The sequence below is a fragment of the Salvia miltiorrhiza genome, unplaced genomic scaffold (genome assembly GCF_028751815.1).
Source record: "Salvia miltiorrhiza cultivar Shanhuang (shh) unplaced genomic scaffold, IMPLAD_Smil_shh fragScaff_scaffold_156_1, whole genome shotgun sequence".
Taxonomy (NCBI): Eukaryota; Viridiplantae; Streptophyta; class Magnoliopsida; order Lamiales; family Lamiaceae; genus Salvia; species Salvia miltiorrhiza.
In genome coordinates, this window is record NW_026651427.1 from 55,676 (window position 1) to 115,777 (window position 60,102).

Sequence of the window (60,102 nt, forward strand, 5' to 3'; positions counted from 1 at the left end):
AATATTTTAGTAAGTGCAGGTCATTTAAGAAAACCCCTGTGTGTTACTGTTATGGCAGTTCAATTTATATATGTATGCATGTTGTATTTTCGGCTATGCCCACTGAGTATTTTTATACTCAGCCCTGCATGTATTTCTAAATGTGCAGGTTGAGCAGCTGATGGAATGGAATGATGTTGAGCGGGTGTTCCTTTGATCATTTCAAGAAATGTAACCTTGAGTATACATCTTCATATGTATATCTCACATGTTTTCCGCTGCAAAACACTTTGATTAGGATAACTTTATGTTATGAAATTGTGACACGTGTTATTGGGTAAACCACCTTAATCAGTTCTCTTTTATGTGTATGTTTTATAAGTATCCAAATGATCATATATGATCCTAGCTTTTTATCTATAAGTGACATTTTCATATATTTTAATGTTAAGTAATTGTCCATTTCCATTTCTTATTATTCACCCCAAGTCATAACCCCTGTTAACCCGTCATTGGGATAGTGGGCTGTGACATTAATTTTAATGTTTTTTGTAATGAAAATTAACAACTTAGTTTCATTGAAATTAAAATTAAGCCTACATTGATTGAAACTAAAAATTGCATTACATTAAAAATAAAGTCCTAAATTACTTCAAATTTAAAAAACATAAAAAAACCTACAGTCTATGGGAGATCATTGTGTTTCTTGATTTCTTCCACCTTCTTCAAGTGAAACGCCATTTCGTCCGGATTCATAGTAGATGTGTCCTTGCCCATGATGATCTCGTCCGCGAGATCGCATTGGGTATGGGAGAAAATTCACATGACCTTCACCATGTTCTCGAACTTTGGGGGTGATTGCTCCAATATTTTCCCCAACTATCATCCATGTTTTTAGTACAAAAAAAAAAAAAATGAAAGAAAGAAAAAGAAGATGAAGAAGATGAAGAAGAAAGATGCAAATTTTGTGAGAAGTTGAATGAGAAAATGATGCAATTTATAGAAGAAACAAAGGGGAAAAAAAAGGGAGAATATAGTCGTTCCAACGGCTTCTGAATATTTCTGCTGCCACCAATGTTCGATTTTTTTTTAAAAATTAAAATGCTAGAAATTAGGTGATAATTGGATCGTATTATACACACGCCCAATCAAATTGCCGTCTGCACCGGGTGCGTAGGAGGGGTCGGGCGCGTGAAGAGAGGGTTCAACAATGGGAGGGGGTGCGCGCGGGCCTGGTGCTCACCGCCTTCCGCATCCCCCATAATGGGTGCTCTAAGAGGCATCATAAGAGCAGAGGGAACTCCAAATTAGTTATATATTAGAGACATGATCATTATCAAGTTGATGTGGCACTACAAAAAATACTTCTTTTTGCAACGAAATTAGAGACGATCTAAACACGGGTCGTCACCTACGACAGAAAGATGGGTTCAGTCAGATTTTCGTCTCAAAATTCTAATGACGAAAATGTTCCATCTCAAAGTTTAATTTAGAATTAAAAGTTAATGATGGATTTATTCCGTCTAAAAAATTAATTTAGAATTAATGGACGTGGAGAGCGGTGCCAAATGCGACGAAACATGATTATTGGGCCAAATTTAAGGTATAATTACTTATTGTTTTCAATTGTTTGTTGGGTTGTGTCCCTTAATTTAATGATACATTTTAGTTAAGTTGATTTCAAATTGGTTTTGAATTGTTTGTTGGGTTGTGTCCCTTCATTTATTTGTTGGATTGTGCCCCTTATATGAATATATATTGATTTGTATAATTTTATTGAATCGGTATTGGTGATCGTCGTTTACCACCAAATAATTCCTGCAATCTTACCAAGAATTAAATTAGTATAGCAATAAGCAGGGTCGAACCACAGAGAACGGGTAAAAATATTCAAATTCCTAAAGATTGAGTTTGGTGTAGCCACCACGCCTTAAATTGGAGAGATTGATTATAAACTAAGAAAAACAAACTAAAATATCAAATACGAGATAAATCAAGAATAAAACAAACTCGACTTCGAATAAATCCACACTAGTCACTACTCTGATCATAGACGCAAAGATAAAGTAATTCTCATGGACCAACGAGTTATAGGAAACCGTGAATGCAGCGGACGTACCCAATTCCACTTACTTTATCGATAGTCAGCTGTAGACGCCATACTGAACTATTTTTCTTATTAAAACATAACCTAGTTGTAGACGCCAGACCTAGATTTAATGTTTCAATGGCATTAAGATGAAGGAACTCGATTTAGACAAATTATCCAAGAAACGCAAGTAATAATTTATCTACCAATTTATTCCCTACTACCCGCGGTATGATAGCTTCATCACTGATCGACACTAATCTGAATTAACCTAAGGTGATTATGCTCAAGAAAACCAGATTAAAGCACTCTGCTCAGAATCCAGAATTGGCTTGAATGCCAATCGGCGCGGCATCACGACATCACGGTACACTTTGATTCTTTTTCACATCTTGGGAAAGGGAAGAAGATCCGAAATCTACTTAAAGCACTTTGGATGTGTACTTGTTGGCTGTTATGGGAAGCAAACGAATTTTAGTCGATTCGAAGGTAAGGTTTGGTCTGTTGAAGGTATGGTGTCGGATGTTAAAGCTCGAAGTTGGAGTTGGTATTGTGAGTTTAAGGTTGTTGGGAGTGTTTGTAGTTTTGATGATTGGTGCTCTTCGGGCTTACTCTCTAAACTGATGTAGCTGCTATCTTTTTGGCATCACTGGTGCCCTAATGAAAGCTTTTTCTTATAAAAAAAAAAAACACTCTGCTCAGGGAACAAACCAAAATCCAATTGAATCAATTAAAAACATAATTAGGTCTCAAAGATTTTAGACTAGTGCTTCATTATTTTCACTGAATCAAAAAATTGAGCTACTCATGCGAATGAAATAAAACACAATAAAATCGAACGAAGAAAACATAAGTAATAAATTAATAATTAAATAAACGGAAATAAAATAGAAATCTATCACCAGTAATTCAAATCCTGATTCCACGCGAAGAAAACGAATCTCACACTGTTCCTACGAAAGCTATTAAAACAAAAGGAAGATAACTAATAAAATAAACTCCCACTGTTCTTGAAACTAGCCGCCAATCCCGACTGCTCTCCTGTAGTTTGTTAATTGCCAAAGAGTAGTTCTCTGCCAAAACACTCCTAACCTTAATCAAAAACTAATCAAAAATCTAAATAACAATAATCTTCTAATTTTGAGCCAAAAATCACTTCCTTTCCATCATTCTTCTATTCGACTCCAACGACATCAATCTCTTTAATTCCTGCATCAAAAATCACCTAATTGTATATATTAAATTCAATTAAAGCACAAAATAATTCAAGATTATGAACAACTAAAATACACACATCAGGTATTGTTTTGATTTGTTTGTTGGGTTATGCTTGCAGAAAGTGTATTGGTGGAAGGTTGACCTCACTCATGAGGCGGTATGTGCTAGGTGGTATACTACGGCTTCTGCTCGTTATAAAGATATGGTCCACAAAATGAAGAAGAGCATACCTACGTGACCTCCTTGGACGAGGGAGAATGTGTGGGAAAAATGGTTAGAATATTGGAACAAGGACGAAGTGAAGGCTATGACAGCCAAAGCACAAAAGAATAGGATGTCTAAGCCTGATGGGCCTGGTACTGATATTTCCATCCATAGAAGAGGGTCGAGAAATGCCCTACAAGATGTTGTAGTATTGGTAAGTCATTTATTAATTAAATACAACTTAAATTTCTTTAAATTTTTATTAACTGTTATTAATTGTTTGAACTGAAGAGAGAGCAAGGAGTTCCAGCTGAAAAAGTGGATTGGGGTGTGGTCAATGTCTTGCACGCGAAGGGTGGAGAATTCACCTATCCTACAGCTCGAGATGCATACGTATGAAATCTTTAAATTAAGTCATCACAAATTCATTTTTATCTATCTATACGTAATGATTAACTTATAAAGTTATTATTAACTACAAAAATAAGCCCAAGTGACTGCCATGGCTGCAGAGCTATCTCAATCTCAGTCAAATGATGGCTCTGAGTATCAGGAGGTAGACATGAACATGTTACTACTGAATGCAGTTGGAGGCGTATCGGCCAAGAAGCGAGTTTTTGGGATTGGATCACGTTCTCATGCTTACACCTCCACCTCTAGATCCAACCAAGGAGCCAGTTTTAGCTCACAGCCTCAGTTTGATGCAGTTTTAGCTGATAAGATGAAGGAGTACGAGGCTAAGATGGAGGCTAGAGAGGCGCAGATATGAGAGGAGGCACAAGCTAGAGAGGCTTAGATGCGTGCAGACGTGCAGGCACAGCAAGCCGAGTTCATGAAAATGCTAGCTGAGATGAGGAATTTACCGCCCCATTGATTATGTTTATTTATGTTTGTTTTAGGAACTAGCTACTTGAATTTATTTTGTTAGATGCTAAGTTAACTAGAATTTGGATTGTTAGATACTTAACTTTGTTGACTATCGTTGACTGTTTATGTTTGTTTTAGGAACTACTTGAATTTATTTAAATTTCGATTATGTTGCATGATAAAATGTGTTAGAATACATGTAAATAACATAAATAAAAAACAAAAATTAAAAAAACTAGCAATATTTGCGACGGAAATTCCGTTCAAAAGCAAAAGATAGAATTAAAAAATTGGCAAAAGCGGAAAAATTAATGACGGAAATTCCGTCTCTAAAGATCACGGCCGCCGGCGTCGAAAAATGATCACCTGAATATCTAATGACATAATTAATTCCGTCTCAACTAGCGATGGAATTTCCATCTCAAAATTCGGTAAGTGAAGATGGCCACTAGCAGGTCAGAGACATAATTTCTATGGCAATTCCATTGTAAGGTTTGAGACGGAAAATGAAATCCATCGCTACCAAATTTAGCGACCACATTTTGGCGTCTCTCTTGTTCAGTCGCTTTTCTGTCGTAACAACCATTTTGAGAGGGAATGTTCGGAATTTTGAGATGATTAATTTTTTTTATAGTGCATGGGAAGAAAGTGTGGCTTGGGACTTTATCATAGTTTATAAATTATCATTAATCTATATAGATTTTCACAATACAATTACTAAAAATCATATGTAGTCGCATTAACATTATATTTTATTTTTCATCTTTATTGTTATTCTAATATTTTATAAATGGTTTTGAGTCTTTGACATCAATAATTCTACAAACTATATATATAAAATCAAAACTTAGATTTGCTTTTTATAAATTTTCATGTGTCAATAATAATTTATAAAGTATTGAAATCATAACAAAGGGTTTAGAAGGAGATGAAAGCCCTCTTGTGTCTGAGCTAATTGACCAGGATAAACGATGGAAACTCAGTGAGCTCGAGAAATACTTTCTCACGCACGAACAACATGCTATTCTTTCGATTGATGAAAATGGGCGCTACTCAGTAAAATCGGGATATCTTTTGGAGACAGAGTTCTACATGCCGAATGCTTACACAACGTCTAGTGTTAATGAGGAATGGTGGAAGCTTGACATTCCACCAAAAATCAGGGTTGTTAAAGGGTATGTTGGCAACTGATCTGAATCTAAAACGCCATCATATTCCCATTTGCCGAGTGGAAGGGAACTAGATGGTGGATGTGGTTGAAGGAGAGGGCTCGCTGGGAGGTGTGTGATTTTTGTGGGGAGTTCATGAAGGAGTTCGGTCCTAATGAGTTAGAGTTGTTTATCATTTGCTTGTGGTGGAGTTGGAGACATCAGTGCAACGTCAAACATGGCAAGATATATAGTGGCTGGAAAGATGGATCTTATTGAGGGAAGTGAGAACTTCCTATGTTCTTACCATGATGCTAGAAGAAGTACTGCTGCGCAGCTGGGTTTAATGCCGAAGGAAGGTGATAGCCGCGGCGAGGGGTGCTTCGGATGGATGTTTAATGTATCTATTCATGCAGAAGGGCAGCTTGTGGGTGTGGGCTTTCTTATTAGAGATTACAGAGGCAAGATTCAGGCTGCGGTTGCTAGACGTATTGGGCGAACGGAGACGACCCTTATGGGAGAATTACATGCTATCTTGTTGGGTATTGGCTATTGCATGGAGAATGATTTATGTCCTTTGCTTGTATACACATATTCTCTCTTGGCGGTGCATGTTCTTAGCGAGCAGACGGGAGGGATGGATTCTTTATGCGATGACCTTTATGATGCTTTCGTTTGCGCGAAAGAGAGGATAGTGCTCGAGGTGAACCATGTTCGTAGGGAAGCTAATAAATTAAGCGGCCCATTTTTTGGCAAATGTTGCCATTTCTTTTGACTATGTTATGATCTGGAAGTCCGATTTTCCTCCGGACTCACATATATTGTGCGTCGCGATTTGAATCAATGCAAGCTTCCTTTTTTCCTCAAAAAAAAAAAAAAAAAAATATATAAAAACCAGAAAAAAATAGCATTAGCATCGAGACTAAGGGGGGTGTATTCGTTCAGGATTTTTGTAGATTTTAAAAGTCCGTGGATTTTAAAAGTCTATAGAATTCTCTCAGATTCTTTATGATTTTAAATGAATTTCTGCCTGGATTTTTAATGAATTACCAAGAATTTGACGTGATTTCTACGGATTTGAAATCCACAAATCCAGCGAGCGTTGGGATTCAACGGGCGGTAGAGAGGAACCCAGCGCCCACTGGGAGACCATGATCGCTGGATACCCAGCGAGCGCTGGGTTCCAGCGACCGCTGGATACATTATGAATAACAGACAACTTCTTCAACTCATACAACTTCTTCAACTCAGACACGAGAAGCTATCCATTCGCACATATTCATGCTCTCTTCTCTTACGTGGCGAAAGGACTGCACACGTCGCGCCGCGCCGCGCGCTCAGGAGCTCGAGCGTGCAGATCTTCCGCAGCTGGCGCCAGTGGTCGCCGTAGGGGGTGAAGACTATCGCTGTGTAATTGTAGGAGAGCGTCTCCGCCACCAGCCCGCGGGGGCGGTTGGCGAAATTGAGGTAGTGGGTTCGCACCACTTGTTTTGCGAAGTCGACGGATGAGATGACGACGAAGTGGATCTCGCCCAGCTGGAGGTGCATAAGGGGGCCGTGTTTGGCGGCGAGGTCTCTGAACATGTGGTGGGGCACGGTGGCGCGTAGCATGAGATGGAGGTTTCCGATGAGAGGGAGGGTTTTGGGACCTGGGATGTGTGAGTAACTGTTTGCGAATTTTGAGATTCGTCGCGATTTAAGAAACGGGATGAGAAAGAGGAGAAATGAAAGTAGAGCTATGAGTGTTGATGGGATGTTAAACTCCATAATGTATAAATTTCTCGTGTCTGAGTTGAAGAAGTTGTCTGTTATTCATTATGAAAGTAGAGCTATGAGTGTATAATTTTTTAGAAAAAATTCATAGCTCTCTTCGAGAAGGATTTTGATGGGGTGTTATTTGTTGGGCATCTAAGATTATTTCTTGAAGCAGTAACACTTGAACTAGAAGTGAATTTGCATGGCAACGTAAATGGGTAGTCCAGAGCTCTAGAAAGTGAGGAAGCTCTCTGTCTCTCTTTGTAATGTGAGTGTTATAAAATTGAATCAGAAATGTTGAATGGTTTGGGAGAATGAAGATACTTGTGGCTGAGACACGTAGGAGTGAGATTTTTGCTGCTATTTATCTCACCGAGTTTGCTAATACATACCAAGAACCCAACGAGCGCTGGATTCCAGTGAGCGCTGGACACCCAGCGCCCGCTAGGGTCCAGCGGTCATCGTTCCTTCATCAGCGGCCGCTAGGTGCCAGCCGGCGCTGGCTTCTTCAGCCGCGTCCGCTGTACCCAGCGAGCGTTGGAAACTCTCAAGATTTGAATTCTCGTGGTTCGAGCTCGGATTTGTTCATGTGTATTTTTTGAATGAAATCCATGGAAATCAGTTCAATGATAAAATCCGTAGATTTTTAAATACACCCAAATTGTTATAGACTTTTAAAAGTCTTGAACGAATACACCCAAACTTTAAAAGACTTTTAAAAGTCTTGAACGAATACATCCAGATTTTCATAGACTTTTAAAAGTCTTGAACGAATACACCCAGACTTTAAAAGTCTGCAGAAATCTATAAAAATCTTGAACTAATACACCCCCCTAAACGTGAGTTTGTGCTCAGGTAACGTGTTGCTGCCAAACTCTTGCATGCATTAATCACAAAATCATTCAAATTCCTCTTCCTGTCATATACATTCTGCGCGTGTGTGTTTAATTCTCGTTACAACATCAAATGTGTATAGAGTAATTGATTCCATGTATCAGGAAGTCCAGGCAAACACCAATGTATGCAGTCTGCATAATTCAAGGGATCAGCCTTTTGTTCCTCCGTCAACACTTTGCCTCCCAACTCAGTATAAACCGACGTGTGCGCGTCGATTCTGTATTCCGACAGCTGCGTTATGTTGATCACCGTCACCGGCACCTTCATCCTCGCTACCACGCCGCCCACCACGCCCATCATCCTCTTGTCGGAGCCGCTGCCCCAGTGTCCTTTCTTCGCCACCGGCTGCCTCTCGTCGAAGCACTTCGTGCCGTTTTCATGGCCCCAATCGGCAGGCCTAATCAAATGCAGGCCAAAAAGATCACCAAACACTTCATGTTTCTCTCTCTTAGACTGAAGTGTTTTAGAGAGCATTACTTAAGATCAAGTGTACCGTATATATTTGATATTGTACTATTAAATTTTTTATTCTCCCTCGGTACGTCCAGTAAGACGGTAAGAGTGTATCCAGGGCCGGTCTTGAGAAAAATGAGGCCCTGGGCGAAATTATAAAAAAGGGCCCTCAATATATTGAAAAATAAAATTTTCCATTACTTATAAAAAATGACTTCATCTAGCATTTTTAGTTGCATGTTATCTAAAATCTCTTAATCTCTTTTTCTATACATAACTAGTATTACTCCCGTGCAATGCACGGTAAAAAAAATATATTTTTTAGACTATTATATTTAGAAAATAAAATTCTATAAGTTACTTATATTATTATATAAAATAGCTCTAATAAAGATAATAGCATTAAAATGAAGATAAAACCATTTTATAATGGGAGGATATAAAATGAATGATCAAGATCTTGACAAAACCTTTTTAACTAACGATTATTATTATCTATTTAAAAAATTTCCACCCAAATATCTAGATATTTTTCTTTCAAAGTTTCTATTAGTTTTGAAAGGATTTTTGGAACTTTTAATTACTTTTTACTTATTTGCATTTCATAATATATATTTTTTTGAGGCGTTAATTGACTGTTTATTTTATTCTGTTTTTTTTATATTTTTACTATATAGTATTATTTTTATATTTAAATTTTTTATTATAACAATTTAATACAGTTACTAAGATTAAATTTATATTTTTTCATTTTAGAACTCTTTAGCTTAAAATATAAATTTGTAGATAAATAATTATATGTATATATATATATATATATATATATATATATAACTTAAAAATAGAATTTCTAATATGATTTACATTTATTAAATTTTTAGTATGTTTTTGTATGAATATTATTATTATTATTATTATTATTATTATTATTATTATTATTATTATTATTATTATTATTATTATTATCTAGAGTAGATTGATAAAAAATATAGAAAGAAAAAATTATTTTTAAAAATAGTAAGGTGATTTTTGGTAGGAAAACTAACTTACTATTTTTGAAAGTGATTGAACTTTTATATATGTATATAGATATTGTCAAATCATTCAATCTCTCTAGGGACATTGACGATCTCAAATACGTTTTCAACAATTTTAAATTTAAGAAGCTCATTTTAGAACAGTAAGTCAGTAACTGGCATTGTCAGCATAATTTTATATTTCGATTTGAACTTTGAAGTTTTAATATAATATAAATTTGACAATAAGTTATATTGCCTAATATTTTTTTTTAGTATATATAAAGTCTATAATTAATGAGATATATTTAAAATTTTGAGCCCTCAAAATTATGTTACAAAATTATCATCAAATTAATTTGAAATTGATTTTAAATTGAACTTTGAATTTTTGACAATAAATTATGTTATCTAATATTTTTTAGTATACATAAAGCCTATAATTAATGAGATATATTAAAAAATTGGGCCCTCAATTTTTTGGGGCCCTGGGCCGTCGCCCATGCCCGCCCGCCCTCAGAGCCGGCCCTGAGTGTATCACATTTTCTATTTTCGTTCGACCCATAAAAGTGTATCACTTTCATTTTGGGACATGACCCAACTTTTTCCTTTTAACCACAACCACTCATTTCTATATAACCCCACAATAAATTCAACCACAACCACTCATTTCCACTCAATACTTTATCTACCAACCTTTTCTTAAAACTCGCGTCACCCCATATGTGATACACTCTTACGGAACGGATGAAGTATTTTTTTCAATTTCAATTTTATATGCTTTGATTTATTTTGGTTAACTAGGATTTATTTAATCCAATTAAAACATGTACTTATTTTTTTTACTCTAACTAGTACGTTCATCCGTGTTACGCACGACGAATATCGAAATTAAACGACATGTTTAAATAATTAAGTATAAATATTAAATAGAATTAAAATATAAATAAATATAAAATATATTTTAAAAATAAAATCAACACATGAATTCCTCTAAATTATTTGATAATAAAAATTAACATTAAATATTATTATTATTATAGAGTATTACACGTCATAACAAATAAATAAATATTTTTGTACACAAACATAAATAAAAAGTTGTAAAATTTTAACAAAGAGAAAGAAAATAAAATATTTTAAATTTTCATAATTTATTCGTTTTAAATTTTTGATAATTTTTATAGCATATTAAAAAAAAATTCATGAACTTATAAATAATATGCATATTAAATATTTATGTATAAATTAAATGTGAGGATGTTTAGAAAAGAATTATTTTACATAAAAAAAATAGAGATAAAAATAGAGAAAAAAATTGACGGGAGAAGAAAGAGAAAAAAAAAGAGGGAAAATATGGAGGGAAAAAACTCATCTTTTATATAGATTAGTTAATAATAGGTTGATAAATTCAAAGTTATGTTATATATATTTTTGCAAATTAATTTTTTTTTTAAATTAAGAATAGTTCATAATATTATAATAAAATTTATTTTTATAAACAATATTATTAAAATAATAAATAATAATGAGAGACGGTAGCACATTCTGGGACACTAGATCTCGTTCACGTAGGTAGGGGGTGTTTGGCAAAATTTATTTTGTAGAGATTATAAGCTCCGAAAATTTATAGTATGTGTTGGAAAAAAAAACTATAGTAATATCATTTAATAAAATGATTATTGTTTATAAAATTATGAATAAATAAGATGTGGTTGAGAGCTAAGCCTCAGAGTTGTTTGTCCTAATGTTGAGTTCCAATTCAAGACGGGCACACAACTGAGTTAAAAAGTTAAAAGATGTTTTCTTTTACAATTATAAGTTGTTTAGTGACTTATTTTGTCAAAAGAAAAATTAAGAGTTTATAAACTTTTAAATTATAAAGTACTTTTTTGAAACAATTATAAAGTGTTTTAAAGAGCTTATAATTAAGTTCAACCAACCACACCCCTTAATTAGGCCTAAATTCACCTGTGGTGTGAAGGAGACATGGTTGTGAAGAACACTCGTGTTTTGGAGGGATTAACGTTTGAATCCACCCAATTTGCCCATGTTCTGAGCCCTAACGTATAGGAAACGTGTGTTTCCAGCTCTTCGTACCCTTCTGCTCCGTTCGCAAACGAACCCCATCTGCGCGTAGGATTGCACATGAGAAAGAGAGGGAGAGATCTAGAGAGAGAGAGATGGAGAGAGGTTTGTAAATTTGTAATAATAATAGTACAATGTCTTAGTTTTGAGGCCACTCATCCACCAAACATAAGTGTTGAAGACGAGGATGTCGACGCCTAACCAGTGTTTGGCATGCTTTTCAACTGAATCAACCTTCAAAATCCTCTGCTTTGGATCTGCTATTATATGAATATCTGTGTTGGATTCTACGAGGAAAGGAGCCCAATAGAACTCCACTGTGGCATCGTATTCCTGAACAAAAAGAAAAATGTAAAATTAATGCACACAAACACAATTCTTTTCTTGCAGATGATGTCTGAAGTTTACTTCTAAATCACCTTAGCTCTGAAAACAGAATGCAAACGACCTCGTTTCATCGACTTCTTCCCTTTCGGTATCACAGAATCAACGAGGCAAACGAAGGATTGCCATTGCCCTCTCTGCAGTGAATCCCCTACAAACATTAGCCTCTTCCCTTTAAGTTTCTGCAGCACCATTCTTGGATCAAACCTATAAATTAAATTTTATATGATACATTCGTTTTTTCGAATGAACTCTAGTTTCAAAAATACCGAAAATTCGGTATGCCACGTTTATAGTATCATGGAAAATATGGAAATTTTTTATATACTATAATTTGAGGTAAAGTAACGACGTGCAATACCTTTATCGTATCAAACCGTGGACCGTCTGCCGTATATATATACTCATAATCAGTGGTGGAGCCAGATTTTTAGTTCGGGAGGGTCCAATTTTTTCTTTTTTTCAATAATATTAACAATTAAATTCAAAGTTAAATTAAATTAATAATAACTACTTATAATGTCACATTTTGAACTGTCTTTCAAGTTCATACAAAACAACTTCAAAAAATTAAGATGGATAAAATTTTGCAAAATGAAATAGCTTTCAAAATAAAATTTAAAAAATAAATCTCTAGGCTCCAAGCATGATATGCATAAATTAATTATGTGTTCATTTCATGAAAATAAATCAGTTCAACTCTAAAACTTGCATGTCAATCACAATGTAAAATAAATCAACTTAATAACAACGGAGATAAAAATGATATATTTTTTATTTTTTATAATATATTTATAAAATTACGAAAATATTCCTACTCCTTTTAAAAAGATGGTAGTACATATTTGGATTACGAAAATATTCCAACGGAGATGACCCCTGCCCAACCCTAGCTCTACCCATGCTCATAATTACACATTAAATACCAGTAATTTTGATATTAGTAATTTTGGTATACCATGAAAATGATATCGATAAATACCGCAATACCGAAAAGATGGTACATATTTGGATTTGATATAGTTCGTACCGAAATTTTTGCATGCCAATCTATATAGTATACTAAAATGTTCTTCGATAAAATATCAATATGAGATTTTTGATACTGAAGGCTTCGTTACGATATACAATATACCAATTTTGACACTATATATTGCACCGACCCCCCACCCTTAATTCGGATGAGATCTTCTATTCCAAAATGGTATATTACCTCGGCAGCCTGCAGCCGTCGGGCTGCCACTCCCAGTACATATAATCCAAATCCGGCCTACCGTTCCTAACGCAAGCGACCTGCCGGTCCAAAAATCGACATGTTTGGTCCGAATACAGGGGCTCGATGGAGCGATTGAACGCCCATTTCCCATGATGCAGGCTGCATTGATCAGGATCAAAATCGAACAATTCATCACCTTCGTAACTCAAGCCATTGACATCCACTAATTTCTCAACTGCAAAGGGCATGTAGATTGTGATTAAAACATCAACGAAACAAACTATACTATGATGTAATAACTCTCAACCACTTCGATATGTTGAGGTGAAAACAGATTTTTCTCACCAGCGTTACTTCTGGCGCAGGGCTTGAACCTGAAAAGGGCTCTTGAAGATAGAGAACCTAATCTTTCAGTGTACAAGAGCGCGACGAAAGCCAAGATTGCGATGGTGAGTATGGAAAATGGCAGATTTCCTTTGAAATTGGCCATTGCAGAACAAGTTGTGTAGTGATGAAATGTTGTTTGAAGAGATATTTTTATGTGAAGTTGATTAGAAGTGAAGCCAAAGGCATAGTTGATTAGTTTCTTGAGATTAATTAATGAATCAAATATTGCAAGATTTTAAGAGTTCTTTTGTATGCAAACAGGGGCTACTTGGTTGGTCCAACTACTGATAGAGACAGGGAAACATAGTTGATATTTGGGATCCTTGCCAGTTCACAATCACATGACTTGCACTTAAAGTAACAATATTGATTTGGTGTATTCTTCTTTCAAATTAGTTGAATTTATTGTCAAATTGTTCGACATAAATAGGATTGGATAATGGGAAGATAAATCCTAATGAGAAGAAAATTATATTGATATCATAACAGTTTGCCAGTTTTGTTCAAATTGGTAGATTACATAAAATTAAAACCCATCGATTGGATCAATTGATTGCCAAGTTTTTTGTAACTTTGCATGATAAATTTTTTTGAATCGACCCTTCAACTTCTACAGGAATTTTCTATTGTTGGATGACAATAGTGTGGGAGGAAGTTGAGATGTCATTTATCATTAGAATAACCAAGTTTAATAGTAATACTATAAAGTTACTACCCAAAATGGTTATATATAGCCTCAACTTTAATTTATTTTTGATATAATTTAAATTTTAAGAAATTATTTAATTATGGTCATGATTACACTTAATATATTATACACCTGAATGAGATTTTTAACGATAGGTAGCTCTATCATCATCGGACCACCGACGTGGTCAGAGTCATGCCTAAAAGTTAGTGTAAGTGCGCCAATTTTCAAGTTTAATTTTGACCACATCGGTGATCGATGATGATAGACTACCTACTGTTGGAAATCATTCAATGTAAAATAATTACGATTGATCATTATTTTAGGTGTAATTTTTAATAAAGAATAATAATAATTTTGGTATGATTATAGTCATAATTAAATAATTTCTTAAAATTGAGGCTATGCAAAAAATAAATCAAATTTGAGGCTATAAACTAAAATCCGTTGAAATTCAAGTTATAAACTATAATTAATTCCCCCTCCCCGAAAAAGTAATCTACTACACAACTGGTTAGGTGAAAGCATGAAATGTCTACATGACTTATACGCCAGACGTATTAAAAGGATGAAGTTAGATGTTTACGTAACTTTAGTTAGTACTTTTTTTTTGACTTGGGGGAGTTGGGGAGGGGGAACAGTGGGGTTTGAACCCGGGACCTCACTGTTCACACACAGGAGGTCGCACCGCTTGATGTCTCCTTGGGGACAACTTTAGTTAGTACTTATGACATCAATTTATCACTTCATTTTTATCGTTATGATATTAATTCGATAAAAAATGATAATTATGCCAAAAGTTATAACAATTGAAAGTTCATATATTTAGAAGTATATATTTTAATTTATATACAAATTCAGAATAGAGTGAAAATTTGTGTATTTAATTGCAATTATTGAAAAAATAAATAAATCAATTTTTGTGTTAATACTTATTAGCCAGTTCTGTCTTATGGGCCTAAATAGCGAGATGTAAGTGTAACTAGTGCAAAGAAAAGGCCCATGATTCAGCGCAATCCATGCAACACTAATGCAATTTTAGGAAAATAAGAGTCACTTTTTGTAATTTTCGACTTTAGAAATCACTGCACAATACCGGATAACTAAACACCGGAGAAGAGCCACAGCACTTCGCCTGATATATCGGAGACTAGACTTCATCTGTAAATCAGAACGCTCGCAAAAATGGCTGCTTTAAACCTCTCATCTCCAACACACTCTCCTTACTCTCTTCGACTGCTTTCCAATTTTTCTAATTCCAGAAATGCCCCCGCTCTTTCTTTCAATTCCCTTCCCAACCCCGCCGCTTTCTTCCACTCCGCATCCTTCAAGCACAGATCGCCGGCGAAGCGCCGCCGCCCCGGCCTCGTCGTCTCCGCGCTGCAGAAGTTGTCGGAGACTGAGTCGGTGACGGTTTCCTCCGATTCTGACGGAAACTTCCCGTCCGAGTCCGGTGTTTACGCCATTTACGACAGCGGCGGCGACCTTCAGTTCTAGGATTTATTTAATCCAATTAGGATATATACTTTTTTTTTTTACTCCAACTAGTACGCTCATCCGTGCTATAAACGACGAATATCGAAATTAAACGACATGTTTAAATAATTAAGTATAAATATTAAATAGAATTAAAATATAAATAAATGTAAAATATATTTTAAAAATAAAATAAACACATCAATTCCTCTAAATTATTTGATAATAAAAATTAACATTAAACATTATTATTATAGAGTATTACACGTCATAACAAATAAATAAATATTTTCATACACAAACATAAATAAAAAGTTGTAAAATTTTAACAAAGAGAGAGAAAATAAAATATTTTAAATTTTCATAATTTATTTGTTTTAAATTTATTTTTGATAATTTTTATACCATATTAAAAATTTTGTCATGAACTTGACGATGAAGCGCAGTCTGTTGGTAAGACGCTTCCCCTCCAACCAATAGGTCGGGGGTTCGAGTCACCTTAGGAGCTAGAGTGTGAGTGGGTTTTTTCCTTTATTTGGTTGTAACAAATTTAAAAAAAAAAAAAATTGTCATGAACTTATAAATAATATGCATATTAAATATTTGTGCATAAATTAAATGTGAGGATGTTTAGAAAAGAATTATTTTATATAAAAAAATAGAGATAAAAATAGAGAAAAAAATTGACGGGAGAAGAAAGAGAAAAAAAAAAGGTAAAATATAAAGGAAAAAAACTCCTCTTTTATATAGAGTTAATATATAAAACTATCCACTTTCATATTGTAAAGATAAAAATTGTCCACTAAGATAAAAATAATAAAAACTGTCCACTTTTTGATTGAAAAGACAGAAATACCCTTCTTTAAATATAGGTACTCTCTATTTCTCTCCAGGCATCTTTCTCATCTCTCATTCTCTTCTCTCTCTCCACTCTCTTTCTCTCTCTTCTCCACGGTACTCCCTTCCCCCTTCTCTCTCTCTCTCTCTCCCTCCCTCCCTTCGAGCTCAGATCGCCGCGGTCGCGAGTTTTCTTCACTGCGGCAGCGGCGTCAACCGGAGAATTTCGCCTTCTTTCCCTAAGAACTTGATGGAAGTTTATAGAATCCTGATCGGGCAAATTGGAATCGACGACGATGGCGCGGCTCTCTGCCAGCCAATCTAAATCGCAGGAGATCGTGGAAATATCCGCGGCGATGTCGGAGCGCGGAGGAAAATTACCGGATGCAGATCCGCCGAAATCGAGCGGCGGCGGTGGCGGCGAGGAGACTCTGTCGCCGAGGGCATCGCTGAAGTAGCAGATTGGAATCGACGACGACGGCGCGGCTCTCTGCTAGCCAATCTAAATCGGAGGAGATCGTGGAAACATCCGCGACGATGTCGGAGCGCGGAGGAAGAACTGGCGACGCTCATCCCTGCGCCGCCTCCGCCGGAGAAGAACTGGCGACGCTCGAAGAAGGAACAGAACATCCCAGCAGGCCTGAGCACTTCCTCGATCAACAACGACTGATTCAGTAGCAAAGGCGGCGGCGCCGCGGGATCCTCCTATGAGCAGCACCGAATTCGAGAAATGAAAGTCTTCACCGGCGTCCAGATTTGGTATTGATGGTTTCTCAAATTCATGTCCAAATTCAAATCAAAGTCGAATCGCTAGCTTCATATTTAAATCAAAGTTGATCGATTTGCTTCAATGGAGATGTGTTTCTGATCTGAATGGGGAGGATTTTTTCCGTTGGCATAGAGCTCGTCGATTGATGAGATTTGGAGGTCATTGGTGAAGGAGATTTGGAGGTTAATTTTGGAGTATATTGTAGAAATCGAAGCATTGTGTGATTCAAATTTCAAAACCCCTCAGATCAGTGAGAGACGCTCTTGGTGTCGGAGACATAGACTTCGTGTCTTGTAGCTCCACGGTGTACGAGGCTATGGTGATGGACTGGATGAGGAATCTTGAAGTAGGAATCCCTGCAATGCTGGAGGATGGAATCAAGCTGCTGGTGTATGCAGGAGAGTATGATCTCATCTGCAATTGGCTAGGTAAAGATTCTTACATTTCACCTTTATTCTTAAACACATAAACCACTGAAAAACACACTTGATTTGACATGGATAGGGAACTCGAGATGGGTGCATGCCATGGAATGGTCTGGACAGAAGAAGTTTGCAGCAGCTGCCACTACGCCTTTCTCTGTAGACGGGGCTGAGGCCGGGCAGCAGAAGGGCTACGGGCCTCTCACGTTCCTCAAGGTGCATGATGCGGGCCACATGGTTCCGATGGATCAACCAAAAGCATCGGTGGAAATGTTGAGGAGGTGGATGCAGGGGAAATTAACACAAGCAGATAATCATCTTGCTCCAATGTAAATACACTTACTGAAGCAGGAGCTGTTCATGTATACATATATACAGAAGAAACATAGAGAGACTGTTTTTCCAAAACAGATCAAATGCTGATATGATTTTCTACAAAAAAATCATTTTTTCACCTGTATTGGAAGTGTTGCAAGGCCTTCTGTGATTTGTTGTAATGAAGGTTTATTGATTTATGTTTGAAATAGTTGTTTATTGGTTTCTTGTTGGATAATCTAGTAGGGACATATCCCAACTCTTGACATGGCAATAATGTAGAGAGTAGTTTTGCACAAGAAAATTTAAAGGAAAAATAATCTATGTATTTGAGAAGGTTAACATGCAATTATATAAGATCAGCAGAAATAATATACTACAAGATTGCACTGCAGGTTGAATTATTACTCTTATGTGATAGAATCAAATGAATTTGAAATGAAACATTTTTATAGTACTACAATCTGAAATTCTAAAAGAAATCATATGCACAGAATAAAATTGAAGTTAATGTACTTAATTAAACGGGTTTCAGATACTGTAATTGATCATTGGATCAAAATGAATATCAAACCTTTTAGTCATGAATAAAAATTACTCCCTTCATCCACGAAAGAATTTCATATTTGGACTATTGGATTTCCGTTTTTTTTTTAAGATGAATAATTTTGTTCGTGCTCCAGAGAGGGAGCAAATAATTTTTTTAATGTTCTTAAATTCACAACCAAATTTATGAATTCACAATTTAATGTTCTTGAATTCACGACTACATTTATGAATTCACAACTAGATTTAAGAATACATTTATGAATTCACAACTAGATTTAAAAATTCACAACCAGGTCGATGAATTCACAACTTAATGTTCTTGAATTCACAACTTAATATTCTTGAATTTACAACCAAATCTATAAATTCACAATCAAAATAAATTACAGTTTTAATTGTGAATTCCAACCTGGCTCACGTATTTACAACTTGACATTTAGAATTCAAACTGATCCATGTTGTCTACTCTCGTGGTACTTTTTACAAGCTGGTAAGCCAAGTTATATATGTACATTTTTACCTAGTGCAATATTGTCAAACGAACTAGAAAAAAGACATGATCCGATTATATCTTCCTCAACTTGACAAATCGATTAACATATGTCCAAATTGCAAATACACTAGTCTCACGCCAAACTAAGGAGAATTTGCATCCGACTTGCAAGCTAATTTTGCAATCTCCTTCATCTTGACAATACAGTAGTCGGTCAATGCAATGATTGGCTCTACCAACCGAGACAGCCCGATATCCTACAAGTCCACCTATACGGAATGACTATAATCAATTAACTCTCCAATTAGAAATTTCTAATTGTAGAGTGGGGGGCTAAATGTAGTGGGCAAAATCTGTCAACTTGGCTCAAGCCCAATTAACATTCCAAGCTGGCCCAATAAGTCAAACAACTCGGCCCATCCAATCCGACAAATTTAGAACCAACTTGGATCGATAACAAGGCTAGCCGAATTACTTAAGAAAACTTGTTCGCCCGGCTCGATTAGTTAGGTTATACTTATTGCAAGACCTACCTGGACCGACCCAGGTTGACTATCTCACCTCAAGTCCAACTTGTCTAAGCAGTCAGGCTGAGTAATTCGCACTCAGCCTGAGCCCATAAAGACAATCCATCAAGCTTGACTCCTAATATGGCGTGACCCTAAAAAGCCCAAGTAGTCAAATAGGTTGGCCCATCTAGCCCGAAAAGCTATACAACAACTTGAAATCGACCACCAAGCAGGATATCTCGCATCCAGTCTAAGGGTTACCATCAACCTAACTAACAAGGTCACAAAACCCAGCCGTCAAATGACGCAAACCCTAAAAGACGTCTTCCGCCAAGCTGACGCAGTCAGAAGGTAAAACTTTAAGATCCCGCCCAAATCGCAACAACCTGGGAGAAAAGGGTTTGAACGGGGCCAGACTGTATAAACCCTAGCGGCTGGATGACCACTATATAAACAGCCCGACTAGGTCATAAAGAGGGGACACGAAAAATCTTACTTGCTCGCTACTTCTTGAATTCTCTCTACTATGCCACCACGCTGAATACTCTTCCGAACCGGAAATAGCCAACTTGGCATGTCTCCGCTTCTCACCTTCCATTATCACAACTCGATGTCACCGTTTCCGCCCTTCAACGCCGTCGACAGCTTGGAAGAATCACGAATTCGAACCTGTATTTCTCTCATTTAATTTCATTTGTAATTCCGCTTTTCTATTCCGTTACTGACTTGAGCGTCGGAGGCTCTACGGTTGACACCCCCACCCAGTGCTCAACCTAGGGCTCTTACGTATTCTTGTGTTGACAGGTTGCTATTGCCCAATCTATCCGGACGTGCAGACGTCAACTTCAATTATAGATTTTAGCCTCTACAATCTAAATAATGAAATGCGATAATATTGTGTGTACGTGTATATATGTATATTAATAAAATTATGTGTATATAGAAATTATAATCTTTTACATAATCTAAGTAATTATTTATTTATGTAATTGAAAAATATTGAAGGAAAAGAGAGAAATAAAATCAAGAAGTTATATTGAGAAGTGGAAAACATAATATTTTTTTTAAGAGAGTGTTAAAATATTTCGAACTTTAATCTCATGATGACTTTTTAATCTTTTTTTTTTAGGGAATGATGACTTTTTAATCTTAAATTTATGAAAATTACAAATATAGCCTAAACTTATTTACGTTGTTAAGTTTATAGCCCAAATCAAAATTTCGGCCAACTGAGGGTTGATATGGCTCGTCGAAAGCTGACTTGAAAATAAAAAAAAAATGGCATTATATTTTTTTTTATCTTTATGTCCGCTACAACTGTCTAACTGTAAATCACATTAAAATTTAAACTCTTAAGTGAAATAAGTACGTTTGCGAATGAAATTTTAACTCAGGTTATAAGCTGAACAATCTAGATAAATTTAGGCTTTATTTGTAATTTTTATAAATTTGGATTAAAAAATCACTATGAAGTCAAAGTCCATGCTATTTTTTAATAATAACCCTTGCAGGATTGAGAAAATTATTTAGCTAAGCTTAATCAACAGAGTTTGTATTCATATTTAATTGATCGAAATTTGATTTAATAATAAGAAAATTGGCTTTTTAATAATAAAAAAAGAAAATAAAATAGCATAATTACTTCCAATGCCAAAAATTTGATGCATAGATATTGTTAAGATTAGCGAGAATTAAAAAAAAAATTATTTCTAAACTAATTATGTAGAAAAAGGAAAAAAGAAACACAAAATCTTCCAAATTCAAATTCAACCGTCAATTTGTAAAAAGGTACATTAGTCATGAAAATTGATAATTAGTAGCTGAATTAGTCCCTAAAAAACTGAACTAATTTGGTATAAATTTAGGGGCATTATGTATATGACTAGATTAATTGATATGGAAAATGAGGGAAATTACAAAATTAGTCGAGTTTGTCTTCGAGCAGATGGGATCCTCTGTCCCACAATATTGTGTGTACCACGTGTACCACTCTTCATTTCTTTATTTTATAAATTGTTTTTTATAAAAATAAAAATTATTATATTATTATAAACTCTAATTAGTATTTATCATTGAAAAATTAAAATTTAAAAAATTATATACCCTAACTTTGAATTAATGAACCCAAATAATCTATTATTAATTCAAATAAATATAAAAAAATAATTATAAACCCTAAATAGATGAGTGAACCCTTGTTAATTATCTTTATAATATATAAAAGCATAATAAATTAAAATGGAATAAAAAATAATTTATAAATATAAAGAAATGAAGAGTGGTACACGTGGTACACACTATATTTTGGGACAGAGGATCCCATTTGGTCTTCGAGCACGTGAGAAAGTGACAATACAGCCCAAAACTTATAACTTGACCCACAAAATCCAAAAATTAAAAAATGTTACTATAACTCAAAATTGAAACGGACTAGACAATTGGGTTAGATTGGTTACCAAATGAATTTACGGATTGATTCCACGAACTTTTCATCATTTCGCCACCACTGCTATATTCCTCCACGCGTTGCCACCGATCAATTGCCCAACCCTTTAGCTCTTTAGTTTGTATAATTCAAGGCCCTTTAGCTCTTTGTTCATGTACATCTATTTCTTGGTCCGCATCGTGTGATGATATTTGCAAATTTCATTTACTCGTATGCAAATACACAAACAATGTATAATCGTTTGCATGTTTCATCTCCTGTCTTCAATTTCGTGTTTTACTCGTGGATTTAGATGTAATGTTACTTCATCTACTTGGTTTGGTATTGAAATTGTTCGAGTTAAGGAATTAAGAAAGAAATCAATGGTCTAAAAATTCACCCAAAATAGGGAATCCTTTGATGATATTAGGCATCTTGCATTATGCTTGTATTGCTACTTGACTATTTCTTTTGCTGATGGTTGTTGTACTTTACAATTTCCTTCTAGGCAGTTAAGGATGAGCTCCAACGAAGGAGGTTGAAAATGCTCGGCCACGAGTGGCTAAACGGAGAACTAGTGTTTGTGAAGCCTATAGATCACGAGGACTTCCTCATGGCACTCGTTTCCAGTCCGAGAATGCCAACAAGATCAATTGTAACCTTTTGCCATTTTGAACACAAGAAACATATTTATGATTCTAGTTTTAGTGTTGTTTTTTTTTCCTCTGTATTTTCGAGGTAGATATTTCGAAATATACTCTCTTTCTCTCTCATATTTCCAAGTGCCACAATATGTTTATCAATGGATTTTCTGAGCTGCCACTTATGATTTTTAGACTTCCAGTGTTGTAGAAGCAGAGAGATAATCTTTTTCATCCTGCATGGGCATGGTCTCTACCGAGCTTCATACTCTGTGATTGAAGCTATGGTATGGTCTTGTGTAGTATATTATGCTGTAGGATTTAGTCCTGAGGCTGGAAGGTTTGTCCTGTAGACTTATAAATTCAATTTCCAAAGCTCATCGTGTCATTTTATTTGTTTCAGGTTTTTGCGTTATATGTTTGTACTCTTTTCTGTGCACCAAATGGCATTGGGGCTCTTCAGGACAATGGCTGCATTGGCAAGTGATATCATCATTGCTAATACTTTTGGTTCAGCTGCATTATTGATAATCTTTTTGTTAGGTGGATATATTCTACCAAAGGGTAAGCATTGTTTGTCATCATAAACATTTACCTGGTTGTTTTATACTTGGTGATGACCTTCTATTTTAGAGATGATTAAACCATGGTGGTTGTGGGCATTCTGGGTGTCTTCACTGTCCTATGGGCAGCAAGCAATACTGCTAAAAGATGGATGGAGGTAAGATCCTGCAATGATTTGATCAGTGGCAGAGTCCAAATAGATAATATGTCAATTTTACTTTTTGCTTGTATTTATTGAACTTGATATCACAGAGGTCAGCTTGGAAATATGATTCTGCAGATTCATAGTTTACCCAGTAATGGTTATTGGTATTGGCTTGGAGTAGCTGCTTTACTAGGATATGCTTTGGTTTTCAACATTACAGTGACAGCAGCACTTTCCTTTCTCAATCCCGACACTTCTGATATCCATTGAGCTTCTAAACTAGGCAAGGGTAGGACAAGTAAACTAAGCTTCTGATATCAAGCAAGCATTTCTGTTAAAGTTCTCAACTTCCAGAGAAGATGGCTGCTGCTGACTCTACAACTATTACAGTGATCCCTTCATCAACACAAGTGAACTACTGCTCATACAAATATGCAATATTGTCCCTATGTCTGATTTTGCCAAATATATAACCTTTGATATGCTTGTGAGCGAAATTGAAATGTTGGATGTTAGTATCACTATAAGAAGATCAGATGAAATGCCAAACTCTTGTTCCATCATCATTATAGCACTGCACTTATGTGATACACTCGTTATTATTATTATTACTAGTACGCCCGCTCGTGCGATGCACGACTAATATTAAAAGTGAGTGATATTTTAAATAAATAAATATACATATTAAATGTAAGTAAATATAATTGATATTGTGTATAAATATAAAAATCATCAAATATCAAAAGCAAGTAAATGATAATGAGTATCATTATGTATCATATAATATTCTAAGATTTACTCCTATAAATTTATACAAATCTAAATATCACCTTTAAAAATTTACTTTTAAGCTAAAGAGTTCTAAAATGAACAAATTATAAGTTTAATCTTTTTAGTCGCATAAATATTAAAAATGATGTCTAATAAAAATACTATAAAAATAAAATTAAATTAATAAAGAAAAGGGAATGAAATAGGGAAAAGATATAACCGTGAAATTCAAAAGAATGGATTTAGGAGAGAAAAGATGATAGATGAGAGAGGAGAGAGAAAAAGAAATAAATTTATGACTTTAAATGATAATAACTTATTTATTTTAAATTTATTTTTTGTAATTTTTACATCAAATTAAAGATCTTTTCGTTATCTTTAGTTTAACATCCATATTGAATATATTTTTATGAATTAAAATTGATGATTTTTAAAAAAGAAGCAAAATTGAAAAAGAAAAATGAAGAAAGAGAAAATTTGGTGGGAAAAAGTTTACGTTAAACTGGTGTTTTATATATTATATAGATTATTTTATTGGCTCTTTTTAGTGTGTGTGTGTGGATAATTGTGATGTTTGGTTGTGTGAAGAATATGTTTTTAAATATAACATGCTACATGATTGTTTAGGTTTTAAGAGGGTGTAGAATTAAATAATTACAAATTCCTTTGTAATCTATATCTTATCTATATAAATACTAAAACTATAAAAAGTGACATGTTTATAAAATATATATATATAGCTTATTATATCTCTATTATGTATTTAATTTTAAGGACAATTGTGTAAAATAATAATGTATATATTAAGAAGAATATATTAATCATTATAATATTAGAATACTGCATGATTATATTAATTCATCGTATAAATTCTATCCTTATTATACATGTACTTTTGGGGCTAATATTAATGGAAATTTCAATATTGATCCATCCACAGTTGTACTTTACTGTTCTGACAAAAGAAGAATTAGACTCAAAAGAGTTTACGAAGAATAAATTAATTCATTATATATATATATAAGAAGAGGTTCTGATAAAAATTTCTATTGAAATGAGAACTATGAACTAATCTTGACCTTTTAAAATTTAAATCTAGTGGTTAGGATTAAATCACTTAAAAAACACGCTTCATTAGTAAGGGATTAATTAGATAGGGCTGTTTTTTCTCTTTTAAAATAATTAAAAGGTTAGTTAAGTAATTTCTAACATTCTTAATTAATTAAACACCGTCTCATTAATAGTGATTTTTAGTTGCACAGTCAATAAAAATCATTACACGGATATTATAATACATATAATTGCACAGATATATGGCGAAAATGCAAATTTATAGATTTTGATCAGTGCAAATTATATTCATAACGCCTCTGATTCCCCCTCCCCCAAAAAATGATCGAAAATCAAGGCCTCACTTCCTGCTACGTCGTCGGCAACTACTGCGACGACGTCCTCATGGACGGCGTCGTTCTCGCCGAGTCCCTCGACGGCGTCGCCATCCCCTCCACCTTCGTGTCAAAAGTTGGCCCGGATTTCGCCTACTCCGTCGCACGATCCCCCTCCGTTTTCGAGTCCTCCAAAACGACGGCGTTCCACGCCCATTTCTCATCGCAGGTCCAGCGGCACGATCGGGTCCTCAAACGGGGAAATATTGCCGGAGACGCTCGAGAGTATGCTCGACATCTGTGACACCGTGTTCGTCGATGTCCAAGCCCTAATTCGCGCGTTCGATCCCGCCGACGGAACGGTGAGCCTCGTTCATCTGAGGGATTCCGGATTCGATCATCTGGTGCCACGGATCGGGTACGTGGGTGTGGAGGCGGCGAGGAAGGAGTGCTGCATGGTGGTGACGAATTTAAGCCTCCTCTCTCTCAGCCCAACAAACAATTCAAAGAAAGTGGCTCACTAATGCTACTCCACTTTGTCATTTTTTTCTTTTCTTATTTAAATGTGAAAATGGTAAAACCAGCAATGGCATCGATATTGCAAATCAATCATGACATTTTGGGCAGTGTTTCTTTGGATTTTGAGTACATATGGTATTCGTACCACTATAATTGAATCATTATGAAAATTACGGGTCGCCAGCATAGACACGCGTTATGCCATACAAATTGAATTTATTCAGACTATATCGTACAATACTTAAAGCAGAAAGATCATCAAGAAACTGCGCGCAATTTTATTTTTATTTTAAAATGAAGAGTAATTGGGAGAAATTGAGGTTTCAATTATTATTGTGTATAAATAGTTGATATTAGGGGAGTACAATTTTTACATAATATTTTTCTATGTACTCGAGTACGTGTCATTTTGACAAAAAAGTCTTGAACCTGAATAAGTTCTGAAGATTTGAATATTTTGTTCAGCACAAATTTTAATAAATACTCTTTTCATCTCATTTTATCTTGATACATATGTTTTGGACATGAAGATTAAAAATAAAGGGTTAAAAGTATAAAATGGATAGGGTCCATTTATTTTATGTGTATAGAGAAGCTAGAGATCACATACTATTTTTGAAAAGTGTCATTATAAATGGAACAAATTAAAAAGAAAATTGTGCCAAAATAAGTGGGACAAATGGAGTATTAGAAAAATGCGTTGTGAATGAGAAATTGTCCATTTTTTGTGAATGGAGTAGAGAAATAATAGTGAGTCATAATAACGGTGGTGTCATATTCAAAAATGGATTGTGCATACTTTTGGTAGGTGTTTGATTTGAGTGATAAGGCATGATTGATAAAATTATTCAATTTAATTAGGTATTTGAGATGCATGATTGAACATGTGATCGATAACTCAAGCATGCATCTGATCATTCAAATGAGTAAATTATTTATCACCCTCCTTATAGGATAGACAAAAAAGAAAAATAAAGGGAGTATTATATTTTAAAATTCAATGCATAACAAAATGATGTAAAACTTGCTTTTCCGCTTTGTTTAATTTTCCATTACTATCATAATATTGCAAACTCTTCATATTTTTCATAATAATTAGAAACAAAAGAGCAACTTTCCTTACGTTGATCCTCCAACTTCGGACTCTTATTTAAAGGCAAAGAGAAAGAGAGCGGACATCTTCACAGTTGGTAGAAAAAGAGTGTGCACTAAGGTTAAAAAAAAAAATGTAAACAACTAGCAATAAATATAAAGTAGGAGATTGATGAGATTGGTCTTCTTTTCTGCTTTGATTCCATATCATCAATGATGGCATTTGACTGCTGACAGTGACACAAGATGGATATAGAACCAATTACAACTCATCATGACACAAAACACACGAAAGATTATATAAACCAAGGCAATAAATTTCACAAAATCAACAACCGTTGAAAAACTAAATAGCAAAACGTTACCTGACACTCACTGAACTATCCCGCCCCAAAAATTGTTCCGAATAGAGACAACACATGATCAAGCATTTCACTATATGTCGATTATCCTGAGTGTACAACTTTCAAGTATATACGATCCATTAGTGATGTTATCTAAAACTTGCCGATGACCATGCGTATAACGTATGTTCTGAAGATAGGATGCGGTCTTGAAATCTTCGTGACTAGCCGATCCTTATGGTTAATATGGAAGTCCAGGCCTTATCATCAAAAAGGACAACTTCACTATCTTCTGTCCGATTTTCTATCACTAGATCGTCTATCTTCTGCTTCCTTCCTTCTTTGTTGCCTGTCATCAAACCAAATTTGACTCGTTACCTAAATACTAGAATATTGCAGAATGCAAAGGCATTGTAATTGTAAATGTATCTTTTAACACCCAAGCACCTAAACACAACTGAACAAAAACCAATGACTGAAGGGATCATGCAATGTACACATTTTAAAACTCATTCCCAATTAGAGCAGATTAACGTAAAGGGAATAATACATGGAGATAATACAGGAAAAAAAAACTCCCAATTCTCAGAGGACGACTTACGCAAATGCTGAGTATCCACTACCAGCTTTAGCGGCAGATAGGAGTGCTGCATGAGCACCAACAGCAGAAAGATTTTCTTGAGCGGTCAAAGAACTCTTTTGGTCAACATCCACCTGAAACCCATTACATTGAAATTGAATTGATTATCTCAAACACATAATAAGCTTTAGAGCTGCAAATCATTTCCAATAAAACAAAACCTTATCCCATTTTGACTTTTTGTTCTGTCTACCATCCCGAGCCATGCCGCCGTCTGAAGTAGCTGGTGGTACATTTCCTACACCAGAAACAACAGTCAATCCCGAGAAGACGGGCTAAAATAAAAATCTAAACCATCAAGCGGAAGTCACAGAGTAATACATGCCGAAGAGTAAGACGGGTACCTGGAGTTGGTATGTTGATTTTTGATGTAGGAAGAACATTTCCCGGTTGTACTCCTCCAGGAGTAAACTCTAACTTCTGACTTTTTTTCCTTTCTTGCTCTTTCCTTTCCATTTCCCGTCTCATGTCAACTTCTAATTGCACAATCAAAAGGGAAATATCAGAACAGATAATATGGTTGCTCTTCCCCAAGGAAAAACGGCAATTAAAATTAATATGATAAAATCAACAGCAACTGTACAATCAGCCAGCAAAATTCAAAAGAACGACTAACAAGTAACAACCAAAGTTAGTAAAACAATAAGACATAGACAAACGCTAAGTGCATAATAGTAGGCAATGTCTCAGATCCATCATTGTATAAGCGGAATGGACTTCTTTTTTTCCAATATCATGGAAAAGACCCTTGTGACTAGACACTGCATGAAGGCCCCAAAATCTCTCAAACCCATAATTATCTCAAGTGGAAAAGAATCTTCTGACAAATTCACCCATCACAAGTTTATGGTAACAGTATATACAAGCAATAATTTAATTCTGAAAGTTATTAGGTGACAACTATAATCATGATAATAGTATAGATGCCTATACAAACTTATTATCATAATTACACTATTACTCAAGGTGCCGCGTGATGTAAATGCACTTAAGAAGTAAGAACAAAGCAGACAACATCTCAAAAAAACAATTACCCGCCTCCAACAGAAAAATATCATGTCCATGAACCAATTTGCACATGAATACATGTGGCAGACACATATCAAACCTGTGATTCTTTTGCATGAGGGGAATAATAAAGGAGCAAAAAGGAAATGATAGTGATGTGCCTATCTCAGTGGAACTGGAACCAGCAATAAGTATATGGACTTCTTGTGCAAGAAAAAATCTTTGATTCTTGATCATGAATTGCTGCTTACGAAGACAAATGCAGCTGCGGAAAAGTGAAACAACAATTTATTCTAAGACCACAAAACTTATACTCTAGAAATGTTTCTTTGTGTGATTCAATTTTCAGATCAAACTAGCCCCACGAACATAATTTACATATTTTAAGAGGCAACGCATTGAAAACTTCAGGTTAATTTTCCATGGAAAATTGGCAGGTTTAAACCTGCAACGTGTCTAGAACTTGATGTATAATATAAAATCCACAAGAACTAGTTCCTAATAAAGCTGTGTTTAGATAGCCATTGAATATAACTAATAGAGAAAAGAGGCACTATATACGAAAATCAAACAAGAGGAAGCTGGGATCTAACACTCACAATTAAATTTCATAAGCGATTAAATATCTCATGATGGTTTGACTATGTTTACTTATAACCAAAAACCTAAAATTGTATTCAATGGCCACGGTATCATCCAACTTCATCTTCCACATAAAATGTTGTGGTCAATCGATGTTGATTTACTTAATCTTACAAGCATTAGATTAATTCGAGCTAATTGTAAGATAATTAGTAGTTCATTTTTCACTTCTTCATGCCCCCAATGTATATCAGCTTAAGATTTGATAAATACACTCCAACAAAAAACCCATCTAGGCATAGGTGGTCTTTTGTGGGGAAAAATCATATAAAACTCTAAATTCTTCTCATGACAGCTAACAATGAGAATACATGTAAGCTAAATCGGGGAGACTAGCAATCAAACCTATTTCATCATAAAAGTCGCTTTTGTCGTATCCATGAGGGTCAAATACATCTTTACGGAAGCAGGATCCTATCTGATCAATATCTTGGTAAGTCACAGCATGCAGCAGGAAATCAGGATTTCGATATTCCTTTCTATTCCGCACCTCTGCATTAAAGCTTCTACCAGTAGTCTTCTTTAGAGCAAGAAACCTACTAATCTTCTCCTGAAGCAACAAATCAGAAATAAAAATATAGATATCAAGTGAAAGCTGAAAAAAGAAGATTCTGCAGCATGACATAAATAATCTATTCTAGATTAGGGTTTAGATATTAAGTGAAAGCTTCTTCCAGTAGTCTTCTAGATTGAAGTACCAAAATGTGAGAACATACAGCACATTAATATATTGATTTATCAATCACACCACTTGTTCTGCCTAGGTGTCTTAATTTCTGCATTGACAGCAGGCATGCTCTATTCCAAAATGAAATATGCAAGAGCAGAACAAGATAGAATCTAAAAAATTTCTAAGGCACATTTCAGACAACCTTTAGACTATGTTTGAAATAATACAAGGTAAAGAGATAAACCAGCAAAGTGTTAATGTTTCTGACATTCACCAACCAGAAGCTTAGTTTCACTGAATCACAGCTAATCCCTTCACCTATTGGTTGCCAGGCAGGAATTTCTAAGGCACATTTCAGAGTAACTTTAGACTATGGCTTGTCTCATTAACATTAATTTATTTTTCATGATCCACTAATAAAATCATCCTTCTTATGTAGCTTTACTTATTACATGTGATGAAACCACATGCATTACAGGCCTCATCAGAATACACAGCTAATTAATGTTCAAATGCCAGGACCTTGCTTAGCATAAGAGAATCATGAAGTGGTAGTTTCATTTAAGTTTTTGTTCAAGTAGAGAGCAAGCGCTTACTTGTAGTTCTTCTGAGCATTTGGCCTTGGGAGGTGGGGGCAAAAAGTCGTCCAATGGATCGACATCCTTTTGATCCTCGACAGAACCCATAACAGCATCCTCAGTCCCTGCAGCTTCTGATTCATTTGTAGCATAATTCATGGCATCTGATTCGGGCTGATCAGCTGGCTCCAATGATTGGGGGGTTGCACCTTGAGTGCTAGGTGTTGGAAGCCGAGCCATACCTGGTGATATCTTTTCTCGCGATTCACCTAAAGCACAAGCAGTGACTGTAACAAATGTTGGAAAGACATCAAAGAAACTTCAAAATGTTATTTAGCTTGCATGTAAAAGCAAGTGAAGTTTTCGAACTCCACAGTCAATGGCTCATAGTAAATTCATAATATATAATGAACCACACAATTGTCATATTGTCTTGCCCTAATTTTTCCCGAGTCATACACCAAAAGAAAAGGACATCGTTTTAAGAAACTCAAGACATGCATTATAGAGAATATGTAGGGTAGGATTGAAGTTATAACTATGACTATCAAGAACACACAAAACAATACAGTTGAAGTCTAGAGACTCTTAACCATTTGATTTATCAGCGCACCATACTTCTAAACAATGTTGGGTTTAACGATTTTTATTTTGCTAGGGATTTAAACTTCAATATTACACCACATCAGAATCCTAGACATTATATCGAGTTCTACACATTTTATGCAAGAAAATTCGGATAAATACAGAAGCTACAGGAGACAGTGACGACCCTATTTAGATAATCAAAAGCTTCACGTACCATCACTACTTTGAAGTTGCTCTCCATACGTTACTCGACCAGTTGCCATGATTTCACCTTCCTACAAATATATAAGTTAACAACCTAATTTCAGAAAATAAAATAAAATACGCCATAAACATAAGAACCTCTGCTTCCGGAGACATCGCGCCCTCTTCATGGCCATAATCCACAATAGTCAGTCGACTCTTTTGGCTCTGAACATTATTCAAATCCGAACTAAAATGTTGTGCTTGCATCCGCTCTTGGGGCGAGAAGAGATTTTGCTGCGGAGTCGCGGATGCTGGAGGAGTATAGTCGTTGAATTGACCTCTCTCTTCCTGTTGCCGCTGCATTTGCTCATTGCCGTAATCGCTAATACCATCATTCTCGTTCACGGCGACGGCATCCGACGCCGGCGGGGGAATTCCATCTTCATGAATGTTTTCTACTTCCTCATCGAGTTCTTCCATCTCGTCATCTTCGTCGCCGTACATCGAGAGCAACGCTATGCCCTCCGACGCCTTCTTCTCGGATGCCATTCCCCCAAATTGAACCCTAAGTTATGGATTGTTTTTCTTCTTCTTCTCTTTCTGCTGAACCAAAACAATCTCTCGAGAGCCAATTAGAAAGAAATCGAGAATTTGTGAAATCTATACTAATATTAAAGCAATGTTGGATCATCTTTATCTGCTGGGTAATCTGATTCCATGCACTTTTGGCTCCAATTTGTGGAGCCCAAATTTGAATTTGAATCTACTAAGCCCTATTTACCATCTATAAATAGATTATCATTATCTGCTAATTTTTCATCTTTCCATTGTGCAATTTTAGATTTGTAATTCTTATGTCCTATATTTTCGAAAAATCTTCTCTTTTTTTGTTGTAGAAAACTTGTGTTGGTTCGATGGCGTTGGCAGCAAATCGACCGAGATGATGAAGTGAAGAGGAATAAACGCTGAAAAGGAAGAAGCTACTGTGAAGAAGAAACAACGTTTTTTTTTATTTTTAGCTACATATATATATTATTACCTGTTGCAGACGCAGGCGCCAAGGATTGAGAAGGGGGGACGAATCGGGGCCACAGGGGGCTGAGCGAAGGCGGCGACACGTGATGAGGGAGATTGGGAGACGAGGGGTTGGGCAAGCCGACGACGACGGCAACACAGAGTGGCCGGAGACGTGAGAGAGAGACAGAGAGCTGCGTTATATAGCAGGAGAACAATGCTAGAGTGAGAAGGGAGAAACCAGAAATAAGCGGTGCAAAGGATTAGATTTTACATTTGTTTGGATTTTAGTTTGTTTGTTAGTAGTATAATTTTAGTTTGGGCTCTTTGTTTATTTAGTTTTATTAGTGGCCCAAATTGTTATAATTTGTTAGTTGGAATTGTTGGTTGTTGGGCTGCCATAGTTTTTATTGTTCGTTTGAATTTTATATGAATTATTATTTTTATATAATTGTTTATGAATAATTTAATTTTATAATTTTAACGATGTAATATTGTAATTGAGTGAAATTTATTTGTAATTTAAATATTTGAGAATTGAGATGAGTATCTCACAATTAATCAAAATATGATATGTCAATTAATATTCTAAATTAAATTTTTGATGTGAACATATATATTTTTATCTTTTGATTACAAATGAATATACTATCATACTACTTAACAACTTATACATTTTCAATCTATAAACACAACTATACAACGATCTAATAATGTCGCAGCCCGCCCTAACTAGGGATAGTTAGGCCGAGTGATCCACGACTTGGGATGGGGTTAAAGAAGAAGGGGAAGAAAAGGGGCGTCATTTATAGCCGTAAAACTTACTCATCTTAATAAAACTCGTCATTTTTATTCATTAATACTCAATTGAAAACAGTCTATGAAAGACAGCATAAAACTTAATTAATATTATTAATCAAGTTATACATCATATAAAACCATTCTCTTAAGACTCAAAGTATGACATAACATACTATAACATCAACAACATCTTGCAGCGGAAAGTAGCTAGACATATGTATGAAGACATATTCTAGACAGGTTAACTATTTATTAACAACCCTGGAGACTCCGCTCATTGCAGCACCATCATCACATCAGCTCAACCTGCACATTTAGAAAACATATGCAGGGCTGAGTACAAGAGCACTCAGTGGGCACGTATGCCTAGGTATAAAAATACATGCTTCAAACTGTAAATTGTCATGCCATCATAAACAGTACAACAAGGGAGTTTTTCGCTAAAAAGGCTCAAGCTTACTAAATTCATTTGTGATTCTTAAAGTTCGTCTGCAGACTAAGTTCTCTTGTAATCTATCATATCTGGAACTTTGTGCCGGAGAGGTGGCCACCTCTCACGGTCACTGGACCGGCCAACCCGCTAGATGACTCACGGTCACTGGTGTACACTAGCCCTGGCAGGATAGCTATCAACTGCTCAGGACCCGAATTCGATTGCATCATTGGCAAAGCCAAAGCAGATAGATATCATACTAAAATTGTAACATTTTATGGCAAGACAATACTTGAAATAACTTTAACTCAAAGATTTTATCATGAAATAACTTGCTCGAACGTAACATTTAAACTCATTTGATATATATGAAAGTAATGCCCACCTGATTGCAGTGTTTTGCTACTTAAGACAATGATTCTCTTTCCTTAGCGCGATATGTTACTCAGGCGCTTTTGTTTATTTGAACCTTTGATAACACGAAAACATGTGTTCGAGTGAATAATAGAAAAGATAACAACAAATGCAGTGAATCACTTCACTCATTTCTCTAACTACCCATATTTCCTTAAACGACTGTAGCTAACTCATATACAATCGTTCTTCCTTTATCGAAATACTTCATGTACCTTTGAGGATGTAGGAAAGCCCATTTTATATTATTCATTTATTTATCTATTATAAATAAAGAATAATTCATAAAACGTTTTCCTTTTTCCCATTTAATAATGCCAATATATATATATATATATATATATATTGCTACTATTAAAAGAACTAATAAGTCATTAATAAATTCTAAACATTAATTCCTAATGAAAATTTCATTGTGAGATTTTAGGAAAATCTTTCTCATGAAAATCTTTCTCAAGAACTACTAACCATTTAATAAATTAATAAATCTTTAATATTTCATTTATCAACTATTCCATCTAATATAATTCTACTAACAAATTCTCATGAAATCCTTCTCAAAATATTTATATATCTCAATAGCTCATTTATAAACTAAAAGTGATATTTTATCAACAATAAAACTTTAAAATCCTTAATAGGAATTATTTTGAATCATTTCCATCTCAACAAAACTGTATAGATTCAACTTCAACAAATAAACTGCTTTTACTCCGAACTCGTATGGAGTCGAATTTTATATCAATAGAAACCTCTTTGAGTCTAGTTTAATTGAAAAAAAAACAGTATGTTGAAAAACTCCAAGTAGTTTAAAAGATATAGCGATTTTCCCATCGCCTACCAGATTCGGCAGTTTCTGCCAACTGAAAGACCAGATTTTTGAAAAATAGCAAACGTTACCTGAATGACCTCAAATTTTATATACAGATAGGTAACACATATATCTTCATATAATAAAAATTTGAGAGCTAAATATCAACATATGGTTACTGAAATAATTAACCTAATCATCTGTCTCACGACAGTTTCAGCAGATATGGGCAGTAGACTTCTTGAATTTTAAAAGGGTAGTAAACGAAGTTCAAATGACATGAAAATTTGTACGAATATTCACCACACTCCCATTTATACCCCAGAAATTTCCCATAATATAATAAAAACGGGAATGCATCGAAATAAGGGCGTCAACTTACCCTTGTCCAAGTGAGCACTAATGGAAGTTGTTCGCCGGGGGTTTTTCTGGTCGTCGTTCCGCGATGGTGTTTAGCCGCGAAGGTCTACGACTTAGTTTTCCTCGTGCGAGGTAGATCAGGCTACACAACGGTGGTTTCTCGATCCTTTTTCGTCGTAAGGATAGTGAGAAACGAAGGCCGTAAGTTGGCCGGTGGCTAAGTCGGGAATTCGACATTGGCCGCCGAAGGATATTGCGGCCTTTGGTCAGGAAAATATAGAGAAGGCTTCGGCCTTTCGATTGTTGGATTTGGTAGCTTGAATATGGAGGAACGAGTACACGTTCTCGGTTCAGAGCCTAGTGGCCGGGCGGCGAATAAACGGCCCGGCGAAGGGAGCTCACTTGAGCTCCTACAATTAAGAAATTTAAGGTTTTCAATACAATGGAGTATTGCTTTTGCGGGAGTGAAAGTGATGAGTATTGAACTGATAATTGTGAGTATATATATATAGAGGAGCTTCCGCAGACAACGGAATTTAAGATGGTTGAAATTTTTGAAGGGAGTAGGAGAATTTAAATGCAGCTTTTGAAAATTGTAGATTGCTGTAGATTTTCTCCTGCCATCTTTGAAAACTTGTAGATTGCTGAAGATTTTCTCCTGCCATCTTTGAATATCTTCTCCTGAAATTGGGGCTTTTGGGGTGTGATGGATTTCAACAGCTTTTGAAAACTATGGATTGATCTGCTACATGAAACTTTGGGGTGTGATGGAGTTCAGATATGCTACAGGAAGAAATCTGCAATCTTTAGAAAAACTTCTGCAGTAATGGTGTATTGGAGGGGAAGGTTTGATGTGACTATTTATCGAGATCTAATTTCTCATAGTTCGTATTCATTTCTTAATAATTATCCAATTCTTGCTAATTAAATACTCGTCGTATTAATTAAATCCTTAACTTGGGATTTAATACGTGAAAGTCGGAATTAATTCGCGACTTAATACTAAACACATATAGCGTGAAATAATAAAATTATTATTCACATAAGCTCAAGTTATAATTCTAACAATTCGATTTAAATAACACGATTTATGAAATCGGTTATAAATCTAAAATTTCTAATACTATTGAATCAATCAACTGGTAATGCAAAGTCTCAAACGTGTAGCTAAACCAATAATTTAATTATTGATTTGATTCATGACTGAATATTAAATCGCAGCTCTGTATATCTTATACAGACTTTTGCTGAAATAGTATTATCTTAACAAAATAGTCACAATAAATAATTAAAAGAATTTTATAACTAATGCACATATTTAATCTAATATGTATTTAAAAGAGCGGGTCACTACATACTACCCCTCTTAACAAAAAATTCGTCCCGAAATTTGCATATCTCTGCTAAAACAACTCGGGGTATTTTTCTTTCATCTTGTTTTCAAGCTCTCTTTCCATTTCTTTCTAACTATCATATCTCCATTGGACCTTATCCAATGCAATCGACTTATTACTCAATTGTCGAATTTTATGATCTAGCATCATCTGAGGTCTCTCTTCATAACTCAAGTCTGTTTCTAAGATCATTTCTTCTTAGTAAACCACATGGTTTGGGTCGAAAATATATATCCTCTCAATTGTGACGCGTGAAACACGTTATGCACATTTCCAAAGCTAGGTGACAAAGCCAACCTATACGCTATTGGACCTATCTTTTGCAATATCTCGTAAGGACTTATAACTCTGGGTCTAAGCTGTCCTTTAACTCCAAATCTATTCATCCCCTTTGAGAGTGAAACCTTCAAGAAAACTTTGTCTCCTATCTCGAAACTTTGTCTCACATCTTATAGGCAAACTCAATTAGCGGCAACACATTCTCCCGATTTACTCCTCTATCAAGGATAGCAGTTCCTATCATATCTTCTATCGTCTGCTATGCTAAAATTCATCCTTGTACCCAACTCTTTCTGTAACTCATCCAAAAACGTGATGTAATATTTTTTTTTTTTTTTTTTGAGGTGATCTACACCGGTACTCAATGCAATCTTATAATGTCACGAACATACAATTGTGCTAACTTATCTGGTCCATACGCGATTAGGATCGATATGAAATGTGCAGATTTTGTTAGTCGATCTACAATCACCCAAATTGCTGTATTTCCTCTTTGACTTTTCGGTAAAGCTATCACAAAATCCATCGCTATGTGATCCCATTTCCACTCGGGAATCTCCAACGGTTTTAACTTTTCATAGGGTCGTTGGTGTAATGCTTTCACTTGCTGACAAGATAAGCATCGCTCTACAAACGAAGCTATGTCTCATTTCATTCCGTCCCACAAAAATCTATTTTTCACAACCTGATACATCTTTGTGCCTCCTGGGTGGGCGGTGTAAGGCGTGTCATGAGTCTCACTCATGATCGTATTCTTAAGTTCATCATCGCGGGGAATGCATATTCTCCCCTCAAATAAGATAGCATTGTCTGATGCTTTTTGGTAACTCTTGAGATCTCATGCTCTTATCCTTTCTCGTAACTTGTTCATTGTCACATCTTTCCTTGTGCTTCAATCACCATTTTCCTCAAACTAGGCATCGTCGCAACAATACTCGCTATCGTCCCTGGTGGTTTTATCATCTCTATCCTCATCTTGTCAAAGTCCTTTATAAGCTCATCCTCTCTCGTGAGAAGACATCCTAACTTTGACGAGACCTTTCGGCTCAATGCATCGGCTACTACATTGGCCTTGCCAGGGTGATAGTTAATGTCGCAGTTAACATCATTTACTAATTCGAGCCATCTCCTTTGCCTCATGTTAATATCCTTATGCTTGAAAAAGTATTTCAAAGTTTTGTGGTCCGTGAAAATCTCACATCTAACTCCGTAGAGATGATGTCTCCAAATTTTCAGGGCATGCACAACGGCTGCAAGCTCTAAATCATGCGTTGGATAATTTATCTCGTGGGGTCTAAGTTGTCGTGATGCATAGATTATAACTCTTCCTTCTTGCATCAAAACACATCCTAGCCCATTTTTTTTTTTTACGCATCTGTGTAGATGGTATACTCTTTATCCATTTCCGGGACTAGCAGCACTGGTGCTGTAGTCAATTTCCTTTAAGCTCTTAAAAAAAAACTCTCTTTACACTCCTCTTTCCAATTGTACTTAGCTTCTTTTCTCGGTCTTGCTATCATGGAAAATCCTTCAATAAACCTCTCATAGTATCTTGCTAAGCCTAAAAAGTTGCGAATGTCGTTAGGCGTAGTTGGTGATCTCCACTCATGTATAGCTGGTACCTTGGCGGGGTCAACTTTAATTCCTTCGGATGATACAATATGTCCTAGAAAAGTTATTTCGTTCAACCAAAACTCGCACTTGGTGAATTTGGCAAAAACTTCTCAACTCTTAGCGTTTCCAACATCGTTCTCAAATGTTTTGGCGCTCCTTCTTATTCTTCGAATAGATGAGAATATCATCTATGAAAACTAGGATAAATTTATCCAGTTATTGATGGAACACTCGATTCATGTGATCCATGAAAACTACTGGTGCCTTCGTCAAACCGAATGGCATAACTATGAACCCATAGTGCTCATACCTCATTTGAAAAGCTGTCTTAGGTGTATCCTTCTGTCAAAATTTGAACTGGTGGTAATATGATCTCAAGTCATCTTTCAAGAAAAACTCGCTCCTCCTAATTGATCAAACAAGTCATCTATCCTCGGCAAAGGATATTTGTTCTTGAGTGTCAATTTATTCAACTCTCGATAATCTATGCACATTCTCAACGTGCCATCCTTCTTTTTGACAAAAAGGACTGGTGCTTCCCACGGGAATACACTAGGTCTAATAAAACTAACTCGAGCAATTCTTGTAGCTGAATCTTCAGCTCTTAGTAGCTCCTTAGGCGCCATTTTATAGGGTGTCTTCGACACTAGTGCTGATCCAGGTTCTAGGTCGATAGTGAACTCCAACTGTCTTGTTGGTGGCAATCCTGGTAAGACCTCGGAAATATACCAGCACTAATGCACCGGATCCCATCAGAACTCCGAAGTTAAGCGTGCTTGGGCGAGAGTAGTACTAGGATGGGTGACCCCCTGGGAAGTCCTCGGGTTGCACCCCTATTTTTCCTTACCACTGCTACATCCTCAAAGTTTTTTTTTTTTTTACTTGATTCTCCTTCATCATTCAAGTAAACTAGGTAAACCTGTGCTCATTTCTTTTTTACCAATTTCGACGCCTGAAGTGTCGAAACGATTGGAACTCTCTTCTTTCTATCAATGCCGTGAAAACATGTCTGTTCCTTCCCAGGTGTTTGGAAAGTTATCTGTCTCTTCTTACAATCAATCGGGGCAAAGTTCTCTGCTAACCAGTCCATCCTTAGAATAATGTCTACGTTCCACATAGGCATTAAGTGCAAGGTTCTTGTTTTCATCTTTAGTGATCCTAACTCAAACTCTAATTTAGAAATCATGTGAGAAACTATAGTAGCTCTTCCTACAGGAGTGATTACTCTCAATTTGGGACTAGCTCGTTTTGGTTCGAGTTTGAAGGTAACATGCTTCAAACACTTAAAGAATGCGAGGCTCCTGTATTAAACAGGATTCTAACTGGTGCATCCAATAACTTGCCCATACTACCTTAAAGTCCTGCCTTAAACCGGCACATAAAACTCAGACATCTCTTCATCAGTATCCATCTTCTGATGAGCAAATCGTGATAGCTCACAGAATTCTCGGTTATACTCTACAACCGATTTCTTTCCTTGCATCAAACTTCGATAATCAGCCTCTCGCTGCTTACTGTACTCCTTGGTACATATTTCTCAAGAGTAGCCTTGAATTGTTCTCAGGTGTAGTTTACCAGTTGCTCGGGTGTTAAAGTCCTCTGACGTGCCTCTCACTAGTCTTATACATCAAAAGAATCTACTAGGATAACTCAAAAGTTGTAAGGGTTCAACCCTAGAATGACATCAAAACAAATTGTTCAAAATACTTAAATGAATGACCAGAGGGTAGAATGAAGTAACTACCAGGTCGAACAAAAATGACCTAGAGTAAGAACCCATCTGGCTTTTCAACCGAAAGTTGAAATACATGGGTTTATAAACCCAAAACACGTCTACTGAGATTTGGATCATGCGGACTGGCCATGTCCAACATAATCACTCCCCAGTCACACGGAATATACTATCCCGAACTTGGAAATTCCGTGTCTTCTAAACCCTCAACATACTATACATAACAAAACTTAAGTTCACACCAGCAAGCTAAAAGCTTAAACTCAGGGTCCTGTGTTCTAGACTCTTGTTTCGAAAGTTCAATATTTTTCGACTCTCCTCTCATGTTGCGCTGGTGGTGGCGGAGTATTATCCCGCCTATCATTCACATCACACTATTGATGACATCTTTTGAGGCATTTTTGAAATTACAAAAGGAAAACTCAACTCGACCAACGCTCTAAGCATCCTCGAAACTCAAGTTCAATTTACTAACTCAACTTTAAGGAAACCCTCACGGTCACCTTAACATTCATCTGTAAGGCAATAAGCACTCACGAAATGCTAACAAAAAGACCACTCCGGTCAACCTAATATATCCATCAGTAGAATGCCTCTTTTTAGAGGACTTACATAAAGGAGTTATATAAACCCTACAAAAACCATAGTATCTATCGTAATGTCCCTTCTAAACCGACACCATTAATGGTACTATGTCTCGGTTTGGACTTCCTACGGTAATTGTTACCAGTTAACTCATCTAGTTGCTACTTTAGCACACTAGGAACATCCATCTATTTAACATCAGTAGGGTACTATATTCGCATGCTTATCTATCAGCATGTCAAAAGCTCAAGTATCAATATCTCCTAAGTAAGTTATATACATCGCAATATAATTGAAACTAATCAAAAACAAGGGTGTACTGCTCATACTCTCAAGATCATCCTTAGCTCTAGCCTACATCCTTCTCTTCTCATTCTCATCAACTCTAGCCCTCCTCGGCTACTTCTCATCCTTTCAACCCTAGCCTTCCTTGGCTCTTTCTCATCCTTTCATAGTCTATGAACATGTGTTTGAAAATCTGCTAGGGTATCTCTGTACCACATACTGTACGCCTCGTCCTCGTATCCGATCTTCCCTGAGTTCGATCTCACAACAGTCCACTTTCGTGCAGTGCCAACAGTCCTGGCCAACCTATAAGGAGAACTTAAAGGTTACTCTAGGAACTAACTCTACTTGGCTCCAGCAACAGAAATAAACAAAACATAACTTAGCAAAACTCCTACTAAGTAGTACTGTTATCTTAAAACTCAAGCTCAAAACATCTAAATTCTCATCTCGTCCCATCTTTACTCAGTAGGGAATCTCTCTAAACAATGATATTAGATCCCTTAATCTAAATCATCGTGACTCAGTAAGACAACTCAACAATTCTCTCTCAAAGCCATCTCCAAAGACTATGGCTCATGATACCTCCTCAAGTACCATTAAGGTTGCGTGAGCAAAACTCGCGTCACAAAACAACTCAACATATCGTACAATATCTCATTGTAGCATGCTAATAACTCATCATTAATCATGCTATTATACTCAAGCTCATAACTCAAACCAACAAGTACTGAAAGCAATTGCTAATTCTCTCAAGCTTTAGCTCTAAGTTCTCATTTCATCCTTCTGCTTAGTAAAAAAAAAAAATCTCTCTTAACAATGACATTAGATTCCTTCATCTAAATCATCGTGACTTATCATAACTGCTCAAACAATTCTCATCACAAAACATCTCAAATACATCACATCATAACTCATAATTATGCATCCTCAATCATATAACATCATATGATATAAACGCTCTCATGAGTCATCATGTAACGTCAACATATGCTCTTACAACATAATAACTCATTATTAATCATGTTGTCATCCTCAAACTCAAACTATGCACCTTCAAAGTGTAACATCATAATTCATCATATAACCTCAACATCATGCTCTTCAAAATTTAACGTCAAATAAACTTTGAAATTTTACATACCTCGTTGAGCCTGGTGTGATGGTGCGCTAAGCTCACGGTTGTTAATAACTATTAGTCTAGTGACTCATTCTAGACTAAACTCAAGACTTATAATTCAGAGCTTTCCTTCGCTCTGATACCATTCTGTCGCAGCCCGCCCTAACTAGGGATAGTTAGGCCGAGTGATCCACGACTTGGGATGGGGTTAAAGAAGAAGGGGAAGAAAAGGGGCGTCATTTATAGCCGTAAAACTTACTCATCTTAATAAAACTCGTCATTTTTATTCATTAATACTCAATTGAAAACAGTCTATGAAAGACAGCATAAAACTTAATTAATATTATTAATCAAGTTATACATCATATAAAACCATTCTCTTAAGACTCAAAGTATGACATAACATACTATAACATCAACAACATCTTGCAGCGGAAAGTAGCTAGACATATGTATGAAGACATATTCTAGACAGGTTAACTATTTATTAACAACCCTGGAGACTCCGCTCATTGCAGCACCATCATCACATCAGCTCAACCTGCACATTTAGAAAACATATGCAGGGCTGAGTACAAGAGCACTCAGTGGGCACGTATGCCTAGGTATAAAAATACATGCTTCAAACTGTAAATTGTCATGCCATCATAAACAGTACAACAAGGGAGTTTTTCGCTAAAAAGGCCCAAGCTTACTAAATTCATTTGTGATTCTTAAAGTTCGTCTGCAGACTAAGTTCTCTTGTAATCTATCATATCTGGAACTTTGTGCCGGAGAGGTGGCCACCTCTCACGGTCACTGGACCGGCCAACCCGCTAGATGACTCACGGTCACTGGTGTACACTAGCCCTGGCAGGATAGCTATCAACTGCTCAGGACCCGAATTCGATTGCATCATTGGCAAAGCCAAAGCAGATAGATATCATACTAAAATTGTAACATTTTATGGCAAGACAATACTTGAAATAACTTTAACTCAAAGATTTTATCATGAAATAACTTGCTTGAACGTAACATTTAAACTCATTTGATATATATGAAAGTAATGCCCACCTGATTGCAGTGTTTTGCTACTTAAGACAATGATTCTCTTTCCTTAGCGCGATATGTTACTCAGGCGCTTTTGTTTATTTGAACCTTTGATAACACGAAAACATGTGTTCGAGTGAATAATAGAAAAGATAACAACAAATGCAGTGAATCACTTCACTCATTTCTCTAACTACCCATATTTCCTTAAACGACTGTAGCTAACTCATATACAATCGTTCTTCCTTTATCGAAATACTTCATGTACCTTTGAGGATGTAGGAAAGCCCATTTTATATTATTCATTTATTTATCTATTATAAATAAAGAATAATTCATAAAACGTTTTCCTTTTTCCCATTTAATAATGCCAATATATATATATATATATATATATATATATATATATATATATTGCTACTATTAAAAGAACTAATAAGTCATTAATAAATTCTAAACATTAATTCCTAATGAAAATTTCATTGTGAGATTTTAGGAAAATCTTTCTCATGAAAATCTTTCTCAAGAACTACTAACCATTTAATAAATTAATAAATCTTTAATATTTCATTTATCAACTATTCCATCTAATATAATTCTACTAACAAATTCTCATGAAATCCTTCTCAAAATATTTATATATCTCAATAGCTCATTTATAAACTAAAAGTGATATTTTATCAACAATAAAACTTTAAAATCCTTAATAGGAATTATTTTGAATCATTTCCATCTCAACAAAACTGTATAGATTCAACTTCAACAAATAAACTGCTTTTACTCCGAACTCGTATGGAGTCGAATTTTATATCAATAGAAACCTCTTTGAGTCTAGTTTAATTGAAAAAAAAACAGTATGTTGAAAAACTCCAAGTAGTTTAAAAGATATAGCGATTTTCCCATCGCCTACCAGATTCGGCAGTTTCTGCCAACTGAAAGACCAGATTTTTGAAAAATAGCAAACGTTACCTGAATGACCTCAAATTTTATATACAGATAGGTAACACATATATCTTCATATAATAAAAATTTGAGAGCTAAATATCAACATATGGTTACTGAAATAATTAACCTAATCATCTGCCTCACGACAGTTTCAGCAGATATGGGCAGTAGACTTCTTGAATTTTAAAAGGGTAGTAAACGAAGTTCAAATGACATGAAAATTTGTACGAATATTCACCACACTCCCATTTATACCCCAGAAATTTCCCATAATATAATAAAAACGGGAATGCATCGAAATAAGGGCGTCAACTTACCCTTGTCCAAGTGAGCACTAATGGAAGTTGTTCGCCGGGGGTTTTTCTGGTCGTCGTTCCGCGATGGTGTTTAGCCGCGAAGGTCTACGACTTAGTTTTCCTCGTGCGAGGTAGATCAGGCTACACAACGGTGGTTTCTCGATCCTTTTTCGTCGTAAGGATAGTGAGAAACGAAGGCCGTAAGTTGGCCGGTGGCTAAGTCGGGAATTCGACATTGGCCGCCGAAGGATATTGCGGCCTTTGGTCAGGAAAATATAGAGAAGGCTTCGGCCTTTCGATTGTTGGATTTGGTAGCTTGAAGATGGAGGAACGAGTACACGTTCTCGGTTCAGAGCCTAGTGGCCGGGCGGCGAATAAACGGCCCGGCGAAGGGAGCTCACTTGAGCTCCTACAATTAAGAAATTTAAGGTTTTCAATACAATGGAGTATTGCTTTTGCGGGAGTGAAAGTGATGAGTATTGAACTGATAATTGTGAGTATATATATATAGAGGAGCTTCCGCAGACAACGGAATTTAAGATGGTTGAAATTTTTGAAGGGAGTAGGAGAATTTAAATGCAGCTTTTGAAAATTGTAGATTGCTGTAGATTTTCTCCTGCCATCTTTGAAAACTTGTAGATTGCTGAAGATTTTCTCCTGCCATCTTTGAATATCTTCTCCTGAAATTGGGGCTTTTGGGGTGTGATGGATTTCAACAGCTTTTGGAAACTATGGATTGATCTGCTACAGGAAACTTTGGGGTGTGATGGAGTTCAGATATGCTACAGGAAGAAATCTGCAATCTTTAGAAAAACTTCTGCAGTAATGGTGTATTGGAGGGGAAGGTTTGATGTGACTATTTATCGAGATCTAATTTCTCATAGTTCGTATTCGTTTCTTAATAATTATCCAATTCTTGCTAATTAAATACTCGTCGTATTAATTAAATCCTTAACTTGGGATTTAATACGTGAAAGTCTGAATTAATTCGCGACTTAATACTAAACACATATAGCGTGAAATAATAAAATTATTATTCACATAAGCTCAAGTTATAATTCTAACAATTCGATTTAAATAACACGATTTATGAAATCGGTTATAAATCTAAAATTTCTAATACTATTGAATCAATCAACTGGTAATGCAAAGTCTCAAACGTGTAGCTAAACCAATAATTTAATTATTGATTTGATTCATGACTGAATATTAAATCGCAGCTCTGTATATCTTATACAGACTTTTGCTGAAATAGTATTATCTTAACAAAATAGTCACAATAAATAATTAAAAGAATTTTATAACTAATGCACATATTTAATCTAATATGTATTTAAAAGAGCGGGTCACTACAAATAATAATATGTGTTTTGAGAAATTAGTTTTTTTTTTTTTTTGAGAAGGTTTTGAGAATGTAGCAATGTAAATCAAAATTCATTTAGTTAATCAATATGTGAATTATATTATTTTTGTACAAGATATCTAATGATTCATCTTCACTTATTTATAATAATATTAGTAAAATAAGTAATTACAAATATATAAACCATAGAAATGAAAAATAAAATGGTTTGATTCAAAAAAGCAAACTATAAAATTTGAATTAAATAACAGGGTGCATGAATGGTATTTTTTTTATAATTTTACGATTTAATTATTTATTAGTTAAAAATGATTGGATTCCAACTTTAGAAATAAACAAATAATTCATGAGTTAACTAAATAATTTAATAAAAAAATTAATTTATGGATCCATATATTTAGAGAAACATGAGAGATGAGTATAGAAAATTTAAGGTGTTTAATAATGTGGTAGGTGTCGCTGCACAAAAATATGATTTTCTTCTAAAAATGAAGAATTTTGTATTTATTGTGTATAACTATTAGAGCATAATTCCTGTCAATCCTCCATCACTATGCGAACCGTGGCTTCGGGTTTCGCCTTGATTTGACCCGTCATTTCCTTGCCCCGCTCCGGCCAGTTCATTTATATAACATAAATCACATTTAAACTAACAAAAAATGATACTTTCATCAACAATTTAACAAATCAATTTAATACCTCATTAACACTCCACATTTATAAAAAAAAAATCCAATCGTTTAACACATCAATTTTGATGGATCCTTTATCCGCAATTATCAATTATTAAAACCCATACTCTTAGATCGCATTGTAATTTTCGTGGATATAGAGATTATTTTATTATATATATATATATAATATTATTTTTTATATCATTATATTTATTTTTTTACATATGTTTATATATTGATTATTCGTGTATACAAGCAAAGAATTTTCCTCCAAAGCAACATCCAAAAATCTATTGGGTAATACCCGTTTTGTTGTTTAATATACATTTAATTGTTAACACCCATTAATGATTTTATGATTAAATTGTATATGAATTTCATATTGACGAAATTTTTGTTATTTTGATTGTAAATTTATTTTTATAACTAAAGTAATTCACGCTGCTCAATTTAAATTAATCCAAAATGTTCACTTTAAAAAAAATTACATAAAAAATACTTATTCAATGAATTGTACTATGAGATATCTCAATGAGCTAAATAACTTATTCATTTATAAAAATGTACGAATTATTTTTGTAATCAATTGATCTTGATTTTTATAATTAATAATCAGTAGCTCTTATATTTTAATTTGTATAAGCGTACATTATAATTTAACTAAAATATATAAATATCCTTTAGAAGTATAAATTCATTTTTTATAATTGAATAGACATTAATATTAGAGTTAAGGAAATATTCGTCAATATTTATTATTTAAAAATGGTTAAATATTTATTTTTAAATAAATATCACTATATGACCCCTCTAGGAAAGTATGATCCGTCAAGTGACCAGCTACGATAGTCATTTGATGGTGTCACTTAGTACTGCATATAGTTGAGAAAGAATATGCATAAATGTAAACATAAATAGGGATGTCAATCGTGACAATCCATGGGGTTTCGGGTTAGCCCTATTGGGTTACGGGTTATTCGAGTGGGGGCTAATCGTGTTGAAGTTTATTTTGAATTAGAAATTTCTAATCCTAACCCTAAATGTTCTGGTTTCGGGCTATAGCCCATTGGGCTAATCGGGCTCAAAAATTACATAATAACTTATGCATGTCTTAGAGATATGAAGATGCAACATTTTTATGTTAACTATTGAATTAATAATACAAATAAGTAAAATGATGAGTAACATTGAATTTCTAATATTGAAACAAAATATATTTTGCAAACTTTTGAAAAAAATATTTTATTATACTAATTTTCATAATCAAAGTAATGAAATTGAAAATCAAATACGAAGAAAATTTTCATATAATCAAGTGAATAAATTATTTTCGGGTCAGTCTAGGGTTAGTTTCGGATCGACCCTATCGGGTGTCGGGCTATTCAGATTATAATTTTTATTGGGTTGAAATTTCCAGCCCTAACCCTTTCAGATTAGCGGGTTAATCGAATCAGCTCACGGGTTTCTGGCTGGATTGACATCCCTAAACATAAATATGCATAACGTTACACACAAATATGTATAATAATATTCGACTATATGCATAACTATGGTGGCAATGAGCAGCCGCGAGAGGCACTAGAGGGTCGCATAGTGATACTTTTCCAAGCATATTTCTATCCAACGTCATACATATTTGTGTTTATGTTTATGTATAATTGTGTTCAATTATAAGCATAATTTTGATGGCGGTTGTGGGAAAAAAAATGAATTTTTATTAAAAAAATTAAAAAATTATTACTATTTTTTTAAAAAAAAATTCAAAATTGTTATTCCTATTTACCCCTGTGTGTATTTTGCCATGGAAGCCCTTAGAAGGCATTTGCAACGTGTCACACTCCTAGCGCGCCACATATACATATTGCATGGTCCATATTTTAGATCTATTTTGAATTTTTAACAAAAACTTTGAGAGGTTGAAATAATGCCATCAACCTTCAATTTGTTATAAAAATAAAATCTCCATTCTTTTTGTTATTGAAAGTTGACATATCAAACGTATTACTAACTGAATCCAAAATATCAAAATCGTGCAACAACAATATGACAACACTAACTTTATCAAGCAGGTTACGTAAACTTTTCGACGTTTTAAAATATTTGAAAATGTTAAGAGTTCAACCACTTAAAAAATGATGACATAACTGCAATATTTTACGAACAATACTAAAATCGTAAACTAAAATTAATACTCCTAAGATAATTAGATAATTATGAACACTTATAGGTCCACTTAAATTATTTTATTATTAATTATATTTTTAGAAAATAAACCATTATATATATATATATATATATACTCGCATACATACACAAAATTAAATATTTGTGTTTAATTTTTTTGTCATAATATAATATATTAGATTTATTAAATATTATATTATTAATGTTAGTTTACATCTAGATTTTTTATGTTAGATATTGTATTAAAAATACAAAGAAGTAAAATTATGAGTAACATTAATTTTCTTTTTTTGTCTAATATTGATATTCCTTGAAATGTTCTTTTTTTAACTTTCTCAAAAATGTTTACATTTTACTGTCTTATGATATGAAACTTTTTTCTTTTACGAAATCCTATTTTTTGTATTATATAATGTAAATTTTCAATTTCATTTCATTACTCTGTATTTTTATTCGTAACACTTAAATATATTTATAGAATTATATAATACATCTATTATGTATTACAAATACATATGAATAATCAGACCGTGCGAAGCACGGGTATAATACTAGTTAGGGTTTAAATTTACAATCTGGTCTTTACACGATTGTTCGTGAACGAAAAGAAAAACACTAAAGAAGAGTGCAATGGTGTGTGGCACGGTATAACCGCATGGGTTTAGATTCTTTAGAGCATCAGCAGTGGGGATGACCTGATAGAGGGGGACCATATTAAAAGGAGGCTGCAATCGGATGACATGATAGCTGACCTGATTTTTTTAGTTTTAATTTTTGTATTTTATATTTAATTTTAATTACACAAATTTAAATAACACTGGTGAAACGAGAAATAATACGGTAAATAAAAGCAGTAAACGACACCGGATTTACGTGGTTCGGTCGAGCAGAGGAATGCCTGTCAGAGCAGAGAAATACCCGTCGGAGCAGAGAAATGCCCGTCGGAGCAGAGAAATACCCGCCAGAGCAGAGAAATGCCCGTCAGAGCAGGGGAATGCCCGTCAGAGCAGAGAAATACCCGTCAGAGCAGAGAAATGCCCGTCAGAGCAGAGGAATGCCCGTCCGAGCAGAGAAATACCCGTCAGAGCAGAGAAATGCCCGTCGGAGCAGAAAAATGCTCGTCTGAGCAGAGAAATACCCGCCAGAGCAGAAAAATGCCCGTCAGAGCAGGGAGCAAAGGAATACCCGTCCGAGCAGAGAAATACCCGACAGAGCAGAGAAATATCCACCAGAGCAGAGAAATGCCCGTCAGAGCAGAGAAATACCCGTCAGAGCAGTGAAATACCCGTCAGAGCAGTGAAATGCTCGTCAGAGCAAAGAAATGCCCGTCAGAGCAGAGAAATACCCGTCAGAGCAGAGAAATGCCCGTCAGAGCAGAGGAATGCCCGTCCGAGCAGAGAAATACCTGTCAAAGCAGAGAAATGCCCGTCGGAGCAGAAAAATGCCCGTCTGAGCAGAGAAATACCCGCCAGAGTAGAAAAATGCCCGTCAGAGCAGGGAAATACCCGTCCGAGCAGAGGAATACCCGTCCGAGCAGAGAAATACCCGACAGAGCAGAGAAATATCCGCCAGAGCAGAGAAATGCCCGTCAGAGCAGAGAAATACCCGTCAGAGCAGTGAAATGCTCGTCAGAGCAAAGAAATAGTCGTCCGAGCAGAGGAATGCCCGTCAGAGCAGAGAAATACCCGTCAGAGCAGAGAAATGCCCGTCAGAGTAGGGAAATACCCGTCAGAGTAGAGAAATACCCGTCAGAGCAGAGAAATGCCCGTCGGAGCAGAGAAATACTCGTCAGAGCAGAGAAATGCCCGTCAGAGCAGGGAAATGCCCGTCAGAGCAGAGAAATACCCGTCAGAGTAGCACAACTCCAGCTCTGGTTTTGCAAGGAATTGAATCCTGCAGCAACCTTTCCATTGCTGCTTTAGGCAAACTTAGGTGATGAGACAAACAGAGTTCTAGGCCGTTTTCCTGCTTTGTTTTTCTGATCATTAAGGTAAGGATCAGACAAGAGAGACGAATCAACCCAAGGTAAACGAGTGGTGAAGTCAACATCATCATCGTCAACTACTGCCTTTTCTCCAAAGCCTTCAGAATATCTGTTGTCGACGCGAAGATTCCCAGATTAGATCCAAAATGTTCCTAAGAAATTCGGGAGACCTGCCTCCTATGAGGAATAAACCCGATGAGATAAGCAGGTTGTGCCGCCCGGAATTTGACTGGAGACACAGGGAAACATGAATAACCATCAAAATTTACCAAGATTTGCAATAAATTGCTGACAAATTCATATTGAGTAAGAAAATTGGGGGTTTTCCCCTATGCCAGTGGTCGGCGAGCCGTTATTGCTCGTTGGAACGGTGAAAAGTCATCCAATGGATCGATATCCTTTTGATCCTCGACAGAACCCATAACAACATCCTCAGTCCCTGCAGCTTCTGATTCACTTGTAGCATAATTCATGGCATCTGATTCAGGCTGATCAGCTGGCTCCAATGATTGGGGGGTTGCACCTTGAGTGCTAGGTGTTGGAAGCCGAGCCATACCTGGTGATATCTTTTCTCGCGATTCACCTAAAGCACAAGCAGTGACTGTAACAAATGTTGGAAAGACATCAAAGAAACTTCAAAATGTTATTTAGCTTGCATGTAAAAGCAAGTGAAGTTTTCGAACTCCACAGTCAATGGCTCATAGTAAATTCATAATATATAATGAACCACACAATTGTCATATTGTCTTGCCCTAATTTTTCCCGAGTCATACACCAAAAGAAAAGGACATCGTTTTAAGAAACTCAAGACATGCATTATAGAGAATATGTAGGGTAGGATTGAAGGTATAACTATGACTATCAAGAACACACAAAACAATACAGTTGAAGTCTAGAGACTCTTAACCATTTGATTTATCAGTGCACCATACTTCTAAACAATGTTGGGTTTAACAATTTTTATTTTGCTAGGGATTTAAACTTCAATATTACACCACATCAGAATCCTAGATATTATATCGAGTTCTACACATTTTATGCAAGAAAATTCGGATAAATACAGAAGCTACAGGAGACAGTGACGACCCTATTTAGATAATCAAAAGCTTCACGTACCATCACTACTTTGAAGTTGCTCTCCATACGTTACTCGACCAGTTGCCATGATTTCACCTTCCTACAATTATATAAGTTAACAACCTAATTTCAGAAAATAAAATAAAATACGCCATAAACATAAGAACCTCTGCTTCCGGAGACATCGCGCCCTCTTCATGGCCATAATCCACAATAGTCAGTCGACTCTTTTGGCTCTGAACATTATTCAAATCCGAACTAAAATGTTGTGCTTGCATCCGCTCTTGGGGCGAGAAGAGATTTTGTTGCGGAGTCGCGGATGCTGGAGGAGTATAGTCGTTGAATTGACCTCTCTCTTCCTGTTGCCGCTGCATTTGTTCATTGCCGTAATCGCTAATACCATCATTCTCGTTCACGGCGATGGCATCCGACGCCGGCGGGGGAATTCCATCTTCATGAATGTTTTCTACTTCCTCATCGAGTTCTTCCATCTCGTCATCTTCGTCGCCGTACATCGAGAGCAACACTATGCCCTCCGACGCCTTCTTCTCGGATGCCATTCCCCCAAATTGAACCCTAAGTTATGGATTGTTTTTCTTCTTCTCCTCTTTCTGCTGAACCAAAACAATCTCTCGAGAGCCAATTAGAAAGAAATCGAGAATTTGTGAAATTAGGGTTTAAATTTACAATCTGGTCTTTACACGATTGTTCGTGAACGAAAAGAAAAACACTAAAGAAGAGTGCAATGGTGTGTGGCACGGTATAACCGCATGGGTTTAGATTCTTTAGAGCATCAGCAGTGGGGATGACCTGATAGAGGGGGGACCATATTAAAAGGAGGCTGCAATCGAATGACATGATAGCTGACCTGATTTTTTTAGTTTTAATTTTTGTATTTTATATTTAATTTTAATTACACAAATTTAAATAACACAATTTACTTCATAACACAATTTACTTCAAATTTAAATTATATTAATTTTAAAATCCTAAAAATTACATAAATCTTAAAAATTTAAAGACATCCAGCTCTAGAGGTTCGAAACGTACCCAAACGTGCTCCATCAAATCATGTTGAAGCACAGCATGCATCTACCTATCTCGGAGAATTGCATCTCTTTGCACGTATTCTTCGAAGCAAATCGGGGTTGCTCGAGCACTCTCCGTTGAGTCACTGCTAGACGTCTCGTGTCCTGCGTCGTCATCTCTCCAATGGGCAGCTCTATCACCTTTGTTCTCCACAATCATGTTTTGGAGAATGATGCAACACATCATGATATCCTTGAGATTCTTGACGTACCAACCTCGCGCCGGACTTCAAATGATTCCCTATCGAGCTTGAAGCACTCCAAAGGCACGTTCAACATCCTTCCGTGCCGATTCTTGCATCTTCTTGAACCTCGCCTCCTTCGGATTGGTCGTCATCAGTGGATTCTTGACGAAACAACATCACTCCGGATATATGTCATCGCACAAGTAGTAGCGTCGGTTGTCCTGAAAGATCACCGGCGGCGCCGTTCCATCCAACACGTCGGAGAAAAGAGTCGACTGGTTTAGAACGTTAATGTCGTTGTTCGAACCAGCAACGCCGAAGAAGGCATGCCAAATACACAGATCGTGGGATGCAACGACCTTTAAAATCAAGGTGGACTCCCCTTGATCACCGCGTGTATATGCGCTGTGCCACGCCTTTGGGCAATTCTTCCACGTCCAATGCATACAATCAAGACTCCCGAGCATCCTGGGAAATCCGTGTCGCGCCTCGTGCATCTGAGTAAGGCGTTGGATGTCCGCCGGCGTTGGACGGTGAAGATAATGGGCTTCGAAAGCCCGGATGACAGTCGTGCAGAATTTCTTAAGGCATAGACGCCCCGTCGTCTCGGCGACCTTGAGATACTCGTCGAAAGTATCCACACTGACGCCAGTGGCTAATTGGCGGATAGCCGCCGTGCATTTCTGCAAATGTGTGAGAGAGTCCCGACCTCGTGCATCATGGCTCATCTGGAAGTAAGCATTTTCATCTCAATCCAACTTGTCAACTACTCTACATCTCTACTAGCTGTATTATTTCTTTGCATAATTTCAAACTGGTAAAGTATCAAATTTCATGTTGTTAAACGGTTGTAGCTCGACTCATTTAATTATAAGCCGATACTTTCATCCTACGATGATAAACAAGTCCAACCCGAGTCACGAATTTACAGGGTAGCATTAAAATTCGAATTGATCCTGCCATCCACCTTCGTGGTACTTTCCAAGCTAACAAGCCAAGCTATATATATGTATATATGTGCCAAAAAAAAAAAACAGAAAAAGAGTTGGGAAAAAATCTCAACTTGTTAAGATAAAATTCCTGCAACCTATGATTTTTCTTTGTAATAACTACAAGCTGGTAAATCATCACAATCCATGTTGGCAAATGACTACAAACACTATTCCTTCCTTAATAAACTCCAAGCTGTACAAGCTGTATTTTGAAGAAAATAAACCTCAAGCTGCTTGAGCACTCCAAGCTGATAAAGTTCCAAATTCCATGTTGGCAAACCAATCCAACCTAGCTCACGTATTTACAACTTGACATTTAGAATTCGAATTGATCCACGTTGTCTACTCTCGTGGTACTTTTTACAAGCTGGTAAGCCAAGTTATATATGTACATTTTTACCTAGTGCAATATTGTCAAACAAACTAGAAAAAAGACATGATCCAATTATATCTTCCTCAACTTGACAAATCAATTAACATATGTCCAAATTGCAAATACACTAGTCTCACGCCAAACTAAGGAGAATTTGCATCCAACTTGCAAGCTAATTTTGCAATCTCCTTCATCTTGACAATACAGTAGTCGGTCAATGCAATGATTGGCTCTACCAACCGAGACAGTCCGATATCCTACAAGTCCACCTATACGGAATGACTATAATCAATTAACTCTCCAATTAGAAATTTCTAATTGTAGAGTGGGGGGCTAAATGTAGTGGGCAAAATCCGTCAACTTGGCTCAAGCCCAATTAACATTCCAAGCTGGCCCAATAAGTCAAGCAACTCGGCCCATCCAATCCGACAAATTTAGAACCAACTTGGATCGATAACAAGGCTAGCCGAATTACTTAAGAAAACTTGTTCGCCCGGCTCGATTAGTTAGGTTATACTTATTGCAAGACCTACCTGGACCGACCCAGGTTGACTATCTCACCTCAAGTCCAACTTGTCTAAGCAGTCAGGCTGAGTAATTCGCACTCAGCCTGAGCCCATAAAGACAATCCATCAAGCTTGACTCCTAATCTGGCGTGACCCTAAAAAGCCCAAGTAATCAAATAGGTTGGCCCATCTAGCCCGAAAAGCTATACAACAACTTGAAATCGACCACCAAGCAGGATATCTCGCATCCAGTTTAAGGGTTACCATCAACCTAACTAACAAGGTCACAAAACCCAGTCGTCAAACGACGCAAACCCTAAAAGACGTCTTCCGCCAAGCTGACGCAGTCAGAAGGTAAAACTTTAAGATCCCGCCCAAATCGCAACAACCTGGGAGAAAAGGGTTTGAACGGGGCCAGACTGTAGAAACCCTAGCGGCTGGATGACCACTATATAAACAGCCCGACTAGGTCATAAAGAGGGGACACGAAAAATCTTACTTGCTCGCTACTTCTTGAATTCTCTCTACTATGCCGCCACGCTGAATACTCTTCCGAACCGGAAATAGCTAACTTGGCATGTCTCCGCTTCTCACCTTCCATTATCACAACTCGATGTCACCGTTTCCACCCTTCAACGTCGTCGACAGCTTGGAAGAATCACGAATTCAAACCTGTATTTCTCTCTCATTTAATTTCATTTGTAATTCCGATTTTCTATTCCGTTACTGACTTGAGCGTCGGAGGCTCTACGGTTGACACCCCCACCCAGTGCTCAACCTAGGGCTCTTACGTATTCTTGTGTTGACAGGTTGCTATTGCCCAATCTATCCGGACGTGCAGACGTCAACTTCAATTGTAGATTTTAGCCTCTACAATCTAAATAATGAAATGTGATAATATTGTGTGTACGTGTATATATGTATATTAATAAAATTATGTGTATATAGAAATTATAATCTTTTACATAATCTAAGTAATTATTTATTTATGTAATTGAAAAATATTGAAGGAAAAGAGAGAAATAAAATCAAGAAGTTATATTGAGAAGTGGAAAACATAATATTTTTTTTAAGAGAGTGTTAAAATAGTTCGAACTTTAATCTCATGATGACTTTTTAATCTTTTTTTTAGGGAATGATGACTTTTTAATCTTAAATTTATGAAAATTACAAATATAGCTGATTTATGCTTAATTGTTCTAATTTTAGGGGTTTGCATTTGCATATTTTAAGTTAAATCTTCTGGAAATTGGTGCGTTTTATGGTGTATTTTATGCTTTGCAGGAGATTTAGATTTTCAAGATGAAGAGTGCAAATTTTGGAGAGTTTGGGCTAAGAATTACGTTTTTGTGCATACTCTGGCACGTCAGAGAAGCGAAGCCCCGCATGCCAGAGCAGCGAAATGGGAAGCCAGAGAAATGCCCCAGAGCCAGAGCAGCGGAATCAAGCGCTTCAGATCCAGAGAAGTCATTCGCCAGAGCAGCGAAATCACAAGTCAGAGGGGAGAAAAGGAAGCGCCAGAGGAATCGAAGCGAGCGCGAAAGCGCCAGAGAAATCACTTCGCTACTGGAAACATAGGCGCCAGAGGAGTCAAGGTGCCAGAGATAAAAGCGCCAGAGGGGAGAGACACGCCAGAGGAATCAATGCCAGAGCGGAACCCATTCCGCTGGCGAAGTCAGAGAAATCATCTGTTCCCCTGGCGATATCCATTTCTCTGGCGAGAGCCGCGATTTCCGCCCGAGTGGAGATTACTTCCAGAGCGCGCATCACAGCTGGACTTACCTTCCTTTGCACGATTCTATTCCTTTTAGAGTCCGGCTTTGCATGGCAACTTTCATGGTGATCCAGAAGGTTTTGAAGTCTATAAATAGGGCCATACTTTTCATTGTAAAATATCAATCCCTTGCCCTAATTTTTGGAGTTCTGCCGTGAAGAAGCATTCAGCGCTGCAATGCTCCGAAGCTTAGGAATTTAATTGCTTTCATAGTTTCAAGTTTTTATTGTTTTAAGTTAGATTTCAATTCAGTTTTTGGTTTATTCTTGGATTGTGATTGAGTGACACAATTACACGTTCCAGACGTTACGGTATTTCGTATTTAAATTCAAGTTATTTTCATTTAATCATGTTTATGGTTTTAGTTCATGTTTATGCTTTCTTTTTAATTATGCAATTTAAATTATGCACTTTAGTTTCACGCCTAGATTAGAAGTCTTTAAATTTACAAGTATTTAATTTCTTAAGTTAGGTTTAATTCGAGTTGTTTAAATTATTGCCTAGGTTAAGTTTAAGTTCAATTTATGTTTAAGTTTAAGTTACGTTTTTAAATCAAAACCTTTACTGCTTTCTTTTATTGCTTTTTCTTACGATACTACTAAAAGCCCTTAAAGACTTTCCTTGAGAGATGACACTGGGTCAACTTACCATCGCTAGGATGTCCTTGTTCTATTGCAAGTCAACTTAGAGGTGTTTCTAGTTGAGTCAATAGCCTAAACTTATTTACGTTGTTAAGTTTATAGCCCAAATCAAAATTTCGGCCAACTGAGGGTTGATATGGCTCGTCGAAAGCTGACTTGAAAATTAAAAAAAATGACATTATATTTTTTTTATCTTTATGTCCGCTACAACTGTCTAACTGTAAATCACATTAAAATTTAAACTCTTAAGTGAAATAAGTACGTTTGCGAATGAAATTTTAACTCAGGTTATAAGCTGAACAATCTAGATAAATTTAGGCTTTATTTGTAATTTTTATAAATTTGGATTAAAAAATCACTATGAAGTCAAAGTCCATGCTATTTTTTAATAATAACCCTTGCAGGATTGAGAAAATTATTTAGCTAAGCTTAATCAACAGAGTTTGTATTCATATTTAATTGATCGAAATTTGATTTAATAATAAGAAAATTGGCTTTTTAATAATAAAAAAAGAAAATAAAATAGCATAATTACTTCCAATGCCAAAAATTTGATGCATAGATATTGTTAAGATTAGCGAGAATTAAAAAAAATTCTAAACTAATTATGTAGAAAAAGGAAAAAAGAAACACAAAATCTTCCAAATTCAAATTCAACCGTCAATTTGTAAAAGGGTACATTAGTCATGAAAATTGATAATTAGTATCTGAATTAGTCCCTAAAAAACTGAACTAATTTGGTATAAATTTAGGGGCATTATGTATATACATATTATGTATGACTAGATTAATTGATATGGAAAATGAGGGAAATTACAAAGAGTTAATATATAAAACTATCCACTTTCATATTGTATTGATAAAAATTGTCCACTAAGATAAACATAATAAAAACTGTCCACTTTTTGATTGAAAAGACAGAAATACCCTTCTTTAAATATAGGTACACTCTCTTTCTCTCCAGGCATCTTTCTCCTCTCTCATTCTCTTCAGAATTCACAACCCTAGCAGCCGCATGGTGCTCTCTCTCTCTCATGCACTCTCCATCTCCGTCGCGCCGCTGCGGCTGCGGTAGGGACGCCAACTGCTCTTCACCAGCCGGATTGGCTTTCTCCAGCCCGGCATGGATTCTCGCCTACTTCTTTCGGAGTTTCCTCCTATCTCTTCTAATTTCTCTCGGCCTTCTACGAGGCTGCCGTTCAATCCTGCTGGGAATCATCCTTTGGCTGATCGGTTTTCTCAAGAGTCCGATTCTATTGATGCCTTGTTGTTTCCAGAAATTAGGGTTCAGCCGCCACCCTTGGTTACTAGGGTTTCCACGTTAGATGCTCAGCCTACTCCTGCGGTCCCACCGTTGCCTCTCCATGGGACGCTGTCGCAGACTCCTTCGTCCGATTCATCGGTGCTCGGCAGTTCCCAGCAGCCGCCGCCTACTGCGGTCTTTTTTTCTGCGCTTCACACCTCTTCGGCTGTTCCTGCCAATGCGCTTGTGCTTCATGATCCGGTGCAGCAGTCAGGAGTTCAGACTCACCATGCCGGAATTCGTTTCCCGGATACCAAGATGCCTCCGCCACCGGGTTTTTCTGGAGATGGGCAGCCTTCTCGCCCTCTGCCAACTGATAGGCGTGCTAGGGTTAAATCCTTCGCCGAGACTCTAAGATGGCAGTCGGGACGGCCTGCCGACGTTCCGGCTCACGACTTTGCTGTCCTAAAGCCTTCGATGGAGGACGGTCGTCCTTGCCTCAACATCTCTCCGGCTTTCCATCAACGACAAGTCCGCTCGTTCCAATTTGCCGTGCATGGCCGATTGTTTCTTCGCAAAGGGGATGCTCCCCGTTTCGCTGCTGATATTCATAATGAGCTCACTGTTATGTGGAATACGTCGCATCCCTGGGAGGTCATTCCTCTTGGAAAGGGTTTTTTCACTTTGAAATTCTCTTCGCAGGAGGATTATTCCATTGCCTTCTCTAAGGTTTCTTGGCGCCTAAGCACTGGAATCCTACATCTTCAGGCTTGGGTTCCCAAGTTCAATCCTAATAAGGCCACGTCCACTCTTGCTCAGGTTTGGCTTCGTATATTCAATCTCCCACATGATTATTGGCACCCCGAGGTCCTCGCTGGCATCGCTAGGCAGGTTGGAACACCGATTATCATTGATGGTATGTCTGCTAGAGCTTCGGTGGGTTATTTTG

General features: G+C 36.1%; 7 protein-coding genes, 1 non-coding gene and 1 pseudogene across 17 annotated transcripts; 5 read left to right on the forward strand and 4 right to left on the reverse strand.

The window, feature by feature from the left end:
• Nucleotides 1–6,747: 6,747 nt before the first annotated feature.
• Nucleotides 6,748–7,272, reverse strand: LOC131002622 (salviol synthase-like). Its single transcript, XM_057929083.1, has one exon. The coding sequence runs from the start codon at nucleotides 7,270–7,272 to the stop codon at nucleotides 6,748–6,750; it is 525 nt and encodes a 174-aa protein (XP_057785066.1).
• Nucleotides 7,273–8,121: 849 nt separating this feature from the next.
• On the reverse strand, nucleotides 8,122–13,915 carry LOC131002631 (protein trichome birefringence-like 3). The gene is made up of 6 exons (XM_057929092.1): nucleotides 13,660–13,915; nucleotides 13,312–13,549; nucleotides 12,134–12,305; nucleotides 11,848–12,047; nucleotides 11,598–11,756; nucleotides 8,122–8,554 (listed from the first exon to the last, which is right to left on the reverse strand). Exons 1-6 carry the CDS (start codon nucleotides 13,802–13,804, stop codon nucleotides 8,215–8,217), a joined length of 1,254 nt encoding a protein of 417 aa, XP_057785075.1. The 5' UTR covers nucleotides 13,805–13,915; the 3' UTR covers nucleotides 8,122–8,214.
• Nucleotides 13,916–15,574: 1,659 nt separating this feature from the next.
• Nucleotides 15,575–15,886, forward strand: LOC131002623 (bifunctional monothiol glutaredoxin-S16, chloroplastic-like). Its single transcript, XM_057929084.1, has one exon. It carries the CDS (start codon nucleotides 15,575–15,577, stop codon nucleotides 15,884–15,886), a length of 312 nt encoding a protein of 103 aa, XP_057785067.1.
• Nucleotides 15,887–16,998: 1,112 nt separating this feature from the next.
• On the forward strand, nucleotides 16,999–18,417 carry LOC131002625 (serine carboxypeptidase-like 48). Its single transcript, XM_057929085.1, has 3 exons — nucleotides 16,999–17,145; nucleotides 17,677–17,899; nucleotides 17,976–18,417. The coding sequence occupies exons 1-3, from the start codon at nucleotides 16,999–17,001 to the stop codon at nucleotides 18,224–18,226; spliced, it is 621 nt and encodes a 206-aa protein (XP_057785068.1). The 3' UTR covers nucleotides 18,227–18,417.
• A 4,680-nt stretch (nucleotides 18,418–23,097) lies between these two features.
• LOC131002626 (ABC transporter G family member 31-like) lies at nucleotides 23,098–23,804 on the forward strand. The gene is made up of 4 exons (XM_057929086.1): nucleotides 23,098–23,165; nucleotides 23,229–23,389; nucleotides 23,459–23,546; nucleotides 23,642–23,804. Exons 1-4 carry the CDS (start codon nucleotides 23,110–23,112, stop codon nucleotides 23,802–23,804), a joined length of 468 nt encoding a protein of 155 aa, XP_057785069.1. The 5' UTR covers nucleotides 23,098–23,109.
• A 1,814-nt stretch (nucleotides 23,805–25,618) lies between these two features.
• On the forward strand, nucleotides 25,619–26,340 carry LOC131002632 (inositol 3-kinase-like; annotated as a pseudogene).
• A 1,130-nt stretch (nucleotides 26,341–27,470) lies between these two features.
• On the reverse strand, nucleotides 27,471–33,237 carry LOC131002633 (uncharacterized). Of its 9 annotated transcripts, none has more exons than XR_009094367.1 (10): nucleotides 32,997–33,235; nucleotides 32,114–32,560; nucleotides 31,986–32,046; nucleotides 31,202–31,452; nucleotides 30,281–30,485; nucleotides 28,630–28,761; nucleotides 28,447–28,523; nucleotides 28,247–28,359; nucleotides 27,667–27,994; nucleotides 27,471–27,528 (listed from the first exon to the last, which is right to left on the reverse strand). XR_009094367.1 is itself a non-coding variant. In XM_057929095.1 (9 exons), the coding sequence occupies exons 2-9, from the start codon at nucleotides 32,504–32,506 to the stop codon at nucleotides 27,931–27,933; spliced, it is 1,311 nt and encodes a 436-aa protein (XP_057785078.1). In that variant the 5' UTR covers nucleotides 32,507–32,922; nucleotides 32,997–33,237; the 3' UTR covers nucleotides 27,577–27,930. The 9 variants fall into 9 exon arrangements, 7 of the variants coding, with proteins under 7 accessions (XP_057785078.1, XP_057785083.1, XP_057785082.1 ...); XR_009094366.1 differs by having other exon boundaries at nucleotides 31,202–31,470; XM_057929095.1 differs by lacking the exon at nucleotides 27,471–27,528 and having other exon boundaries at nucleotides 27,577–27,994; nucleotides 28,630–28,758; nucleotides 31,202–31,470; nucleotides 32,114–32,922; nucleotides 32,997–33,237.
• A 6,555-nt stretch (nucleotides 33,238–39,792) lies between these two features.
• Nucleotides 39,793–39,911, forward strand: LOC131002640 (5S ribosomal RNA). Its single transcript, XR_009094369.1, has one exon. It is a non-coding gene; the product is annotated as a 5S ribosomal RNA (ribosomal RNA).
• Nucleotides 39,912–51,523: 11,612 nt separating this feature from the next.
• Nucleotides 51,524–53,143, reverse strand: LOC131002635 (uncharacterized). Of its 2 annotated transcripts, none has more exons than XM_057929101.1 (3): nucleotides 52,519–53,143; nucleotides 52,391–52,451; nucleotides 51,524–51,875 (listed from the first exon to the last, which is right to left on the reverse strand). In XM_057929101.1, exons 1-3 carry the CDS (start codon nucleotides 52,909–52,911, stop codon nucleotides 51,604–51,606), a joined length of 726 nt encoding a protein of 241 aa, XP_057785084.1. In that variant the 5' UTR covers nucleotides 52,912–53,143; the 3' UTR covers nucleotides 51,524–51,603. The 2 variants fall into 2 exon arrangements, with proteins under 2 accessions (XP_057785084.1, XP_057785085.1); XM_057929102.1 differs by having other exon boundaries at nucleotides 51,589–51,857; nucleotides 52,519–53,130.
• Nucleotides 53,144–60,102: the final 6,959 nt, after the last annotated feature.

Coding starts and splice junctions, on each gene's coding strand:
- LOC131002633 (XM_057929093.1), bottom strand. CDS start 32,506: ATGGCATCCGAGAAGAAGGCGTCGGAGGGCATAGCGTTGCTCTCGATG. Junction 30,486..31,201: donor AATGCTCAGAAGAACTACAA/GTAAGCGCTTGC, acceptor TTGTTGCTTCAG/GAGAAGATTAGTAGGTTTCT. Junction 28,762..30,280: donor CGACTTTTATGATGAAATAG/GTTTGATTGCTA, acceptor TTGTGCAATTAG/AAGTTGACATGAGACGGGAA.
- LOC131002622 (XM_057929083.1), bottom strand. CDS start 7,272: ATGGAGTTTAACATCCCATCAACACTCATAGCTCTACTTTCATTTCTC.
- LOC131002631 (XM_057929092.1), bottom strand. CDS start 13,804: ATGGCCAATTTCAAAGGAAATCTGCCATTTTCCATACTCACCATCGCA. Junction 13,550..13,659: donor CTGCGCCAGAAGTAACGCTG/GTGAGAAAAATC, acceptor TGCCCTTTGCAG/TTGAGAAATTAGTGGATGTC. Junction 11,757..11,847: donor GGCCTCAAAACTAAGACATT/GTACTATTATTA, acceptor TCCTACGCGCAG/ATGGGGTTCGTTTGCGAACG.
- LOC131002626 (XM_057929086.1), top strand. CDS start 23,110: ATGGTATGGTCTTGTGTAGTATATTATGCTGTAGGATTTAGTCCTGAG. Junction 23,166..23,228: donor TTTAGTCCTGAGGCTGGAAG/GTTTGTCCTGTA, acceptor TATTTGTTTCAG/GTTTTTGCGTTATATGTTTG. Junction 23,547..23,641: donor CTGCTAAAAGATGGATGGAG/GTAAGATCCTGC, acceptor TTGATATCACAG/AGGTCAGCTTGGAAATATGA.
- LOC131002635 (XM_057929101.1), bottom strand. CDS start 52,911: ATGGCATCCGAGAAGAAGGCGTCGGAGGGCATAGTGTTGCTCTCGATG. Junction 52,452..52,518: donor CGATGTCTCCGGAAGCAGAG/GTTCTTATGTTT, acceptor ATATAATTGTAG/GAAGGTGAAATCATGGCAAC. Junction 51,876..52,390: donor GCAACTTCAAAGTAGTGATG/GTACGTGAAGCT, acceptor CATTTGTTACAG/TCACTGCTTGTGCTTTAGGT.
- LOC131002623 (XM_057929084.1), top strand. CDS start 15,575: ATGGCTGCTTTAAACCTCTCATCTCCAACACACTCTCCTTACTCTCTT.
- LOC131002625 (XM_057929085.1), top strand. CDS start 16,999: ATGGCGCGGCTCTCTGCCAGCCAATCTAAATCGCAGGAGATCGTGGAA. Junction 17,146..17,676: donor AGGAGACTCTGTCGCCGAGG/GCATCGCTGAAG, acceptor AGTATATTGTAG/AAATCGAAGCATTGTGTGAT. Junction 17,900..17,975: donor TCTCATCTGCAATTGGCTAG/GTAAAGATTCTT, acceptor TGACATGGATAG/GGAACTCGAGATGGGTGCAT.